General features: G+C 32.5%; 4 protein-coding genes across 7 annotated transcripts; 1 reads left to right on the top strand and 3 right to left on the bottom strand.

Annotated features, from left to right (window-relative positions):
* Nucleotides 1-9,521: 9,521 nt before the first annotated feature.
* LOC105788645 (chromophore lyase CRL, chloroplastic) lies at nucleotides 9,522-12,534 on the top strand. Its single transcript, XM_012615613.2, has 9 exons — nucleotides 9,522-9,986; nucleotides 10,076-10,125; nucleotides 10,334-10,394; nucleotides 10,490-10,525; nucleotides 10,687-10,737; nucleotides 11,025-11,117; nucleotides 11,410-11,514; nucleotides 11,822-11,914; nucleotides 12,009-12,534. The coding sequence occupies exons 1-9, from the start codon at nucleotides 9,807-9,809 to the stop codon at nucleotides 12,147-12,149; spliced, it is 810 nt and encodes a 269-aa protein (XP_012471067.1). The 5' UTR covers nucleotides 9,522-9,806; the 3' UTR covers nucleotides 12,150-12,534.
* Nucleotides 12,535-22,936: 10,402 nt separating this feature from the next.
* Nucleotides 22,937-24,694, bottom strand: LOC105788644 (uncharacterized). The gene is made up of 6 exons (XM_012615605.2): nucleotides 24,458-24,694; nucleotides 23,904-24,162; nucleotides 23,789-23,825; nucleotides 23,604-23,709; nucleotides 23,393-23,503; nucleotides 22,937-23,316 (listed from the first exon to the last, which is right to left on the bottom strand). Exons 1-6 carry the CDS (start codon nucleotides 24,572-24,574, stop codon nucleotides 23,200-23,202), a joined length of 747 nt encoding a protein of 248 aa, XP_012471059.1. The 5' UTR covers nucleotides 24,575-24,694; the 3' UTR covers nucleotides 22,937-23,199.
* A 27,487-nt stretch (nucleotides 24,695-52,181) lies between these two features.
* Nucleotides 52,182-57,978, bottom strand: LOC105788642 (protein BONZAI 1). Of its 3 annotated transcripts, none has more exons than XM_052627466.1 (16): nucleotides 57,864-57,978; nucleotides 57,481-57,634; nucleotides 57,152-57,199; nucleotides 56,207-56,355; nucleotides 56,065-56,113; nucleotides 55,677-55,733; nucleotides 55,097-55,516; nucleotides 54,664-54,725; nucleotides 54,480-54,582; nucleotides 54,281-54,395; nucleotides 53,810-53,886; nucleotides 53,594-53,731; nucleotides 53,341-53,505; nucleotides 53,011-53,124; nucleotides 52,765-52,861; nucleotides 52,182-52,465 (listed from the first exon to the last, which is right to left on the bottom strand). In XM_052627466.1, exons 2-16 carry the CDS (start codon nucleotides 57,622-57,624, stop codon nucleotides 52,371-52,373), a joined length of 1,833 nt encoding a protein of 610 aa, XP_052483426.1. In that variant the 5' UTR covers nucleotides 57,625-57,634; nucleotides 57,864-57,978; the 3' UTR covers nucleotides 52,182-52,370. The 3 variants fall into 3 exon arrangements, with proteins under 3 accessions (XP_052483426.1, XP_012471055.1, XP_052483425.1); XM_012615601.2 differs by lacking the exon at nucleotides 57,864-57,978 and having other exon boundaries at nucleotides 55,097-55,231; nucleotides 55,328-55,516; nucleotides 57,481-57,852; XM_052627465.1 differs by lacking the exon at nucleotides 57,864-57,978 and having other exon boundaries at nucleotides 57,481-57,853.
* Nucleotides 57,979-59,341: 1,363 nt separating this feature from the next.
* On the bottom strand, nucleotides 59,342-63,961 carry LOC105789665 (uncharacterized). Of its 2 annotated transcripts, none has more exons than XM_052627463.1 (7): nucleotides 63,700-63,961; nucleotides 62,817-63,195; nucleotides 62,577-62,733; nucleotides 62,353-62,397; nucleotides 61,358-61,523; nucleotides 60,843-61,210; nucleotides 59,342-60,122 (listed from the first exon to the last, which is right to left on the bottom strand). In XM_052627463.1, exons 1-7 carry the CDS (start codon nucleotides 63,880-63,882, stop codon nucleotides 59,807-59,809), a joined length of 1,614 nt encoding a protein of 537 aa, XP_052483423.1. In that variant the 5' UTR covers nucleotides 63,883-63,961; the 3' UTR covers nucleotides 59,342-59,806. The 2 variants fall into 2 exon arrangements, with proteins under 2 accessions (XP_052483423.1, XP_052483424.1); XM_052627464.1 differs by having other exon boundaries at nucleotides 59,974-60,122; nucleotides 60,838-61,210.
* Nucleotides 63,962-72,089: the final 8,128 nt, after the last annotated feature.

Below are 72,089 nucleotides of genomic sequence, written 5' to 3'. Positions count from 1 at the left end.
CACACAATTTCTATATAAATAGTTATTCACATATCAAACCACATTTATCGTACAATGGCATTAGTCATTTAATACTCAACTCATGAATACATCATTTCATACCATACTCAATTCTCATCACTTGCTATATAATAGCTTTTCACAATTTGATCCACATATCATTTAAACAATAACATTATCCATTCCATAACCAATTCACGAGTACATAACTCATGTATCTCATTTTCATGTTTCAAATCACTATCCCATTTTCAATTCATATACAATATCGTCTAATATCAATCATAGTACCCTTTTATTTAATTACCCCTATTAACATGACTCAGACTCGGATGGATACACGGATCCAACCAACACACCAGTTTGGCACCCTGCGTCTCATCAGATAAATCCGAAGTAGTAACTGCTCCCAGCGCTATACAAATTTGACACCCAATGTCTCATCAGTTAAACCAAAGTAAATTGGCACCCTGTGCCTCATCGACTTGAAGTTAAAGAAATCCTTGAACTCTTCCTATCCTATGGCATGTCATCAATATCCGACTCAACCCGATACAGTTAATAGGATTTAATTTCACATTTCAAAAACAATCAATATCCAATATAAATTTTTCATATAATCACATATACACATGAATATTCATTTCAATTCAAATAATCAATACATTCATAATATATATACCAATTCAATCCATTTCAATCAACTTTTATTCAATTCAATATTAAAGTGTCAAATACTCACCTCAACCACTTATCATATGCATTAAATCAAAATACAAAAATTAATAACTAAGTTCAGATTATAGAAATACAAACCGTGAATTTCAAGCTATTCGACGTCGATTTTATCTTTCTCCTTTCTAGTCGAGGATTCCGATACGATGTTAGCAAATGAACTTTAAAAAATTGGAGCCCTAAGGCCATGCGTCTCATTCTTTTCTTCTTTCTTTTTCTTTCTTAGTTTGTATGGCTTTTCTACTTTTTTATTTGTTTTATTATACATTAATTAATTATTATATAATATATATAAATTTACTTAATTATTAAGTTTTCTTAATATTATAATATATTTTAACTTTAACTATAATAATATATAAAATAAATTTACACATAAATTATATAAATAATTCATTAATGCCATCCACTTAATGGAATAAGGCATAATTGCTTCTTTAGTCCCTTAATTATTCTTTAATCTATAATTTAACTTTCACCCTATACACAATTTAGTCCTTATACCTAATTACTTTTAATTCAAGTAAATTCGCTTAACCGAAACCTAATTAACTACACAACGAGCTAATAAATATTTACGAGTCCTAATTACGGAAACAGAGTCCCGGGAATGCACTTTCTGACGCCCCTGGCTATCGGGTCGTTACAATTCCCCCTCTAATTAAATTTCGTCCCCGAAATTTACCTGAAAAGAGGTGGGGGTCCTAAGATCTCATCGCCTCTTCTGGTTCCCAAGTTGCTTCCTTGACACTATGACTATGCTATAGTACTTTCACTAACAGAACTCGTTTATTACGCAACTCTTTCACCTCACGTGCCAAAATCTCAACTGGTTCTTCTTTGTACGACAAATCAGGTTAAATCTCAATATCTTCCGTCAAAATAACGTGAGATGGATCCGATCGATATCTTCTAAGCATTGAAACATAAAAAATGTCATGCATTTTCTGTAGTTCTGAAGGCAAAGCTAAACGATACAAAAATGGTCCCACTCTTTCTGTGATCTCATACGGTCCAATAAAACGAGGACTCAGCTTCTCTTTTTGACCAAATCTCACAATTTTCTTCCAAGGTGAAATTTTAAGAAATACTTCCTCGCCAATAGAATATTTGACGTTTCGAATCTGAATAAGATTTTTGTCTATCAAAAGTTGTCTTCAATCTATCTCGAATTTTCTTAACAATAGCTTCTGTTTCTTGAATTAATTTCGGCTCAATCATTCTTCTTTCATTCAATTCTATCCAACAAACAGGCGTTTGACACCTACGACTGTATAAGGCTTCATACAGAGCCATTTAAATACTCAATTGAAAACTATTGTTGTATACAAATTTGGCCAAAGGAAAGTAACGCTCCCATCCTGATTCAAAATCAATACCGCAGGTACGAAGCATGTCTTCCAAAATTTGAATAACACGCTCAGATTGTCCATTAATATGTGGGTGAAAAGCTATGCTAAAATTAAGTCGCGTACTAAGAGATTTGTGCAACTGTTTCCAAAATCTCGAAGTGAACTGCGGATCTCGATCAGAGATTATCGACATAGAGATACCGTGCAATCTCACGTTTTCTTGAATATAAACTTCAGCAGGCTTTTGAATTGACCAATCAGTCCTGACCGTTATAAAATAAGCTGATTTTGTAAGTCGATCAACAATCACCCACACAACATTTTTCTTACTTGCTGATAAAGGTAATCCTGTTACAAAATCCATCGTGATACGATCTCATTTCCATTCAGGAATAGAAATAGGCTAAAGTAATCCGGTGGAAACTTGATGTTCTGCCTTAATTCACTGACAAGTTAAGCATTTAGCCACATACTCGACCACGTCTCTTTTTATTTCTAGCCACCATTAAGATTTTTACAGATCGTGATACATTTTCGTTCCTCCAGGATGTAAAGCAAAAGAACTATCATGAGCTTCACGAAATATTAACTCTTTTAATTCTGAAACATCCAGAACGTAGATTTGGTTATGAAACCTCAAGCAACCACAATCATCAATGCTGAAATTTTCTAATATACCATTCTAAACCATTTCTATTTTCTTCGTCAACTTGTCATCATCTAACTGCGCTGACTTAATCTGATCAAACATCACCAGTTTGATCTTTAATTCAGCCAATAGGCTTCCATCGTTATTGATACTGAGTTGAGCAAACATTACTCGCAATTCAACTATTGTTTTTCTACTCAATGCGTTAGCTACAATGTTAGCTTTACCAGGGAGGTAATCAATAACGTAATCAAAATCTTTCAAAAGCTCTACCCAACGACGCTTTCTCCAATTTAACTCCTTTTGAGATAGGAGGTATTTGAGACTCTTATTACCAGTATAGATAAGACACTTTTTGTTGTACAGGTAGTGTCTCCAGATCTTTAGAGCAAAAACTACAGTAGCTAACTTTAAATCATGCGTCGGATAATTACATTCATGCATTTTTAGCTGACGAGATGCATAAGCTATCACCTTCCCATCTTGCATCAAAACACAACCAAGACTTTTCAATGAGGCATCACTATAAACGAAAAAATCTTTTCTCGATTATGGTAAGGTCAAAACCGATGCTTCAGTTAACATCTACTTCAATTTCTAAAAACTTTCTTGACGCTGATCGTCTCAGACAAATTTAACATTCTTATGCAATAACTTTGTCATTAGCAAAGTTATCTTTGAAAATCCATTTACAACTCTTCGGTAACAACAAGCTAGTCCAAGAAAACTACGAATCTTTGACACATTCCTCGATGCTTTCCATTGAACAATTGCCTCGATCTTTTTCGAATCAACTCCAATTCCATCTGTCGAGATAACATGACCCAAAAATATAACCTCTGATAACCAAAATTGACACTTACTAAGCTTTCCATATAACCGTTTTTCTCAAAATAATTCTGAGGTGTTACTCATACTCGGATTAGGATTTCAAATAGATCAAAATATCATCAATAAAAACTACCACAAATTGATCCAAATACGGTTGGAAAATATATTCATAAGATTCATAAATGATGTTGGAGCATTCGTCAATCCAAAAGGCATCACTAAGAATTCATAATGGCCATAACAGGTACGAAATACCATCTTCGGTACATCGCTATCTTTCACTTCCAACTGATAGTAACTCGATCTCAAATCGATCTTTGAAAAGATAGAAGCTCATTTTAGTTGATTGAATAAGTCATCAATAAGGGGTAGAGGGTATCAATTCTTAATCGTCAACTTATTCAATTGTCAATAGTCAATACAAAGCCGCATCGAACCATCTTTCTTTTTGACAAAAAGCACTGGAGCTCTCCAAGGCGATATACTAAGGCGTATAAAGCCACGATCCAATAAGTCTTGCAATTGTATTTTTTAATTCTTTCAACTCCATGGGTGCTATACGATAGGGGGACATTGACACTGGAGCCATACCAAGAAACACTTCAATTGCAAACTCAACCTCCCGATCTGGAGGTAATCCCGGTAATTCTTTTGGAAACACATAAGGGAATTTGCAAAAAGTTCAAATTTTACTGCACTAACTCTCATCAGAATTCGAGTTGATAACATAGGTTAGAAAAGCTTCACAACCTTGATTAAGAAGTTTATCAACTCAAATTACTAAAATGATACGAGTTGAACCACTCGTTTAAACACCATTCACCTCAATCATATCACCGCCTTCAGTCTGAACAACTAACTTGTTTTTACAACAATCCAAAATCACTCCATGCTCCATAAGCCAATCCATACCCAAAATCATATCAAAATCACCAAGCAGTATTATCAACAAATCAACAGGGAAGGTTATATTCTGTATCACTAATGGACATCTCTTGCACACCTAATCTACTAACACAGATTGTCCCAATGGACTAGACACTACTATGGTTACTCTAGACGTCTCAGATTTTAAACTTCCCGACTTAACCAATTCAGTATTAACATACAAATGTGAAGATCCCAGATCTATCAAAGCATAAACATGTTTTGAATGTAATAAAAAGATACCTGACACAACGTCATTGGCATCGCCATCCTCACGAGTCCTCACAACATAAGCTCGAGTTGGCGTTCTAGCCTCCGACTGATGAGTAACAATATCATTTCTCTTTCTGGCACCCCCTCTCGAAAATGAACCACTTCGACTCGACCCACGACCCCTAGGAGTAGGCACAGATATCTGAGAAATAACATTTGTAGCTTTCTCATTCTTCAGACACTCTCTAGCAAAATGTTCCATAGATCCGCATCGAAAACAACCTCGAGTTAATTTCTAGCATTCACCATGGTACTTTTTCCCGTAGTGCTCACAATTCAGAATATCAGTATTCCTGGATGGACCTCACACACTACCCGTAGACATAGTCGGTTGTCTATCACGAGTTCTATCAGCTCTATCTGACTTAAAATTTGATCTTCAGCTACTACAAAATTTTTTTGATCTCTTCGGTTGTGGATTTGAACTCGCAGCTCCAAGACGCTTCCCAACAGTGTGGGTATGTTCAGTTTTGTTATCAAAACCCAAAACTTGCTCTACCATTCTTGCTCGTTCAACTAGGTCCACAAACTCAGTAATTCTGTGCGACACTAACTGTACTTGTAACTCATTACGTAAACCACATAGAAATTGCTTACAACTATCAATTTCAGTTGGTACAAACTCAACAGCGTACCTACTAAGTCGTGAAAACTCTCGTTCATAATCAACCACAAACATCCCACCTTTTATCAGCATAAAAAAACTCTTGTCTTCTATCTTCGATATACAATTCGCCAACATATTTCTTTTGGAATTTCTTTTGGAAAAATTCTCAATTAGCCTGATTTGTAGATACATGGCGTGTCACTGACTACCACCAAGTATATGCTTCTCCTTGGAGTAGAGAAACATCACATTTTATGCTCTCACACGGGTTGCATTCAAGTTGTTGCAAGATGCGTTTAGTGGATTCAATCTAAACTTCCGCTGCAGAAAGATCAACTCATTTCAATCCTAAAAATTCAGTCGCACCGCATCTACGTAACTCTTTAATCAAAGCTCGACGAACAGTAGGTACAGATGTCGTAGCGGATGTGGTTTCCGCCACACGCTGGAGAGTATCATCAATAGTTCTAAGTAACTGTGAATCACCTCCTCCCTCAGTATTACCTCGCTCAATGTTAGGTTGTTGAGTACTAACTGGATTAACATTTGGTGCTACCGATTCGGTTCCATCTAACTTATTGGAGACATCATCTCCGGTATACATCTCTTGATCAACATTTTCATTATAATCATCCAACATTTTCAACTATAAAACAAAAATAAATATATCTGCATCCAAATCTTGACTCAATTCGACTCAACTATGGCATGTACCTCTAAACTCAATTCCGAGCTTGATTTAGTCTGAGAATTCACTAAACCTGTAAAACTCTGATACTACTAAATGTAACATTCTTAACCCGTATCCGTCATAAAAATAGGGTTTTAGAGCATTATCGAGAATCATAATCTAATCATTCATTTCAAACATTTCAAAAATCATAAAATGATTCATCATTAACATACATAGAGTCTCATATTAAACCCTTGAGAGTTTGAAAACACTTTAGAAACAATTTGAGACTAAATAAGGAACATTTGAAAATTTTAGAGAAAAGTTAGAAAAATTTTAAATGTAGGGTTCACACGGCCGTGTGGTCAGACCGTATGACTCATATGGCCAAGTCACACGCCCGTGTGTCTGGTCGTGTGGGCATTCGAAGTAGGGACACACGGCCATGTCCCAGCCCGTGTCTGTGCCCATGTAACTCTCTGACTTGGGTCACACGGCCAAGCCACACACCATTGTGCCAGGCCATGTACCTTTTGAAATGGCCTCGCACGCCCGTGTGCTAGTCGTGTGTCTCACATGACCAAGTCACATGCTCGTGTGTCTGGCCGTGTGGACCTAAAATGTGCCTTAAACAACAAATTTACCAATTCCTATATGCTTGGAAATTAAAGAACTCAAAAACCATTCGCTTAACCTGTCTAAAACACGATCAAACACATACAAAACATGATAAAATAATCATCCTAGGTACCTAACCAATGTACCCCCATTCATTTATATCATCAAAACATCAACCAAATTAAAATTATAAACGTGTCAAAATTCATCAATTTGGCCTAACTTAAAACTACTTAAAACATTAACTTAAATTCACATGTACATATCTAGATTTGGTTCAATTTACCATGCCATAATATGGCTTCAAACACAAACACATGTTTATATGTATATACCAAACCAACATTAGATTTATAATCCATCCACAAAATAACTATCATTTAGACGTCCTAGGTAAATGCCGACACAAAAGATAAACATCACCACATTTGAATTCGGGATCGTTGTTGGATGCTGAATTGGCAATCAAAAGTGAAGTACCTAATTTGCAAACAGAAAAAACAAAATCGTACGCTGAGTAAAACTCAATGGTATTTCTATAATCCGAATATATAAAGACAAGATAATATAATATGCACAATTGAATTTTAAGCACATATTAATGTCTAGTATCATGACTATCATATGCTGTCATATTTCATTTGTTAAACAATGTCCCAATTCACACAATTGTTATATAAATAGTTATTCACATATCAAAACACATTTATTTGTACAATGACATTAGCCATTCAATACTCAACTCATGAATACATCATTTCATACCATACTCAATTATCACCACTTGTTATATAATAGCTTTTCACAATTTGATCCACACATCATTTAAACAATAACATTATCCATTCCATATCCAATTCATGAGTACATAACTCATGTATCTCATTTTCATGTTTCAAATTACTATCTCATTTTCAATTCACATATAATATCATCTAATATCAATCATAGTACCATTTTATTTAATTACCCCTATTAACATGACTCGGACTCAGACGGGTACACGGATCCAACCAACACACCAGTTTGGCACCCAGTGCCTTATCGGATAAATTTGAAGTAGTAACTGCGCCTAGCGCTATATAAATTTGACATCCAGTTTCTCACCGGTTAAACCGAAGTAAATTGGCACCCAGTGCCTCATCAACTCGAAGTCGAAGAAATCTCTGAACTTTTCCTATCCTATAGCATGCCATCTATATCCGACTCAGCCCGATACAGTTAATAGGGTTTAATTTCACATTTCAAAAACAACCAATATCCAATATAAAATTTTCATATAATCACATATACAGATGAATATTCATTTCAATTCAAATAATCAATACATTCATAATATATATATCAATTCAATCCATTTCAATCAACTTTAATTCAATTCAATATCAAAGTGCCAAATACTCATCTCAACCACTTACCATATGCATTAAATCAAAATACAACAATTAATAACTAGGTTTGAATTATAGAAATACAAACCGTGAATTCTGAGATATTCGACGTCGATCTTATCTTTTCCCTTTTATTTCAAAGATTCTGGTATGACATTAGCAATTGAACTTTAAAAAATTGGAGCCCTAAAGCCGTGCGTCTCCTTCTTTTCTTCTTTCATTTTCTTTCTTAGTTTGTATGGCTTTCTCTCCTTTTTTTTATTTGTTTTATTATACATTAATTAATTAATTATTATTATATATATACATTTACTTAATTATTAAGTTTTCTTAATATTATAATATATTTTAACTTTAACTATTATAATATATAAAATAAATTTACACATAAATTACATAAATAATTCACTAATGCCGTCCACTTAATGGAATAAGGCATAATTGCTTCTTTAGTCCCTTTAATTATTCTTTAATCTATAATTCAACTTTTACTCTATACACAATTTAGTCCTTATACCTAATTACTTTTAATTCAAGTAAATTCGCTTAACCAAACCTATTTAACTACACAACTAGCTTCGTAAATATTTATTAAAAATATTTATGAGTCCTAATTATGGGAATGGAGTCCCAAGAATGTACTTTCTGACACCCCTAACTATCGGGTCGTTACATAATATTTTGGTGTAAAATGTGTAACAAAAGAATAATTTATGTACCACTTGTACCAAAAAAAAAGTTTTAAGTAACAACTTGGGGAAATAGTGTAGTTTAGGTATTAATTTATGGGTTAAAATTTTTTTTTAAATAGACTTAATAGTTTGACTAACGATTGAACTAACCAAAGTACCAACTTATGAAAAAGGTAATTTAGGACGGTGGTCGGTTCTATACCAGTTTCAACTATATCAGTTCACTCCGACCAATTCCAGTCACATCGATCAAAACATGGTGCAAAAGGTGTATAAATAATATTAAAATATAAAATTTTTAATTATTTACTATTATGCTAAAGATTGATTGAAATGTATTGACCAATAAAAAAAGACTACATCGAAAAGTAAAGTTTAACATAATTTTAAAGTATTTTTTCTAGGACATATTCTCATATTTAAAATATAAAATACAATATTATTACAAGATTATCAAAGAAAAATCCCCATTCACCCTTCGCCTTCTTTTTTCTTGTTAATTTTGGATTTATTGAGTCATGGATTTTAATTTGTAGAGTTTATTGATAAGCAAATATTTTATATAATTAATGGATATTTTATATTTAAAATTTATTTACTGTCATTTTTATTTATTATTTTAAATATTTTTATATACATATATAAAATATTTTTAAAATATTAATAAATCTAAAACGGTATATTTAAAGTATGTATTTGTAAAATATCACACACACACACACACACACAAATACTAAAATAAAAATATACCCTAAAAAAATAATTCTCCTAACAGAGAAGAGTGGTAAACAGTGCGTGAAAACTGAAAAAGAGAGGAGAAACGTGGTAAACACTGACACAACACCACCAATAATATACCCAAAAACTCCAAACCCTTGTTTATCAATTCTAAACAAATTATAATCTCGAATATCCATCCTACTTTTTCACTTTTGGCTTGGCTCGCCCTTTATTTCTGGAGAAATCTAGATCATTATTTTCCTTCGATATTTCTGCTGGTCTAATATGTGGGTGTCTGGATGAGCTCTGAATTTTGGGGAATTATATCATTATAATATATGGCAAAAGGTTCGGAGTCGGGGTCGGAATCGGACCCTAATGGATGGAGCCGAGCTCGAGGTTTGGTAGTGAAGACCTTGGCTCTAATTGGCGGCGCCTTTTTGCTCAAGAGGTTGACCAAATCCACCACTCGTTGGGACCATGCTAAAATCGTTGCCCGTTCTCTTAGCGGTGAAAAGGTACTTCATTTTTTTCTCCGTTCTCTTCTTTTTTTTCTATCGTTTTTTTTTATTGTCTATTTTCTTTCTTTCTTCATGTTTAATGGTAGTTCTCGAGGGAGCAAGCCTCTAGAGACCCAGATAATTACTTCAATTTCAGGTACTATCTATTTATTTACTGTATCTAGGATGAAAAACGAAGTTAATTTTAGATTCTATGGTTGTTGATTGAGCTCGATATTACTTACAGCATACTTTATTTTTTGGAAGAAATAAGCCCTTGCTTCTTAGTTTATGTTATGGTTCATTTTTTTCGGTAGCTGATGCTTTAAATACATCTAAATTTTAAGAAATTTTGATAATTGCAGAATACTTACTTGCCCTGCAACAGAGATGGTGGATGGTTCAAAGGTTTTATATTTTGAACAGGTTTTTGTTCAACTCAGTGCCTATTCAATCTATTTGTTCTTAAAATTTTCGGTTAATATGCAACAATTTAGTGGTTTGCATTTCTTTTGGTTTAGGCGTTTTGGAGGACTCCTCAGAAACCCTTTCGGCAGGTAAACTACCATGCAAGAAGATATACTGATCAGACATCTATGATAATTGAATACCTTAAGTTATATTTATGTTTTTTATTCTGTGTTTTCCTTTGATCTCTTAACTCACTTTCGGTGGAACACCTTTACCTCATACAAGTCTGACAGTTTTTTGGTTGTAGAGGTTTCTCATGGTGAAGCCTTGTCCAAAAGATCTGAAATGCGATGTTGAGGTTTGTTTCTACACTGATTTATTAAAAGTGCTAACTTCACGGTTGAGTAATGTCATTTTTAGGATTTAAGAGTAAGAAAAAAAGAAAAAAAGGAACACAGTGTAAGAATCTCCCTATGTTTGAGGGGTTTGTGATCAATACATTCTGTAAGCAATGCCAATTTGTTCTACTATTATTGTTTACATTGAGTATATCCACATCGTTTCCTTGATAACCTATTGCCTTCCTTTGATGTCTTTGGAGCTAGCTGGGATTTTAGATTTCTAACTTGTATTTTACTGGCACAGGTAAGTTCATATGCGATTAGAGATGTGGAGGACTACAAGAATTTCTGTGACCGCCCAAGGGATCAACGTCCGCTACCTGAAGAAGTTATTGGTGTAAGCCTTTTCACATTATTCCCTTGTGTGCAAGCATCTATGCATGACTTTGATTTTCTTGTTCGCAATTTGTAGATATTCCCCGTTGTCATGTGCTTGGTACTTGCTATTTCTATCTTGTCATAACTTATCATGCTTAGGTTCTTGCCTTCTTAGAGCATGCTAGTGGTTGGTAACCATTATCACTTTGGCAATAAGCATTTTGACCAATAAATTTGAGTTGAAGGTCTAGATTTTGGTCATTACTGGCAATGGTAATTTTGCTTCTTGTAAAGTTATATTCTATGAACAGGATATTGCAGAACCTCTGACAACTATATACCTTAATCGCTGTGAGAGGGGGAAACGCTGTTTATACGAAGGTTCAACTCCACCAGGTGGCTTCCCAAATTCATGGGTATATTATTCTCTCTGTCAATCATGTTGTCATTCCTGAAATTTTTTTTTTGTCCAACCTTCGAGGTTGTAAGCATCTGTGTCTCTCATAATTAGGCTTTGGCGTGGGGTATGATTTTCCAAATATATGATAAAACTTAAAAATGTGATATATCAGACACATACCTGTATTTCCTACTCATATCTGAGTTCAACTAACATAGGAAACGGTTCAAGTAAGAAGTAGTTAGTATGAATATTTTCTATTGCAGTGAATGATGCTATACTAGCAAGCACTAATTGCCATATTTTTTTCACCATTTGGCTAGAATGGAGCAACACACTTTACTTCCGAACTTATGGTTTTGAAGAACAACGAAATACGTACCTGGGATAGGGGCTATGATGATGAAGGAAATCAGGTCATATTTCATGGTTTTGGTTCTTCTACCCACCTTATTTGGTCTAAAACTATGATGTTAAAATCTCCATTATAAAATTTTATTTGTTAAACAGGTGTGGGGAGTGAAGGAAGGTCCTTATGAGTTCAAGCTTGCACCTGCTTCTAGTTTCAATGGTATGTTTTCGCCTCTGAATTTTCCTCTATCGCAGCCCCTGGAGAAAAAGATAGAAGGGTCATTTGTCTTGCAAGAATGATTGGTTTTTAACTTGTTATATATAAATATTCTTTATAGCCTGTAAATCTTATAAGCTTGAGTTAAGATTTCTGGCCTTACTCTTGGTTATTTATGGATGCATTATTTTTAAGATGGGTAGAAGCTTAGGGGTAGTAGATTGATAATCATAATCACTAGGGATTGATTCTCGATATTGCGTAAAGTCTCTTCTTAATGGAAATGGATGAACTATTTGGGTTAAACTTGGGGATCATTATGTATGATTTAAAGTGTTCCTAGGCAGAATCAGACTCGATTTAAGCTTTAGGTTTTGAGGTTTTTTATTTAAATCTTGTAAAGTGGTGAAATAAATGTAATTTTTTTTATAATGTCATTTATAATAATTTTTTTATATTTTTCTATAATTTTTTGGACAATTTTACCAATTAAGTTCCATTTCCAACTTTATTTATGGAAATGGGCTAATTTTTTCATTAATTGCCGGAAAGGGCCGAAAAGACAACATGTGTCTTCGTAGGAGTGTTTTTGAGTGAAATTTTAGCAAATTACATCTTTGGGGGAGCGATTTTGCCATATCAGCACAAAACGCGCTAATGTGGACGTGCTTTGTTGACGTGGCAAAATCGCTCCCTTAGGAACTCAACTTGCTTCGTGTTTTTTTAGGGTTAGGGTTTTTTGCATGTTTAGTCTTTAGAATTAAGGGTTTTATGATTTTAGAGTTTTGTTAAAGTAATTTAGGGTTAAAGTTAGGGTTTTCTTAAAATAATTTAGAGTTAGGTTTTAAGGTAGGTTTAGGGAATAAATTAAGGATTAGAGTTTTTTAAAAAAATTAATTAACTTAGGTTTTTGGGTTTTAAATGAATTAATTAAATTAGGGTTTAGAGCTTTTAAGAAAATTAATTAAATTAGGGTTTAGAGCTTTTAAGAAATAATTTTGTGTTTAGGTTTAGGGTCGAGGGAAAATTATATTGACAATAAGGATTTTGTTTTTTTTTCTACAGTAGTTCTTAAAAAAATTTTGAGAAGACGATTCTGAAAAGATAATGTAAAAAACGCTTCAAGTAGGATGCAGTATCAGCAAAATTACTGAAAAAGTTCCCACGTGGACGCTTTTTTTCCACAATAGTTCCTGAAAAAATAATTTTGAGAAGACGATTCTGAACAAATGGTGTTAAAAACGCTTCAAGCAGGATGCACTGTCAGCAAAATTGATGAAAAAACTCCTACGTGGACGTTCTTTTTCTACCGTAGTTCCTGTTTGGCTTTAGGTTATAAATAAGCCAAATTTCATTCTTAGGTTGCATAAGTTACAATAAGAAAAATTAGAAAGGCCAAGCAGAATAGAAATTGAAGATAAGTGAACGCATTAGTGTTGTTATTTACTATGATGGTGAGGTCCGTGACACCAAGAACAGCGTTGTTTTTTTATCGGAGAATATAGCGCGATTAGTTTTTAACCAGAACATAGATTTGACAGAACTTCGTAAAAGAATTAGGCGTAAAATCTTCGAAATGACACCAATGAGAGTTTTGTCTATTAAGTTTCGATTTTGTGCTTCTGTTGATCTCGTGACATATGACTCATTTGATATCAAAAGTGGTTGTAGCTTGTAAGCGATGGTGTAGACTCATCTCGTTAGTGGATCACTCTATCTTGAGTTATATGTACAAATTTTATCGCCAAATGAAGCATTTGTGACTTCAACATCTACTGCTGTTCGAGAGGAATACACGACCCCTACCCGACATTCCGTTAGCGGGAGGCAAAACACGGAAGCACCCATGTTTGGTGGAAATATAGAATAAACAACTCCTGCACTACACTCGGTTAGTGGATGGGACATGCACATCGGTTGGTCGATGTTCGATGCTGGAAATACGTATTGGGAAACGACATCAACTTCTAGTGGTTGCAATCCACATCTGATTGGGGACATTATGAAACGTCCACAAGAAGGGATGATGTACTCCCTACAACGTCTACCAGCGATGGGACCTCATACGTTGCAAATGATGGTGGGTTGGATGATGAGTCTGATATGGATCCACCTCGAGAGCTCGGCCTCGATGGTGTAGAATTTACATTATTTTTTGAACCGGAGCCTGTTCTAACCGAACCTGAAGATGTTGAAAGGGGTTTAAATGAAGAAGAAGAAGACCTGCGATTCAAGGTGTATTTGTCTATAGCCGACATGTATAATGTTGATCTATCGGCAAATGATGTGTTGGAGTTTTCAGATATACCACACAAAAGGCGTGACTGTACAAGTTCGTCATTAGATTCGAGTGAATTGGAAGTTGATAAGGAGTTTTCCAGTAAGGATAGTTTTCTTAATGCATTGAAAGAACATGACATCATAAATGGGGTTAATTACAACGTAGTTAAATTCAAATCCGAGAAGTTCGAGGCCAAGTGTGCAGTGCAAGATGATACATGTTTATGGAAAATCATGGCTTCGGTTAGGAAAAAGACAGGCTTGTGGGAGATAAAAAGTACAAAGGTCCACATACCTGTGTTGTCGGTACAATAGCACTGGGTGTTTAGGGTTTTTTAATAATACTGTTATTACTTAATGTTGCATTATTTAATGTACTTCGTTGATAGGTATTTCATAGGATCATCCCAAAATGTATTCAGATATGATAGTTAGCTTAATACTACTTACAGTGAAGGCAGATTCTAAGACTTCTGTGTTGGTCTTAATTGCCAATATTCGTAGCCAATTGAGGTATACGCCCTCTTACCGCAAGGCTTGGATAGCTAAACAGAAGGCGTTAGAAAAGATGCATAGTGGGTGGGACGCTTCATATAATGAGATGTGGCAGTGGTCTTAGGTGCTGGAGAAGTAAGTCCCAGGTTGCATAACAGACTTTGAAACAGGCCCTGTATACTATAACGACTGATTGCTCCGTAGATGCCAAGTGTTCAAGCGTCTGTTCTAGAACTTTAAGCAATACCGGGACGCATTTGTGTATTGCAAGCTATTGGTACAAATTGACGGTACCTTTATGTATGTTAGATATACTAATCGACTATTACTAACTATGACACAGGATGATGGTAGGAGAATACTTCCAATTGCATTTGCAATAACACTGGGGGAGTGAGGTGATGACTAGAATACTAGTCGCAATTGAGCGATAGAGAAGCCTATGGGATCGCACACGCCATCAGTATTGTCTAATACACGTTGCGTCCAATTACTATGGGCAATATCAGTCTACCACTGAATGACGGCAAGTGACCAACATGGGTATTTAATCTCTATTAATATAATTTCGTTTGTAATATTCAATTTATTCTGATTGGAAGAGTGGTATGTAATTTTTGCTATCAACTTATATTGGTAGGGTACGAGATCAATAAGGACCGTTTTCATGAGATGTTGGCAATTTTGCGTTCAATTAACGAACAATGTGCAAACTATCTCTATAACATACCTTTCGAATAGTGGACATAAGCATACGACGGTGGCTGACGATATAGTCATACGACCTCAAACTTGGTTGAATGCATAAATTCTATTCTAAAAGGAACGCGTCATTTGTCGATAACCTTGGTTGTGAGAGACATTTTCATTTAGCAACATTATTTCCAAAGCGAACAATGAGTTATAAAGGCCAAACGTAGGGAGGCCATGTATGGTGCCGCAAGGTATTGCACGAAATTAACAAGGCGAAGGGGTGGACCAACACCATGCACACAATGTGCCATTATCGCAACAACCTATGGTTTCGCGTGACAGAGTTTGATAGACCGGGCCAAGGTATTACCAGCGGGCAATATCGTGTACACCTGAGAAATAAGACTTGCGACTGTGGGGCGTTTGACGCACTTCGTTCTCCATGCGTTCATGCAATTGCAGCTTGTCGAAATCTCCATTTGGATCCCATGAGATATGTCGATGAAGTGTACAAAATAGAATGCATGTACAATGTGTGGAGACACGTATTCCTACCGGTCCCAGATGAACGTAAGTGGTTGTCTTTATCGTTTGCTCCGTTTAAGTTGTTACCGGATTGAGAATTGCATCACAAACTAAAAAGTCAACCTTGCTCAAGTAGAATACGTAATAATATGGATATCCAAAAAATAACGAACCAACAGAAGTTGTGCAGATGGTTTAGGAACCCAGGTCATACAATTTGATCATATCTAAATCGAAATAGTTGATAATTGTTGTGATGAAACTATGTTGCATTATTTCTATTACTTTATTCAAAAGAACTATTTTATTAAAAATATAAAAATAATTTATTATTAAAATATTAAAAATAACTTTTATTTTATTAAATAAAATAATATAAAAGTAGTTTGTACAAATATATTAAAAAAATCAATGTATGTGGCGGTCGGAATCAGTGCCACATGGGGGTGGTCAATGGTTACGTTCTGGATTCCTCCTTGGTTTAGCTTTCGACGGGGGTTGTGGTTGTTCCAGCGAGGGTTGTGGTTGCTCTGGCGGGGGTTGTTGTGGGTGTTAAGAGAATGACCCACCTTGATATAATAAAGAATGCGGAGGTGTTTGCATCACGCACGGCGGAGGTGTTTGAATCCCATAAGGCGATGGAGATTGGTAATGAGAAAAGCTCCCCTACGGTGCCTCATGCGGTCCCTCCTACGACTATGGCCTATATATCATTAGTTGAGTCGGAGTCATCGGGAAAATAGATGCATTGGGCCATGCATTTCAACTTGGCATAGGACTGAGAAAATGAAACATATAAGGGTTAAGATGCATATAAGGGCAATGATATGCACCTGGCATAATCTGAAGAGGCTGTGGTGCAGGTGTTGTCGGTTGAGACGTCGGGCTCGGTGATTGTGTGGGCGATGTTGATGGGCTTGTGCTGTCATTCCTTCTCCTTGGATTTAAAGGGTCCCGTCATTTCTTTTCGACATGAATTTATCGACGCCTCTACTTTTTCGATAGCAAATATTGCTTGCCATGGATCCTAAGCTATGATATGTAACCCGGCGCGCACGTTAATTCTGGAACGATGATCGATTCACGAGTAGGTATATGATTATATCGATTTTTCTATATTTTGATATATTTCGACCAGAATACCGGTAAATTCGTATTCGATTACCGTAATTCAATTTTGTGCTTATCATCGAGCACCTCAAGTGCTACGAGAATTGGCTGTTGGAATCTAAATTACCGCAACGCTCTATCTGTCTGGTGCATCTCGATAGTAGCATAGTTCACAAATGGGACCTTAACATGTTTAGATTTTGAAAGAATTTATCCAGAATTACTAGCCGAATTGTCGGATCCTCGTATGGTGTCCATTGAAACTATATGAATGTGATAAAAGTATTAGTTATATACATAATACTAACTACTAAATATGAAACGACTATTTTATGCATATATATTTTATTTAATACTTGCGCTTTCGACTGTTGGTCTAATAAAAATTGTATATCTTCAAGAGCGGTGGGTATTCCAACATAACTCGCCGAATGGTTCCACCTAATTAAATAAATTTTTAGTATATAATTATATTTTAAATCTATGTAATAATTGTAAAATCTAATATAATTTTACCACGTTATAAGTGAGAATGTATATGGGTGGTTCACTCGAGGACGTAAAAATGAAAAGCGAAATGGAGCCCATGATTGTAGTAGTGATAGGCAACCTTCGATTTTGGCTGTGTTTGGTGGCGTTGCCCCACACATCTCTCGGTACAATGTTGCCAACACGACAGACCTCTAACTAAATTCGCCAGTTGCTTTAAAATCAATGAGTTTCAGTTGTCACCTTAGATGTATGAGGTTTCGTAACAAGTCCGACATCAAATAACCTCAAATCATATCAAGGATGTATGCCCGAGCATATCGTATTCTTTCTACTTCAGTTGAATCATTCCATGGCTCCGGGGATGTGTCTCGTAACCAACCTATCTCGATCTGACTTTCGTAAATGTTATCGGGAATTGCACCCAAAAAATCGTAGCATACGGCTCTCCAATCAACAGATTGAAAGACCTGGTGAGTGCGAACCCATCCACCGACAATCTCAATTGTAACTGCATGTACTCCAAAGTGATGGTACACTCTCCGCATGAAATATGAAATGTGTGTCTCGGGTTTTCACCTTTCTATTAACGCACTGATGAGTTTCGAGTCCAACTTGCACCCTCGGCCTATAGTGGCCACGTGCCAAAAACTCGTTTCCCTCAAATAATTTTCTATCAACGGTGATGAAGGACCAGGCATATTACAAATATAGCATTGCAACACTCGATCTACAGACTGTTACAAAAAATTATAAAATAAAAATTAATTAAAATTACAGAAATGAAAAAATATTAAATAATATTCAAAAATTAAAATTAACCCTTACCATTTTCATTTGTTCGACGAAGATATGTTTATGGTTGAGACGAATTAATTCTCTGGCCATTGTTAATACGATCAAATATTTTTGAAATTATAAAAAATACTAATTTAGAAAAAAATTAAAGGAAATAATTAATAAAAGAGAGTTTTAAGAAATTTAGGGAGAAATTTGAGAGCTTTTTTGCCAAATTTAGAAGAAATAGTGTGAAAAAAACAAGAGGGGTGCTTTTATAGTTTTTTTTTTTACCGTTGGACCCCCTAATGGTTAAAAATTGAAATAGTCGTTGGGAAAAAGAACACGGGCTAAATGCATCCACAGGGAGCGATTTTGCCACGTCGAAAAAGCGCATCCACGTTAGCGCGTTTGTGCTGACATGGCAAAATCGCTCCCCAGGGACGTAATTTGCTGAAATTTCACCCAAAAACGTTCCTACGTGGACGCGTTTTGTAATTTTTAGTCATTTTCGGTAAATAATTAAAAAATTGGCCCATTTCCATAAATAAAGTTGGAAATGGGCCTTTACTGGGAAAATAGTTAATTTTTTGCACATTTCTATGTTTCTTGTTTTTATCTTTTTTGTATTTCTTTTTATGATTTTCTATAACTTTTATAATTTTTAATGATTATATATAATACTGGTCATGTGACACAATGCTAGTGTGTAATGTGACAGAAGTAATCCAAATATGACTGGCGTTTCTCTTTAATGGTTTATTGTTAATTTTAAAGGTTAAAAGGCTTAGTTAATTAAATTATATTTAATGGCTCAATTGAGTTGAAAGGTTTTAAACCTCAAAAGAATCATGCAATCAATAAAATTAATATTTAAATTCAGTAAATTCAAATTTATTTGATTTAATAAAATACTTGAGATTGATATTTAAAAATATGTGGTTTTACTAGAGGTGCTCATGGGCAGGCGGCCTGACTACCGACGGCTTGCCTGAAATATGAGAGGGTTTGGGTAAAATATAGGCCCAAATATGGGCTTGGGCAAAAAATGAGGCTGTTTAGAAAATGAGTCTGCCTTGGGCACCACTTTTTGGCTGGGCCCTACCGATATAATAAATATATTTATTTTTAAATTTTTAATTTTAAAATATTTTTAAAATACTTTTTATTTTTAATTTTAAAATATTTTTAAAATATTTTAAAATATTTTAAAATATTTTAATTTTAAATTATTTTAAAATACTTTTTTAATTTTAAAATAAATTTTAGTATTTATTAAAAAGGGTCGGGCCAGGCACGGGCTTATGATTTTTTTTCTCGGGCTGGGCATGGGGAAAATTTCAGGCCCATATTTCGGGCTGGGGCTCAGGCCTAGGACTCTGGCCGAAATTTTTTTAGGGACTCGGCCCGAACCCAGCTCGGCCCATGAGCACCTTTAGGTTTTACCTCCCATTTAATAATAAGTATTATTTTAAAATTAAAAAACATATTAAATTATTTATCATTGTGTTGTTGCCAATCTTAATTCGGCGTCGAGATAATATTAAAATGTGCATAGTAAATGTGTATAAAACTATTAAAATGTACAATATATACAATTAATGAAAGATAAAGTGTGCATAATAAAATTAAATTGTATAAAATTATTAAAATAAAATTTTAGTTAAGTAGTAAACTAACATTACGTTTAGTTCGCTATAATGGAATAGAATTGTAATAGTATTCTTGTGTTTGGTTGAATGGAATGATTTTGTAATAGTATAAGGAAAAAAACTAAAATAACCGAGACTACCCTTGGTAGAATTTTTTGGGTAGATAATTATTGTTATTTTATTAAATTTTAGTACGATCATTATTAAAATAATTTAATAAATAATAATAAATAATTTAATCATATTCATTCGAATAATATCAACTCGATTAATAGCATTCAAAGAACCAATAATATTTTTACACTTTATGGGTTTTTTGACTCGATTGAGGATAATACCAACTCGTTAGGACCTTAAATAATAGTATATACACCCTCAAATAATATAACTTATTTTAATTATGAAAGAATATTTATGTAATTTCCTTAACCGACTTAGTGATCAGCTCAATGGTGATACAAACTCAATCAAAAGTTGAAATAATAATATAGATTTTTGACTTAATATTTTAATAATTGAACAAGTAATTATTTATATATTATTAAATATTAGCGGATAAATTTTTTATATAAAATAAATAGTTAAAATCTTTTCGTTTAGTTTAAATTGCAGAGAAGTTTTTTGTAAATAATTTGTGACATGACCTCTGTTGGAATATATAATGGTTTTGTTATCCTAAAAGAATCTTTAAGTTGATTGAGTTATTTTATTTGAAATATGCTTTAACTTTAATACGTTGGATTTTATAGATATGAGTTTTCGTTAAATATAATTTAAAAATGTAAAATAAAATTGGGTAAACTACAGAAATAATTTTCTGTTCTATTTTGATCATGCAATTATTATTATTTTTATTTAGTTACTAAATTTTTGAAAATAAATATTTTAGTTATTCATAACTGACTTGAGCTTTTTTATTGGTCTAACAATAAAATTAGTCCTCAATGTTTACAAAAGTGACCATTTTAGTTTGAATTCTAAAAAAAAAAAACAATAAATTTTACTCTTAACATTTACAAAATTTTTCAATTTAGTCTTAATTCTAAATATTTCAAAAAAATATTTTTAAAATTTACTTATAATATAGCAGGAGCCTCATGCTTAGGGAGACAGTGACTAGTTATGGCTATCTGTGTATTTGTTAACATTGTGTACACTATCCATATTTGAATGATACATTGGAACAATCTTAATTAAGCAAAATAATGCATCAAACTAGGGATTTAAGAAATAAAATTGATAGTATAGTGTAATATATAATCATATTGTCTTTAATCCAGATATAATTCATTAACTTTTATGTTTAAAAGAATCTATTTTCATGATGGAATTGTTTGATTACTTGTTTTAGCTTGCTTGAAAATTGTTAGTATAATATTTAATGGTTTAGTGCTTATATGAAAATTTTCTAATTAGGTGAAAAGGTTATGTTGAGTATGACTCTTATTTTAGTTAAATTTGAGAAATAATTTTTAGTTTTATTTGTTTCAATTAAACTCTGATTAGTTTAGATTATTTTATTATTATTTGATCTATGAATTTAGCCTATAAATAGGCTCTTTTACAACCTTAGAAAATACACTCATTAGAGATTAGAACTCATAACATATTTAGAGAATTTTGTGTTTATGTTTTGAGGGTTCTTTGTTTTCGGGTTTTCGGGGTTTAGTTTTTATCTTCATCTTTTGTACTCTTTGTTCTTTTGCCATTATAATAAAATTATCTTTGCCCGTGGTTTTTTATCCTCTTTGGAGAGGGTTTTCCACGTTAAATTTGTGTGTTCAATTTCTCAATTTATTTCGCTATTTTTTTTACTTGTTGCTTAATCGGATCGATCCTAACAGGTTTTTATTATTAAAGTTGTGCAGCAGTAATTAATTCACACAATGATTTTATTTAGAGTAACTAAATTGAGAAAAAAAATCGAATGATTAAAATAAGACAAATCTTATTTTAAATTGACCATAAATATAATTTACCCAAGAAAAAAATTGCATATAAAATGTATTTATGGCAAAAAACCAAACTAACCTAATTCAACTACTAGTAAACAATTTTAGTATATAAAATTTGCCAAGAGCAAAAAGACTTGCAACAACAAAATCCGCTCTCTCAACTTAGACTTCATTATGGGTTAGGTTATTTGTCCATATTCGAAGGTTCATTCAAAAAGTGGGAGGGTTTGAAAAAAATATAGGTCTGAAAAATGAGTTTGAAAAAAAAAATAAGGTCCGTTTTCTAAACGGTAAACGAGTTGGGCATCAGGTAAGAACTTTTTAGCTTGAGCCCGACCCGAATTTGACTAAAATTTTTTCTATTATATTATTTTGCCGTCATTTTGCTATTATATTATTACTATTTTATTGTTATTGTTTGGATATTGTATAACTCTTATTTTATTGTTAATTTTGTTACTATTTTAGAGGTATTTGCTTGCTAAGTTGCAACTATCTTAGTATTATTTAAGTATAAAGACTTTTTTAATGTATTTTCAATTTGTTGAGAAATACTTATTTTAATATTATTAGAGTATTTGATGTATTATATTTTTAAAATTTGTTTTTGTATATAAGATAATATATAAAAAAATTTAATAAGGGCATGCCGGGCCGGGCCAGGCCAAGCTTGAGTTTAACATTTACTTAGGATGGACTTGGACAAAATTTTAGACCCATTTTTCGAGCTGAACTTGAGGACTAGAAAATAGGCTTAAAATTTTGCATCGACTCAGCTTGGCCCATGATTAGGTCTACCCAACTTAATATACCAAAAAACAAATAACTTTTAGATTGATGGGCCTCAAAAAGTTAGAAAGCGAGAAATTTTACGAAACCAGGGCAAACCTAGAATAGATTTGGGCTTAACCTTACGAAATAAGCCTGCCCACTCCAACTTACCTGTTTTCTCCATAAGGCTTAGTCCAAGCTACAAGGCAATGCACATACTTACATGGAGTGAAGACGGTGTGATTCAACTCACCTTTGAGGATACCGTACTTCAAATACGTAAAAAGAAAAGTGTTAAAAGTCATCTTCCAGTATACATTGGATACATATGTTGACACAATATAATTTTTTCAAGCCATTCATCGGTAGCAAGGTATTATATATGATTAGCTGTTGTGAATTGGAACCAATTCAAGTTTGCCACCCAATGTAGCAGGCAGCTGGCTCTCGTCTATTTCTTCTAGCAGAGTTGATTTGAGTGATTTGTTATCAACGAATATCATCTGTAAAACACACACAGAGAAACAGTTAAAAGATAGTGCATTGATTTGTTGTTTCAGAAGTGGTAAGGACGGTTACCTTTTTCCTGGTTTTTGGGTCGATGAAAGGGTAAACAACTTTCCATGCTGTCATGAAGATGTATGGTGCATGGACTACGAACAGCTTTTCAAGCCTTTCAGGGTAATAATCCTGCCATTGAACTAAAGTGTTACATTTTGATCAAACATTGGGATTGTTTGGGCAAAACATACACAGTTTTATACCATAGTTTGAATTAAAAGAGTTAAACCTGTACGAGAGATAGAGCTGCAAGGTATGCACGGATGTCGCTATTTGCGTATCCCCATCCTTTAAGATCTCCTATCACTATGAATTTCTCTTGCCCTGGTGGCATCCTGCCACCATTACAAGGTTGCATGAAATACTTATCCCAATTGATTGGTTGGAAATATAAATATGAATAAAAGATATTACCTTGTGATTATTTTGTCGAAAAGGTAGACTATAAAACCTGGAAGGGAAAATTCAAAGTCATCATCGACCAAGACATTTTGTGAATTTGTGGAAGTTTGAAAAGTAAAATACGTACGCTTGAATTCATCCACACCGCCTTCATGTTGGAAATGTCTTGCAGCAAGAAGAAGGGCAATCGGTCGTCCTTTCTTGTCCCAACCTTGCAAGAACATCTTGTTCTGTTGGATTTCATGCCTGATTTCGGATGGTGAAATGGAACCATTGGGAACAAAGTTTCGTTTCCAGTTGAGGTATTTAAGGAACATGTTTGATGCTTTCTCTACATCTAAATCACGAGCTCTTAGAAATCTTCTCAATGCCCCATCTTCAACTTCCTGCAAAACCCCAATTTCATATACGACTCAAATCAAAGAAGAAAATCTGAATCTTGGAAAAGAGTTTCCTTGTTGGTTAAACTAAGGCTTTTACGTTTATCACAATATGGCAAAAAAGAAAGATGAAAAGGTATTGTAGGTCTCTGAGTCTGTAAACCCAGTTTTAATGAAGAAAAGCAGCCAAAACATAAACAGACAAAGAAACAACAATGGCTAACAATCAAAACACCAAACTGGAAAAACCTGCAATAATCACGGGGAAAACAACAATGGTAAAGAAAAAAGGCACACTCACCTTGGAAGATGGATCTTGTTTTTCAACCAAGATTCTCATAAGACTTATCTTTGTCTTGTCAATGTTCTCATCTTCTATTTCCATGGAGTTATTCATTTTCTCTGAACCCATCATCATAGTTCTCAGTTAAGTCTATTATACATATATATACGTATAAACATACAATAACGTTTTTTCTTTTTCTTCATCAATAAATAGGCTTTATTTTTTTCAGCAAAGAGACAAAATATAGTCCCTATTGGGTTACGTACTCAACAATAAATTAGAAACAAGTTAAAAGAAAACTAGAAGATCACCGCTTCGAGATATAGTGGCATTATGGGAGTTTAACTATACATTGAAAGGCCATGTTGTGTAATGTAGGGTTAGGTAAGGTACGTTAAGCCAGGTTGGACCCCAACATTAGGTTCAATTACTCTCAACACTAATTTCCCTTTTATGATCAACATAAAAAATTATTAACATCATTTTATTATTTTTTCTCATATAATTGTAGATTTCAAAATAAAATAAATAAATAAATGCACCTTAACTAAAGTTTGTTTTATGCTTAAATTATTTAAGATATTTATCTTTTATTTTAGTAAATTTTCGATGTAAATTTTCAATTATTTATACTAAATAAAAAAAATGTTTGCTCTCTACTAACTCTAATTCTAAACTTGTTTGCCCAATCTGGCACGTCTCTGGTCTTCTGTTTCTAGCATGTTCTTTTGCTTCTAGGTTTTTGTGTTTATTTTTCTTGGTTTCGGTGGCTTTGAAGTAGCATTTTGCTTGATTTTTTCATTTATTGCGTGTTTTGATTTTTAAGAATGGAGAAGGATTTGGCTGATTTGTCATTAGATGATAAGGAGGAAGAGATTTTACAGGTGTAGGGGCAAATTGGTTCTGTGATTGAGGATACTGAGTTCTGTTTGGTAGAGTATTTTTTGACGGCTAGTGTCATTCACTTTTAAGCAATGAGAAGTACGATGGAAAATCTTTGGCATCTGGTTATAGGGGTTCAAATCTTAGATTTGGGAGAGAAAAGGTTCTTGTTAAATTTTTTCATAAAATAGATATGGAACGTGTTGTTAATGGGACTCATTGGACTTTTAATAATCATCTTTTGATGATTCATTGTCTTTAGAAATGGGAAGATTAGTTGAAGGTTCCGTTGATTTTTGCTTATTTCTGGACACAGGTTCATGATGTACCTCTAGGACTTCGTAATGAGTCATTAGCAAGGCAACTTGGTGACTTCCTTGGAAAATTTGTGGAGTACAATAGTGCTAGTTTGGGTAGAGGATTCCGAAACTACTTATGTGTTAGGGTTTGTTTGGATGTTCGCCGACCATTAAATAGAAGAAAGGGTTATGTTTTCCCTAGAAAATTATGGTTATGTTACTTTAAATATGAGAGATTGTCGTTATTTTGTTTTTTTTATGGTCATTTAAGGCATGGTGATTCTTTTTGCCAAGCAAGAATGTCATTAGAGGTTGAGGTAGTTGAGATGGGTAGGGATTTGTTGTTAAGATCCCAATCTAGAAGAGCTATGACAATGAATAACGTATGGCTTATAGAGGAATAAACAAGGGAGAAAGAGGGTGATTATTTTGGGAGGTATAATTCTGGGAGGTGGGATTGGGGTGAATGGGATGGGGGAATTTCTACCACTAGTATCGATCTTATATTGGGTTTGAATTTGGAAGACGATCTATGTTCTGTAGTGGTTTCTATAGGGGAATACATAAAATCTCAAGGTCAAACAGCTATGGATCATGACTTAGAGGAATCTGCTATTGAAGGGGGTGAGGGAAAGAAGAGAGCCAGAAGAGAAAGTGATGTTTGTACAAATGAGATGAATGCAGGGTCATTAGTGGTTAAGAAAGGGAGGGTGACAGGGCGGAACTACCTTTTACAATAGCTGTCAAGGGGCAAGCCGACCGATCGTAATGAAAGCTTTAAGTTGGAATGTCTGTGGTTTGGGGAGTTTATGAGTCATTAAAATACTTCGACATGTGCTAAAGATGTATAATCCCCAAGTAGTCTTTTTTATGGAGACTAAACTAAGTACGATACAAATGGAGAAGGTTCGGAGGCGGTGTGGCTTCTTGAATGGTATTGAGGTGTTAACAGTAGGTTCGAGAGGATGGCTTTGTCTAGCATAGAGGGAGGAAGTTTCTATCAGTCTTAAAAGCAAATGTAGTAATCATATTGATGTTATGGTAGAGAAATATGACGAAAGCTTAAGGTGGAGGTTAATCGGGTTTTATGGGTCACCATACGTGCAAAATAGAGAAGAGTCGTGGAGTCTGTTGCGTAGTCTAAGGCATATTCAATAACTTTTCTGGTTGGTGTGTGGGGATTTTAACGAGATTTTGTACACTTTTGAAAAAGTAGGAGAGGGTCGAGAGATGATGGGAGAATGAAAGTTTTAGAGAGGTATCTGAGGATTGTCAGTTGATGGATGTTGGATATTCTAGGGTGTGGTTCACATGGGAAAGGAGAAATTTACCTGAGACTAACATTGAAGAAAAATTGGATAGGGGTGTGACCAATGTTAAATGGATGGAGATGTTTCCTACCGCAATGATACAACATCTTCCACATTATTTTTTTGATCATTTTCTGCTCCTTATTTGCATTGAACAGGAAACAAACAGACTGGTTAGGAGAAAGTTTCGGTTTAAGGCTTGGTGCGTTATGGAGGATTCTTTTGAAGAAGAAGTGAAAGTCCTATAGGATTCTATATCCGGTGAGCTATTAAGTAGGCTTGAACAATTGAAAATTGGGTTGATCAAATGGGCTAGTTTAATAAAATCTAAAAGGAACGGTCACAAAAAGGAGGTGACGAAAAAACTTGAGGAGCTACTTCAAGGGGAGTTAGATGATGAAAATCTCACTCAAATTATTGATACAAAGATCCAGTTAAATTTGGAGATTGATAAAGATGAAATGTATTGGGAACAAAGAGCAATGGCGAATTGGTTAAAAGTAGGGGACAAAAACACAACTTTCTTTCACAATTATGCTTCTTGTCATAAACGAAGGAACTTGATTCGATGTTTGGTGAATGAAGATGAGAGGGAAACAAAAGATAAGGGTGAAGTGGAGGAAATTGCTCGAAGGTATTTTCAAAATCTTTTTTCCTCAAGTGGTGTCAGAAATTTTACTCATATTCTTTCAAAGGTTGAGCTATCGATCTCAAATGAAGTGAATCAAAGGTTATTATCTTTTTACTCGATGGATGAGGTTCTTACGACTTTAAAGGAAATGGGGCCAACTAAGGCTTTTGGGGATGATGAGTGTTTGACTTTGTTCTTCCAAAGGTGCTGGCATATTCTGGGAAGTGACGTCTCACACTTTTGTTTAAAAATCCTAAATGAAGGTATGGGTCTTGAACCACTAAATCTTACTAATATTGTGTTGATCTTTAAATGTCCTAATCCAAAAAATCTAGGTAACTTTAGGCCTATTAGCTTATGTAAAGTTCTATACAAGTTGATAACGAAGATGATTTTGAATCGGTTTAAAAATGTGTTGGAGTTGTGTATAGATAATGCTCAAAGTGTTTTTTTTCCAGGGAGGTTAATTTCAGATAATGTGCTTTTAGCCTGTGAGATCTTGTATACTCTTCGTCAAAAGAGAGTTGGGAAAAAAGGGTTTATGGCTTTGAAATTAGATATGAGCAAAGCTTATGACGGACTTGAATGTCAATTTTTGAGGGAGATGATGATGCATATGGGTTTTAATGCGAGATGGATTGATGCTATTATGAGGTGTATATATTTAGTTTCATACTTAGTCATTGTGAATGGAAAAATTGGTGAGAGATTTAGACCTAGTCGAGGGCTTCGGTAGGGAGATCCTTTAAGCCCTTTCCTCTTCTTAATTTGTAGTGAGGGTCTATCAGCTTTTATGAGGTTAACTATGGTTGATGGGTTACTAAGAGGCACTAAGGCAAGTAGGAGTGGACCTCAAATTTTTCATTTTCTATTTGTAGATGATGTTGGAACATTTTCAAATATTTATAGTATCCCAATAACTATAAATGAATGGGTGTAATTAATCAAAAGATAAATCTTTTGGTCATTGGTCAAAAGTTATATCATTTGATTTTTAAAAAGAATTATAATTATTCAAAAAATATTATTTGAATAGTTACAAAATTAAATGAATAATTATTATTATATATTTATTCATAAAGACACCTATTGAAAGATGTCTCTATGAAGAGATAAGAAAATTCCTATAAATAGGAATGGGTTTTCATTTGGAAATATATCAACAAATTCTAATAGTATTTCTTCTCTTCCTTCATTTTCTAATATTATTAGATTATTCTATAAAATATTACTGCAGAAATCCTTTGTAGAAATTGAGTTTTTGTTACACATTACTCAGTGCATAGTGGACTATTCTCGTTAGTGCAAAACGCAAATAGTCATTGGCTTCATTGTATCATCGAGGTTAATTTGCTTGGAACTCATTTGCACACTGAAGATAAGTGGGGGCGAATATAACCTTAAAGATAGTGGCTTGATACACGCCTTGGAGCCTTGTCCTATTTCTTCTTTTTCTTTTCGAGTTCCGATCGTGTGTTCGAGATTTTCCTTACCGGAGTTTTGTAATAACAGATGATTGTATTCTTTTCAGAGAAGTTACTGCTAATGGAGCACATACGTTAAAAGGGGTGCTAAGGGAGTATGAAAGATGCTCAGAACAATTTGTAAATTTTGATAAATCCACCATCTTTTACAACTTAAATACGAATGAGGGTGATAAACAAATTGTGTCTGGTATTCTAGGTATGAGATCGTCTAACAACCCTGAAAGATATTCAGGGTTGCCCAATATGGTAGGTAGATGCAAAAAGGCCTCTTTTCAGTTTCTTAAATATTGATTTAAGCAGGGGATAGAAAATTGGAGTACTAGATTTCTATCCCAAGGAGGTAAGTTTTCATAAAATCAGTTTTGCAAGTTATCCCTAATTATTCGATGGCGTGTTTTTTTACTTCCTAAGTCATTTTGTGGCGAGTTGGAGAATATCATGGCAAAATATTGGTGGCAAAAAAGTCCTAGTAAAAAATGCATTCATTGGTGTGATTGGGAAAACTTGTGCGATTCAAAAGATTTTGGTGGGATGGGATTCCGTAGTCTTACTAGATTTAATATCACATTATTGGCAAAACATGGATGGTGTCTTATTAATTATCCCAATTCACTTTTAGCTCTTGTATTAAAGGAAAAATATTTTTGAAATTTAGACTTTTTGCATGTAGGGCTAGGTAATTTACCTTCGCTTACCTAGAAGAGTGTGTGGGTTGCTGAAAGGCTCTTACAAAGTGGGTTGTGTTGGAGAGTAGGTTCAGGGGAAAGAATTTCTATTCAAAGTGATGCGTAGCTTCCTGGTTCTGTTTGTTACAGAATTCACGAGTTAGTTAGCAATGAGGAGTTAGTTTGGGTATCAGACTTAATTGACAATTTTGATAGGAAATGGAAAGCAGATCTGATCAACAGTACCTTTTTAGAGTAAGTTGCTACAAGGATCCTCCAGATTTCTTTAGGACAAGAAGTTCACGATGACATGCTGGTGTGGAGGGGTGAGTCATCTAGGGAATTTTTTGTTCGAAGTGCTTATAAACTATTACATGGAAGTGCTTTTTTTCTCGAATACAAATTCTAGACAAGATGATAGCACTGATTTCTACAAGAAATTATGGAAATTACAGATCCCATCTAAAATTAAAATTATGCTATGGAAAACTTCTTGGTATTTTCTTCCTACTTTGGCTAATTTATTTTCCAGAAGGTTGGTGGTGAATGTGTTTTTTCCCAGATGCGAGGGTCTAGTGGAAGACCTCGTCCATATTTTCCGAGACTGTCCTATAATAGTGGAGGTATGGGTTCATTTAAATCTTACTTGGAATTTATCAAATTGAGTTATGAATTATTGGGAGTGGATTACCTGGATTTTTAGAAGAAGTACAGGCAAGCAATACAGGACGTTCTGTTGCTCCAAATGGGCTATCTAGACAAACAAGAATCAATTAGTGCATGAAAGGAAACAGTCTACTGGGAAGGAAATAGGCGAACGGGTAGTTCGTTATATCAAAGAACTCGAAGGGATTGAAGAAAGAAAGATTACTAGATTGGAAGGAAATGAGGAATGGAACCCCTCAACAAATTTGTTGATCAAAATCAACTTTGATGCTTCCTTCAATCAAACACAAGCCAGACCAGGTTCGGGGGTTGTTGCTAGAAATGCATTGGGTGAGATTGTTGCCTCTAATATGATTCTCCACACGGTGGTTGCGTCGCCTTTTACGGTGGAAGTTTATGCTTGTCTCCAGGCATTGCTTTTAGGACAGCAGTTAAAGCTCTGAGTAATGATAGTAGAGGGCGATGCAAGGACAATAATAAAAAAAATGTCAGACAAATCTTTAAGACAAATCAGAAATAGGAGCCATCATTCGAAACATTCAACAGATAAAAGGAGGATTTCAAAGGATCTAGTTCAAGCATGTACCCAGATCTACAAATGCTCTTGCACATTGTTTAGCCACTGAAAGTTTGAAGAGGGATAGGGAAGATTACCTGGAAGGAGGAGTACCAGATTTCATTGTTGAAACTGTGGGAACAAGGAGACCGAGAGAACCTAACTGGGGGTGGATGCTGTGACAATGTTCTGGAAGGGATAATGACAATTGATAGGGTTTGATTTTGGAAAGTTGCTAGCTTTTGGAAACTGGACCGTTTGAGGCGATAAGGTTGAGAATATCTTGGGAGTGTGCTAGTTGGTGTATTCAATTGGAAATTATTTTATTTTGGGCTTTCATTTCGTAATAGTGGGCCAATATGCATTTGTTTGCGTTTTGGGCTGGCTTAGGATCTACTCAAGTTTGAACTTGGTCTCTTTATTTTGATTGTGTTACTTTTATTTTGAATAAATTCCAGTCGGGTATTTCTAAAAAAAATCACTTTTTAAGATAAGTGAAATTTAAAACTTTTAAGATAGAATTTTAATTATTATTATATTAATCCAGAAGTCTTTTAATGAATTTAAATTCTTATTCTTTTATTTGATAATTTAAGATTAAATAATTTAAAAGATTATATATACTTTCAAAAATAAAAGATTATATATATTCATATCATACATATCATATATCATATATTGTTGAGACAAGTTTTTTAAGTGATCTAGTAATTGTTAAACAGAAGCGATTATTTCCATCGACTTTATTGAGTAATTCATTGAGTAAACATGTGAGTTTGTCGTATACAAATTCATTGAGTAATTCAACATCAACAATGTCATTCAAGCTATTTCGATCACATAGCATCATCAAATATAAAAACATCGTTATCCCATTTATTCATAGATTTGGATAACCTGATGAACTATAGCAAAAGTAACTCATATACTCAAGTAACCGTCTTAGAGAGCACCGTAGTGCTGAACAAGGGCACAAATGTGCATACAAGGGCACCATAGTGCGAACAGAATAAGCGTGCAACTAACCCTATTGGCATGCCAATCGTATCCTAATCGTTTACTACATTCAAACTGATGGTTATACAAGATTCAGAACATTTACAATATAGGAGCACTTCCACATTTTTAGAGCACATATCAAAACCAGGTCATTATCATTCAATATCTCACATGAATCATATTCTTCAAGAATACAAGGCATAATATTAGATCCTTAATCCTTTCTCACCTTTAGCACTAAATTATAAACATTTCAAAATTTCAATCTATTATTACAGAAATATTCACAATTAAATCAAATTCAATACATAAAAGTATATAATTATACCATATGAACTTACCTAATATAACCAACTATCGAATTGGGTCATAAGGACTATTCCACAATTTTTCTTTTTCCTCACTTATCAACCGATTGTTCAATTCTTGATCTAAATAATAATTAAGTTCAAAATATCAATTCCATATACCATATAACACTCAAATTCATGCATATGACCTATTAATTTTATTTTAAAGAATTTCCTAAACTTTTACATTTTATTCCATTTATTCCTTAAAATCAAACCTTTATAAATTTCACATTTAAACCCACAATTTCAATCCGATTACATACTCATCCCTATATAATTCTCAATCATTTAAAATTACGAAATTTCATGCTAAAGTAGACATACTTTCATTTTAGTCCTTGAACTCAAATCTAATAAAAATCACTTTAAAAATTAGTCTTATTTAACAACCAAATTTACAAATCTACTAGTAAACATCAATAACTTCCATAACTCACTAATGGAAACTTTTAAAACCTTTAACAATTTTATGAAATAGTCACTGGGCTAGCTAGATTAAGCTACAACGTTCTCAAAAACATAAAAATTAGCTTACATGCAAGGAGACAAGTTGGCAGAACCTTAAAGCTTCAACAATGGTGTTCTAATGTTTTTCTTTTCGGTGTAAAGTCTAAATGAAGACGATGATGTTTATGTTTTATTATTTTAACCATTATTAATCTTATTATAACATGATTTAACATAAAATAATTAAGGGAAAATAAAAACTAATTGTACAAAACATTTAAAAGGTGGTAAATTTCCACATTAGACCTTAAATAATTATTAATTAAATCTTTTAGTTTTCAAAAATCAATATGTATAAACTCTTATAATTTTTACGATTTAGTCCTTATACTTTAATTAAATAACAAATCACTAAAATTTTCAGATCAAACTTCATTTCACCAATATAATATCTCCGTAAATATTCAATGGAAATGTTTAAGGGCTCGATTTATAGAAACAAAGTCTCGATACCTCATTTACTAAAATAACTGACTTAAAGGTCAAACCACTTGTCCTTTGACCACTTGTCCAATTAACAAAATTTAACAAATTAAATTCAATATACACTATATTTAACTCGTAAATATTAATATTTAATATTTACTGACTCTATTGTCAGAATACAGGGTTCCAAAACCACCGTTTCCGGTACCACTGAAAAATAGGTTGTTACACAAGTAGAATTTATCTTAGATCCGTTTATGAATTTATTCACTTGTGATGTTCATAGTGTTGCTTACCTAAATCATGAGTGACTAACCATGTGTACTTAAATGCTTTGGTATATTGAGTATATGACCTATGTATAAAATGACTTCACTTACAATAGTAGAATTCATAACTCGGTTAAAGAGTAAATGCTATGTTTTCAATGGCATTGCATGAATTATGAAAAAAGAATGTTACCACGGGTCATTCGTTAGAGAAAAATACTTATCATTACTATTTGTTAACGATGATATTTTTCATCATGGACGTTAAAATGGTGACCATGAATAAAATAAGATCGAGTGAACAGATTGAACCGAAAGTGATTAAGGATATTCTATGAGGGTAGCACACAAATGACAAGGTCATTGGATAAAGGCATAGATTTAAGCTGCTTCCGTAATTGTATATAATGGGAAGACTAGTCATGATATTTTTAGTGTATTGACTCCATGACTTGATAATTTAATTTGTGACTAATAGAAAAAAATTTGAAACTTAATTACAAATTATTTAAGCATGACTTGTACATGTTTGATTAGCCTATCTGCTAGATCAATACAACTCTGTATGGATTGCTAATAAGAACCATTATGATGAATGGATGAAAATGATGTATGAGAAATAGATTGCATGAATTACTATCCGTAGTCAATGCATTTTCTTGAAGGAGCAAGAGATGACTTTGAAATTAATTTAATTTCTTTGAATTATTATTGAATTGAATGTAATTAAATAACTGAGTCTAATGTGACAAATTAAATTAACTAGTCATCGCAGTTTTACTAAATAGGAAAATTGAATTTATTTGCTCATTGATTTTAATATGGTAAAGTCCCAATACATGAAATGCTGAAGTAACTCAGTATATGGGCATCTGGGAGGCACACTGGCAAGGATTCTCAGAATAGCGAAAAAGATCATTTGTCTAAAAGCTAGAAGGATTTAAACACTAAATTTAAGATTTTTGTGCAAGTCTCCAAAAACACATGTATTAAATTTGGTTGAATTTATTTTATGAGTAATTTTAAAATTGAACTACGTAAAAGATTTGTTTTCCATAACTTATTTTTCCGACACATCACTATCAATAAATAGGGTGCGGACCAACTCCAAATCCTAAAAGGACAAGTTGTTGGCAATCAAATCACCTCCCTCATATCCAATTCCTGTCAAATATATGTACATATAAAGTAAAAGAAAAGAATGTTATGGAAAGAATAGGTAGTATATTATTTGGTTTAAATCGTTAAAATTAAATTTAATTAATTTTTGTTTGGTTAAATGATAGTAAGCAAAAGAAATAAGAGTAAATTATCAAAATTGTCACTTTTGTTTATCCTATGTTACATTTTATTTACATACGTTTGAATGTTACGTTTTAGTCACTTACGTTATCGCATTTTAACATTTTAGTCACTGAGCCGTTAATTGCCATTAATGATGTAACGGTATGCTGACGTAGTACATTAAATCATCATTTCAAACAAAATTTTAGGTTAATTTATACAATTGGTCCCTATATTTTTTTCGTTAAAATATTACAACACGATAACATAGTGACTAAAATGTAATATTTCAAACATAAATGACTAAAATGTAACTTAAGGCAAACAAAAGTGACTATTTTAATAGTTTACCCAATAAATAATTTATTAAAATTATCTTTTATAATTATACCATTTTATAAATTAATTTATATAAAATATAAATAAAATAAAAAGATATTTTACATTTTAAATTTTTTTACTTTTTTATCTTTTAACTTTCCACTCAAATTAGGTAATAAAATTAAGATAAATTACACCAATAATCCGTAAACTTTATTTAAAATTACGAATCAGCCACCTAATATTTAAAAGTTACATAATAATTACTAATATTAACAAATTCAACATTTTGATCACACGCTTGTTAACTTCCGCTAAAGAGATGATATGACATGCTAATTCAAAGGGTTAATAAATAATTTTTCCCTTTATCCATAGGTAAAATATAATTTTGAAAATTTTTAATAATAATTTTAAAAATCTTAAAATAAATAAAGTATTTAAAATTCTAAAATTAAAGTGAGATAATTTGCAAAAAGCAAAAACATCCTAATCTCATTACTTTTTTTATTATGGGTTTAGGGAGAGAGAGCTTAAACTCAATCCAAAGCAAATACTAGATGTGAAAAACTAACACAAATCCACAATTAGTGAGAAATGTATGAAACGAATTTAACGATAAACACAATTAAAGTAGCATAGAAAAAAGTTGACAGAGCCGAAAACTATCATAGCTTTTGCTCAACTGCTCAAAAGAAAGTTTCCATAGCATCATCCTCCATTTTCTAGGCAACCAAACATATGCTAAAACTCAAATTTTACGTAAAACAAAACCTCAAACTACTAACCAAGACAACAAAGGATCGAAGCAACGGCAAGCAGTTCACACCCCAACTAAAATGACTACACAAAAAACAAAACTGCCCAGCCTTAGTTACCAGAGCCTAACATATATTCGACGTCTCAATATGATTCAGAAAAACAAATAAATTTTAGTTTTTTGAGAAAGAAAGACAAATGGTCTTTGAAATTGAGTTTAAAAAAGCAAGCCCTGAGGTGAGCCACATTTGAGAAAACAGATTCTCTCTCAAAATCCCTAAAAAAAGGGAACGAGATTAATGATAAAGAAGAATGATGAAAAGAGGTGTTTTCTGCAAATTTTCCCAATTTATTTTTGGAGTTTTTATTACTTTTAATAATCTTTTATTTATTATTAAGATTTTTTAAATTATTGTTACGGAAAAATTTAAAATATCCAAAAGATATTTTAACTATAGTTTAGGGTCAAAATAATTATTATCCCTTTGAATTAGCATGCTATTGTTGCAAAATGACTATCCATGTGAACTGTGAACTGCGAACTGCGAGCTTACTAAATTTGCGAGCTCGCCAAATTTGAGAGCTCACCTGCGAGCTCTTCACTCTACAAGTTGCCAACTTGCACTGAAACAATAATAACTTTTTGATTAGACATTATGTCTGCTGATTAGACTAAAATTAGCCAATAGAGAAGCAAGTTGGATTAATCAAGTTTAATTTATTATTATTATTTTTTTTTTCAGCTTATTTAAGCTTTATGATTCATGTAATCTTTGTATCAACTTTTTATGTTAATATAACAATAGTTCATCTTGTTTTCACAAAATCTTGATCTAAGAGGACTTTGCCGCAACATCTCAGAAGGAAATTATGCCGCGATAAACTGAGTGAATGAATGTCGAGGTACGATATAACATGGATTAACCGGACAGAAAAGTCCAAGGGAGAGATTTTTAGATAGCTGGGCCTATTCTGTTATTTGGGTAGCCCCAGGGAGGAAAAGCCAAAACTTTTATTTTAGGGCTAGGTCACCTCACATTTTCCTCTAAAAAATCCCTTTATTTTTCCCTCCTCTATGCCATAAAGATTACTCTGCACGTTTCATTTTTTTGGACTGTCAACATTATCTCCTCTACTCACCTATTTTCAATTGGTCATGTCTCTTACATTTCCCATAGAGTTTTCATCTTTACCGTTTCTTTCTCTTCAACTTCTCCTACATTTCCTCTAACCATATTTTTCGATATTTCTTTTTATCTTCCTTCAATGGCATGAGTAAAGAGTGTTTCAAAAGCTGCTAAATCATCGCGGGCTAGCACTACCCGACTTAAAACCTTTTTCAACAGTGTTGCGACCACAAAATACAACAATAACATCTCAAAGCGCCCTTTTTGTTTCGAACAAGGGTTATTGTTCAAGGACGAACCACACATGGGCTATGACGTGTCCGTGTCCTCCATTGTAAAGAAGCACGGGTGAAGTATTTTCTGTTTGCACCTTAAGGACATCTTTGAAAAGGTTGTTCGTGAATTTTATGCACATGTTAATTTAACTGATCCTCTTTTATCTATGTTCGTTGCACTTCATTTCGTTCAATGAAGATCATATTAACGCCCAATTTGGGATCGCTGATGTGTAAGATGAATACACACCCTTCACTGACAATGTCACTACTGATGGATTGACTCAAGTCTTGAATGATTTATGTGTCGAAGGTACGTATTGGACTGTTTCCACTCAAGATTGCTATACTGTTGAGAGGGCTTCTTTAAAGCATATTAGGAAAGTATGGTACCATTTTTTGAAGGGCCGATTCATGCCATCAACTCACAATGCGATTGTTTCAAAGGAGAGGATGCTCTTATTACACTCCATCATCATGGGGAGAGGAAACAATATTGGCCGGATCATTTTTCAAGAGGTGTACCAATGTGTCGAGAAAAATGTTGGCAGCCTAAACTTCCCCTCCTTCATTACTGTTTTGTGCCACTCTGCTAGAGTCCCTTTCAATAATGATGAGGATGTTACCCCCAATAAGGGTGGACTGTCCCGAGCCATTTTTTTCCAAAGTCTAAGGTATTGATGTTGCAAAATCAACTCATCATAGTCAGGCTACCACTTCTACTACTGCATATTTTCCCACAGTAGCACCCTCAGCATCTCACAGCTATTTCGAATAGCAAGTTTTGCACTCCTTAAAGCAATTGAAACAAAGGATTTCCCTCTTTGAGACTTAGCAGTTTCAACTAGCTGAAGAGATGGTCAAGGCCTAAGAGCAGCAGTCTCAATATTAGACTTATGTGAGGAGAAGAGATTTGGCTCTTAAAAGATCCTTTCAGAATAACTTTACAAAGTCGATGCCCGAATTCCCTGCCTTCCCCATCTCTTTGCTCTTAATTCCTGAAGCTACAAAGGAGCCAGCTCAAACTCCTGCTGCCAGAGTCAAATTCGCGAATTTGAGAACCACTGCTGATTAAGGGGAAACTGTTGCTGATGAGCCTGAAAAGACGACATCATTAAATCTTGAGAATGAAGAAAAATAAGAGAAAGATAAACTGCCACTGACACCACTGACACCACGAAAGGTAAGGACCTGTTCCACCCACCGCACCAGCTTCCACGACTGCACAAGACCGTGACATCGATCATCTTATTGATGAACTTACGAAAATTAATAAGGAGGGGACAAAATGAACCCCATGAAGAGGAAGCTGTGGTATAAAGTCAGTACATGTAAATCCACTCGTAGGGTTGAATGAAGTAACTACACTCCAATCTAAGCTAGGGAAGGTGTTTTTCCCTACCTCATGCATTTTATTTCTTTTTCCATGACATTTTACGTACATATCTATATTTTTATTTTTCTGTTACATATTTGTACATGCATTGAAAACAATGCACCCCTTAGGTTTAGGGGTGTATTGTGCATTTAGGCTACATTATATATCTAGTACGTATGCTCATTCTAGTCTCGTTAAATTTGTTTTGCCACTGCCAAGTAACTACTAAGTACTGTTTTGCCTATATGGAGTACAATATTTACTTTTGATGTTCGATGAGGAGATAAATTCTTTAATAAATCTAGAAAAATATGATAGTGGATAAATTCTTTAATAAATCTAGAAAAATATGATAGTGGATTAGGCGAATTTAATTTAGGATAGTTTGCCTGAGAATTAAGCCCTAAAAAATGAGATATCCTAACTTCGATTACAATTGGTCTATAGTAAGTTATTTTAATAAACTTAGAGAATTTTGAAGGTAAGCTCAGTAAAATGGTAATACTTAATAATGAATAAAATGACAAAGTTTAAGAAAGATCAAGGAAATGCCATTAAAACACTTCAATGCTTAAAATTGCCAAATAGGTCAACAACACTTTGTTTGCTCCATTATGTTATTGATTATAAAAAGCGAGTTTAAGCAAAAGTGTGTAATAAAGAAAAAGAAGTTTAGGGGCACTTCATTGTAGTAATAGGCTGAGTAGCTAAGGAGGTAGTTGTTTGCTTCATCCATCTTCTAAGTCAAAAGCCTTAGCTTCATGAGTGAGTTCTATTCAAATCGTGACATGATTAAGTATCTGATAATTCGGTGTATGCTCCATTGTGATTGTCGAGTCAAAGAATTGTGTGACGAGCTAAGCCCCCTATTCTAATAAAAAAAACTGAGTTTAGATAAAAGATGAACTAAGTAAATTATGAGATATTTGCTAGAGTCAAATTGCATACAAGAGTATGTAGGAATTTTGTTCTTAGGGCAATATTTTATGCACTGCCTTTACTAAATAAACTTATGAAACTTGAACAAACTTTTTAGACATGAAGATTGCTGAGAACTGAAGTATAAAATGCTCTCTATATGGTTTGGCAATACAAAAGTGGTTATGTGGCCATAGCAATTCTTGCATTCACGCATTCATGAATACTTTGCTTGAGGGCAAGCAATAACTCAGATTTGGGGGTATGATAACTCTTGAAAAGAGTTATATTTCATGCCTTTAGACTTAGTTAATTTCATGTACTTAAGTGATTTTAGTTGCATTTTAGGATATTGCATTAGTATTTTAGAGCATTGTATTAAAGAGCTTGGATTATGCTTAAGTGCTATTACATGTTGCTTTTAATTGCATGTTGGAAGGACTTGTTTGGTGGTTGATTGGCAGGTACAAAGTGTAGGAGAAGAAGTAGAGGGTTGAAGGTTTAACGTGACAAATTTCGGGTAGTTTGCCAACACAAATGTTATGGGAATACATGAAGATGCCTAGTCAGCACTTAATGTGTACCGTTCTCAGTCCCTACTGTACTTGTACCAGAAAAATCCACCTGAAAAAGAGAGAAAGGATTATGGGCTAATGGACTTACCCGAAAAGGTCAAACCTATAAAAGACAAAATGGGGATATAATAGCTTGTTTTTTAATGGTGTTAGAAACAACAATTTTGAAGCCACAAATCCAACGAGTAAGTTCGTAAATATTATTATTTAATATTTACGAGTTAAATATGGTATTAAAATAAATTTTGAGTTGACAATTTGTACTGTTCGAATGAACAAATAGGTTCAAGTGGTAAAACCCTAAAGTCTAGTAGTTTTAGAAATTAAGGTATTGGGACCTCATTTTTATAAATCGAGCCGTAAATATTTATCAAGTGTTATTAAGATCGTATTAAAGTTTTGTTAAGAAATTTTAATGTTTGGATAGTTAATTAAGTAAAAAGAACTAAATCGTAAAAAGTATGAAAGTTGAATTCTACTAACTAAAGGTATTTAATAGCTATGAAAAAGTAAATTCATGGAATAATATGGTAAATATACCATATTATATATGAGTGGGCGGTTGGTGACTATTCTTTTGTTAGTTTATATGATATAATTTAATATTAATAAATTAAATAATAAGTAATAACTTAAATAAAAGAAAGGAAAAACATATATAATTTTTATGTTCTTCTTCTTGGATGCGAGAAACTCCATTTTTGGAGCATGGGAGGTTCGACCAAACAAAATTTGTTGCATGTAGGTGATATACTTATCCATTTCTCGTGATTTTTATGTTTTTGAGATTGTTGCAACTAAGTCTAGTTAGCTCGTACCTTCGCTTTTGAATCTGTTAAAGATTTTGCATACTTCCATTGATGAATCTTTGTGATTTTAGATGTTCAATGATGAATTTGAAGTTTTAGTTGGTATTTAAAAGTATTTTGTTAAGCGATTTTTGATGAAATTATCGATTAGGGACTAAATTGTTGAAATAGTAATAGTTCAAGGACTTGATGTGAAATTGTTGCAAAAATGGGCTGAAATGGAAGCTATGAATATTCTTTTAGCATGGGGTTTTCAATAAAAATGGTTAATTTGCATGTTTTAGGCTTAATGACTAAATTGAATAAAAGTAAAATGTTGGGGCAATTTTGTAAAAAATCAAAAATAGCTTAATTGTATAAAATGAATTAGTTTTACTATATGCATTAATTAATTGAATGAAATTATTAATTTAGATCCAGAACGAGTGGAAAATCGAAGAGAAGAGAAAATTACCAAATAGCCCATGTACTTTGTCATTTCTGTAATTTAGACAGGAAAGTTCGTACTGTTTAAAATTTAACATCTATTTAAATTTTTGAATAGTATAACATGATATAATATATATTCAATTGTCGATAATGAATGATTATTTGAGATATGTTATTGAATTTGATGTTTGGATTGGATTGAACGTGAGATAGAGTACAATCGTGAAATGGTATGTTGTGGGGGGTTGGAGTGGAGATGGTTTTGGAGGGATGTATACATTTATTTCTCGAGTAAATTGAGGTTTAGTATTTGTTACGAACTCTTGTGTTATACTCTCTGTTTGGCGTGTTTTGGTTGGACTAGCTCTAATGAGCATTGGCATGTTTCGGTTGGACTAGCTCTTGTGAGCATTTGGTGTGTTTTAGAGGGATGGGCTCGTATGAGCATCTGGCGTGTTATGGTTGGACTGACGATGTGCTCCTATCTGTAAGTCGTTCTTTGAATTAAAAATCTCAGGAAGGTAATTTGTTTAATTAATTTGATGGATTTGCTATACATTTGAGTATTAAATTGAATGTATGTGATTCATTAGTTGAGATTCTGGATGGCAGCAACACATATGATTAATTTTTTTTTATGTTTATACTTTGTACAATGCAAATGAAAAGAGTAAAGAAAAGGAATATGAAGGTAATGTTCAATGAAAGTACGTTTATGTTCATGAAATTGATGATTTCAAACGATGTTGCTCATTTAGTTGACTTACTTTATGTTATTTCAAGTGATTTATGAGTTGATGCACTAATATGTGTTGTGGATAATGCTTAGGCCTGTGCCAAGCTTAAGATTGGATTATATCATGCTTAATCTTAATGATATAAATTGAAATGGTAAGTGTTCAAATGGAAACACGCTTATGTTCATGAAAAGATAGTATAAATCAAAAGATGTAATTTCTTATGAAATGGTTTATCATGTGGTTGACCTTAAAAGAGTTATATACATAAATGCACTAACTTGTGCATTGATGATGTTGATTAGGCTTTTGTCAAGCTTGTGGTTATGGTTGATGTTTAGGCTTATATATTGTATTATGGAAATGAAACGAGTAAGAAAGGGTAATGAAATGGTAAGTTCATAATTGAGATGTAATATGATGATAAAAAAAAAGATTGATGAGTTAAATGACGTATTTATATGTGAGAAATTCACTTGTGCTATGGATGAATTTACCTATGACATGAACAAATACACTAATTTGTAAATTGATAATATTATTTAAGTTTATGTTAAATAAATGGAATGGAAAGTAAGTAAATGGAGTGGTTCATAGTTTTATGTAAAGGTTAATGATTGTATAATATGTCTTCTATAATCTTATTATGTTAGGAATGAAAAGTATAAGTGATGGTGATGGATTTACTCAATTGATGTCTTGATGGTTATATAGTTTGATAAATCTTGTGGCATTGGTATAGTTTTATATTGTCATATAAAGTTCATATTTGAAATGAAATTTTATGTTTAAAGTTTATATGAGCTTACTAAGCATTCATTGATTACGTAGTTGTTTTCATTTACTTTACAGATTATCGGAAGCTTGATCGATTTGGCAGCTAGTCGGAGATCTATCACACTATCCAGAGATTATATGTAACACCCCACACTCGACCTAGACGTTATGGCCGAATCTGGTGATGTCACATGGAAAGGAATTTGAAGAAAGATTGTGGAGTTTAAAAACTGTTACAGTAAGTTAGCTTTTATTTAATTCGAAAAAAAATAATTGATTTGTTTTAAAACTTGTCTCTTAGAGGAAGCTTTTGTAACCAATTAATTTAGGGAAAATCGTTTCTATTTGTGAAAAACCTTAGCTTTTAGAAAAAAACCGTGTTTTGTGGAGTCGCAAAAAAATCCATAAAAAACAATATAAAGTCCCAAATTTAAAGCCAACCAGTCCATAGTCTAGAAGATACATCAAAAACCCAAAATAAGTAATAAATTCTAGGCATTAACGGAAAACAGTCTAAAATTTACGTGTGGCCACCGTCGAGTCCTCCGTTGCACCGACCTGTCAAGTCTGGGGATTACCTTTACAGATTAAACAGAGAAAGGGTGAGTTTTCGCAAACTCAGTGTGTAATCCCCACAGAAAACATGTATACAGATAATCAACAAAATTCCGTTAGATACAGTCTAGGGCCTGTGCCCATCACAGAATCAGTTTGGGCCTCAACCCATTTAGATACAGTCTCAAAAATACATTAGGGCATTAGCCCATATCAGATACAAAATACAGATACAGTAAATCAGAATCCTACCCACCAGCCTTTACACACCATCTCCGTCCAACCTTGCACACCATGTGGGGATGAAATCAACCCACCCTTCCCTACACACCATGCTGTACCAAAATGCGGCACATAATCAGAAGGTTGCAGCTGAGCTGCTAGATAACAGGTTTAATAGCCTTTCAGACACTTCCTCCAAATGTCATCAACCCACCCCGATGCAATGCAAAATACAAAATATGTCATGCCATTATGCAATTAATAGTACATACATTCAGATATCATAAGTCATGCTCGGTATAGAAATCAGATAGACAGATCACACATATAGGGGTCTAAGTAAAGCTTACCGACCCTACAGTAGGTCCACAGTCAACTTGGGCGACCCGTGCAACCTTACAGAAATTTTCAGAAAAATGGGCTCACACGCCCATGTGGCCCACTCAGCCAAAATTGGCCTTGGCCACATGATCCATTTTTAATGTAACCTGTGCTAGTTAATTATTCATATATGTTTTCACTATTTACTTATATGTTCCTTCAAAGCTATCTACTTGAGTCACTGTTACTAAATTATTTATATCTTGAGCTACAGAATTTTGAATTAAGATCTGCTTGATTTTTTTGAAACTAGACTCAAATAGCTTTCTACCATAAAATTTCAAAATTTTTGGTTCAGCCAATAAGTAAAGTAAAATCTTCAATCTTACCCATGTTCTGCTGCCTGATAGCTTCGACCTTTCTTTGCTAAAAATTAATTATATCTTAGTACAAAATTTTGATGATGTTACCATTTGTTTCTATTGAAAATAGACTCATTAATAATTTAAACATGTAAATTTTAACCCCTAATTATTTTTTTCAAATTTTTGATGATTTTCCAAAGTCAGAATAGAGGAACCTGAATTCATTTTGACATTGTCTCACAAAACTTATTATATCTCACGATTTACAATTCCATTACTACACCGTTTCTTCTATGAGAAACTAGACTGAATAAGATTTAATTCCACATTTTTTTAATCCTCTAATTCGATTTCCATAATTTATGGTAATTTTTCAAATTTATCTTACTGCTACTGTCCAATCAGCAAACAATTTTGGCTTTTCGTTGAATCTCTTTTATTTTTTTGCGTTTCGGGTACACACCTGGTTTTGTTGCTAAAATAGTCCCCGAGCATTCCAAAGCCTATAATCAATATACTCAACAGCAATTTAATGGATTTACAAGTGAATTGACAACCAAGAACGAACATAAACCTAACTTACCACCAATGATAACCCTCCATTTAACTATTGTCAAGACGAGAACATTGAATTCACCAGTCCGAGCCTCCCCCTATGCCCAAATCGTAGAGAAAAAATATTACCACCTCAGTTGCTAAGAGATTCATGACAGAAATGAAGAGAAACACTTACTGAAACTAAGCGAGCACTAACCATGTGCGAAAACGAAGGAAAATAAATGGATTAGGGAAAAATCAAGAAGAAAAAAAAAGATGGAAAAACTCAGAGAATTTCGGCAAAAGGAGAGGGAGAAGAATAGACGGTAGAATTTTTTTGAAAAAGAGAGTTAAAATTCAGTTATAGGAAAAAAATAAAATAAAATCCCGATAACCCCAAAAATTCCTTAATCTTCTCCCCTAATTCCCACTGCACATCCACTACTCAGATTTTTAGTCCATCTCAAACTCTCCTGTACACACGAGCAAAAATATTGCCCACGCCAAGATTTGAACACAGGACCTCCTTCACACCAACACTCCACTTATCCACCAGACCAGCTGGCCCATTCTATTAATTATTTGCCAACTTTTACTTAAAAGCCTACTGACCAAAAGTTAGGACTTATTCATAAAAATACTAAAATTTGCCCAAGTCCTAGCTTGAACTTGGGACCTTCCAAACACACCCAGAACACATAACCACTAAAGCAGACAAATATCTTGTGTCACACATTCACAATACCCAAAATTAAAATTTTGGGGCGTTTCATTATACCGGTAGATTTTGATGTTATAGTCAAGGTTATAATGGCATGTATAGGTGACTTATGTTTAAGGGTTAGTTGATGTTTATGGTATGTAAGCATTGATTTGAGCTGTGCTACTTTTGGTATTTTGGTGCCTTGATGGTTGAAGTTATTATGGCTAAGTTGATGCTTATTTTGAATGAATAATTTGGTATGTCATGGTGTAGTTTTAATATGGTCAAGTTGAAGAACGATTTTATGACCAAAGTGGTAAGTGTTGGTATGTTTGCAATGTGGTCAATTATGGTATGCTTTGATGTGGAAATTGAGTTAAATGTGTTTGGATGGAATAAGACCAATTAGACGTAAGTTTAAGTATATTTGATTGTTTGTGTTTGAGGTGCCTATATGGCATATTGGTTGAATGGTTAAATGGTTTATTGAATTCGTCTTATTATGCATGATTTAGGTATGTTTTAAGGTCTTGATTATATGTGCAAGTTGCTTGTAGGTTCATGCTTGAATAGGTGAAAGAAATGGCTTGAATTTTAGCCAATTTCTTGTCCACACGGCCTAAGACACGGGCGTGTGTCTCAGCCGTGAATGACACATGACCATGTAACACGGCCGTGTATCCCCTGTAGGTTTTAAAGGTTACTTTTTGAAAGCTACACGGCTTAGCACACGGGCGTGTGGCTTGGCCGTGTGACCTAAGTCAGAGAGTTACACAGGCATGGACACGGCCTGGTACACGAGCTTGTGAGGCCATTTTGAATGTTACACGGGCGTGTGTCTCAACCGTGTGAGTCACATGGCTGTGTGACCCCTGCAGTGTGAATGTTTCTAACTTTCTTCCTTAATGTTTCAAATGTTTTTGATTTAGTCTCAAATTGTTTCTAAAGTGTTTCTAAGGTGAGGGCTCGAATAAAGGGCAATATGCATGTGCATGGATGGCTTATACTATGGTTAGTGAAATGTTTGGAAATGAATGTTTAAAGTTATGTTTTCACGCTAATGCTCTGTAACCTTATTTCGACGATAGAGACGGGTTAGAGGTGTTACAGGGGACCTTAGAAAGATGCATTTTTTCAAATAGAAGAAAAAAATGAGCAACTTTTGACACGAAAGGAGGGAAGGACCAATAAGGAAGGCGGCTGAAGAAGGAGAAGACGAATGCATCATCTTTGGCAGATGCAAGACATTGTGTTGCCGGTGTTGAAAGCTGAATAAGCGAAAGCCAACATCGCAGAATTTCTCATTTGATTATTATCGCATTTCCTTTAGAACTTAATTGTAAAAGTTGATGTTGATTATTGCATTAAACTTGAACTCGATTTACCCAGCTATGAGCTAAATCTCTTAGGCTTGGGATTACTTGGCTGAACCCTTAATTTCTATTAATGTTCACAATTTAAGTTGGAATTATTCTATTGTTTTATTCAATGGTATTTCATGCTTATTACAGGCTGTATATTGACGAATATGTAGCAAGTTATTAAGATAACTTAATGCCGACAGGGTTAGGTTATTTGGATAGAAATTGGATAATATGAGTGAATGAAAAATTATTTATTCGTAGTAACCTCTAGACATAGAGCCTTACCTCATTAGAAAGAAGGTAGAAAATATTAGTGGTAACCGAACTTAATTCTATAGACATATAGTACCTTAAGAAAGGTAGCCCAAGGTTTGTTCTCGAGAGAAGTAGACTACTGTATAAACCTATTGAGCAGTAGAATGTTCAAGACTTTGCTGTGGCATTAATAGTTAGATAAGGTAGATGCATCAGTAATCCCAACTATCCTAATCAACATTGCAATTACTTAATCTTTTTTTTTTGTAGCTAGTTGGTCATGACATTCTTGTTTCGTTTACTTGTTTTGTGTTGCACATTTTATACATCATCATTCTCTCATTTTACCACTACATTCTCATTGTTATTTTGCTTCAGTATTATCCAGCCTAACTCAAATAACTTGACCAAATTATACCGTTCTAATCCCTGTGGAGGCGATCTCACTCATCACTTTATTACTTGTTCGACGTGTATACTTGCACAATTTGCACATTAAACTCACAAGCGCCACTCTCATTGGAGTTGCTCGGCATTTTATGTGATAAAAATTGCATAACTCGAAAGAGGAACGCTAAGATTAATTATTAATTACAAACCTCTCAATCAAGATTTAAAATGGATTAGATACCCAATCTCAAATAAAAAAGGATTTATTGCAAAAACTTTGCAATGCCAATATTTTCTCAAAATTAGACATGAAATCAGGATTTTGACAAATCCAAATAAAAGAAGAAAGATACAAAATGACATTTATTGTACCATTTGGGAAATATGAATGGAATGTAATGCCTTTGGATTAAAAAAATGCTCTATTTGAATTTCAAAGAATTATGTATGACATTTTTTTCCATATTCCCAATAGTATACATTGATGATGTACTAATGTTTTCGAAAATTTAGAAAATACTTCAAACACTTAACCATTTTTTATCAAAGTTATAAAAACAACAATTTAGTAGTATTTAAATCCAATATTAGTTTAATCCAAACAAGAGTAAGGTTTTTAGGTCATATGGTTACCCAAAGGACAATTACTCCAATAGAAAGATCTATACAATTTGCCAACAAATTCCCAAATCAAATTCTTGATAAAGTCCAGCTACAAAGATTCTTAGGTAGCTTAAACTATGTTATATATTTTTATCTCGGTCATAGAAAATTATGTAAGCCCTTGTATGTGAGGCTTAAAAAGAATCCACAACTTGGACAAATATTTACACCAATATAGTAACTCAAATCAAAAAACAGATCACCGAACTTCCTTATTTACATTTAGTTGATCTAGCCCCCCGAAAACTAGTAGAAATAGATGCTTCTAAGATAGGTATGGTGGAATCTTAAAATAGATCAAGGTTGGAAAAGAACAAATAATCTAGTTTACATCTAGACACTGAAATCCAACTCAACAAAATTATAGTATGACCAAAAAAAATCTATCAATCATTTTGTGTATTACAAAATTTCAAAGTGATTTATTAAATAAAAATTTCTTTTACAAACTGATTGCAAATCTATAAAAGAATTTTTACAAAAGGATGTTTTCAAAACAGATTTTGCAAGATGGTAAGCAATTTTGAGTATATTTTATTTTGAAATGGAATATATTAAAGGAGAAACTAATTCTTTACATGATTTTCTCACCAGATAATTCATTCAAAAATGCCCCAAAACTTAGAGACAAAGGAAAAGGAAAAATAGAAAAATCCTTCTAAGAAACAAAAATATTCTCAAAACTCATCAAATCATGGTATGAAATTTGTTTGCAAGAAGAAAATGAGGGATCATCCTCATCAAAAACTTCAAACGATACATCCTTCCAGGATGCACAAGACCCAAATGAAATCAATTTTCAAATTAAAAATGGATTGAATCTCTCTCTCTCTCTCTCTCTCTCTCTCTCTCTCTCTCTCTCTCTCAAAAGTGGCATTAGCCATAGCTCAATCCAAAGAGGGAACTCCTCTCAAACAAATTACTGCTAAAGTAGTCAAGATTTCAAAAAAAGAAATAGAGAGATTGTTTTACATAAATCAAATTCTCTCAAAAATATTTAAAAAGAAAAAGTCTCTTCAAGAGGTTTTTCCAAAAGAAGTAGGATCTTCACATACTACTACATAAAAATCCTCATAATATTTTACAAATAAATATTTTGAAAGAATTTCATTATGGAGGAATAATTTTTTGGTAAACCTTCACATATTATTATCAAATTCTCAAACCCTAACTTTATGACCCATTTAACAGCCCAAATAATTATAATTCTTAAACTAAAAGATCAGGGCAAAAGCCCAAACTCTTCAAAGAAATTCTCAACCAAATTCACCACCAAAACAAACCATCACCCATATTTTAAATACTAGGGCTATCAAACAGTCTGAAACAATGCCTTCCTTATCAACAATCAATATATGATACACTCAACTCATATATTTCAAGTATGACACCCAATACAAATTCTCTAATTGGTTTCAAGAATGGTGAAACAGACACGAATCATCTTTTTTTTAATATGCTACTAGAAAAAAAATCCAAAATTTATGGCCCAAATTTTTGACAAATTCCAACCGACCAAAAACACATATATAAAACAATTCATTTCTTTTCAAAATTGTGTATTTCTTGGATTATATCTTAGAGTTATGCCTATGAACAAGACCAATACATGAGAATCTCATTATTAGTTTGAAATTTCAGAACAAAATGGTGGGATAAATTCAATTATGAAAGTTATGATTGCAAATATTTGGATATTTTTTTAACAAAAATTAAAAAAGCAAGTCCGCTGCCCATGACCAAACCACTGCAAAATTTCTTCAATCCAAATCGACTGTCAACACACTGTTGGCTCAGGTTAAAACCAAAAAAACAATACATAAATCTTATGGTTGAAATGCTGAGCTCAATGGATTCCAACTCAGAAGATGAGTCGACATCTTCAATCAAAATGGTGGATTTTGCATATGACACCAAAACAGTGATGATCATTAAAACTAGAAGAAGATAATTGTTTGAAATAATTGTTTGCAACCTTCAAAGGTTCCTTGCATGCCTGAAGAAATTGTTACAAAAGAAGACAAGAAAGTCAAACAGTAAAGATTCCTTAGAACACAAAAGAGGAAGATAAACAATAATGATTCTCTATAAAGAAAAGACGGAGATAAACAAAAATGATTTTCTACAAAAATTCTCCTAAAAGAAAAGACGAAGATACACAATAGAGATTCCCTGCAAAAAGTTTTGTCATTCGGGGAATATATTCTTTGCCATTGTAATAATAGTCTTGAAAATAACAATTGTGTACTTCAAGAAAAAATAACTGTAATGATATAAGGGATTTGGTTCCCCAATAATGATGTTATAAAGAGGCAATAGCTCTCTATAAAAGGCTTTCAATTTGGCAATGAAAGGTACGACTCAATTTTCCCAACAATTCTTTTGAACAAAATTTCTCTTCGAAAAATTCTTACCTTTCAAAATTTTAAGTTTTTATTTTCAAAATTTTAAGTCCAAAACAAATTTTAAAGTTAATTTTTTATCCATCCATCCTCAGATCCTTGGAACTTGTTGGTATATAACTATTTTTTTATAGTTTTAAAATTTTTATAACTTTTTTTATAAATTTTGTTTATAATTTTTATGATTTTAAATATTTTTAAATTTTAAAAGTGTTTAATTGTTTATTTTAATTTGTTACTATGTTCCTTTTGACCCTTTAGCCTTATTAGTTTCAAAATTTTCTAATTTACTTCTAATAAAAGAGTAAGGGTCAAATTGAATAAATATATGATAGTTGAGGGCTAAATTTATTATTATATTTATAAATAAATGCCAAATTTTATTGGATGGGCTATTTTGCTCACTCATCTAACTACAGGGGATAATTTGCCCAATTTTTTCAGTAGAGAGGCTAAAATGCAATTTAGGGTATAGTATAGGGGTTTTGTGGTACTTTCACCATAAATTAGTATAATAGTGTTAAAATATAAAATTAAATATTATATAATTATATAATATCAATATTAATAAATTATTACAATATCCATATACGGGTATATGCATATCATATAATATTAGTATCTACTCAATAAATTATACAAAACTTAATATTATATATAAAATTATTAATACCCGTGAAACATCTATATAAAATTATTAATCAAAATTATTTTAAACTAATATTTTATAATAATTTATTATTTTAAAAAAATCATATAAAAAAATAGAAATGCTATGTCAACATTGTTTCCATATGGCATGACATGTAATAAAAACAAACAAACAATAAATTAACAATAAAGTAAAAATTTAAGGATCAATGTTAGTTAAAACTTAATTGTTGCATTTTTACGATTTGAATACTCAACTGAGAAAAATAAAAAAAAATATTAAAAAAATTTTGATGAGTTTTTTAAACTCTTAAACCTTAATATCAGTTTCATGTTTTATAATGGTATAGATCCACCTTCCTAGCTTTAATAGTATGCATTTGCTCCCCTTTTTTCATTTATACATGTACATAAGCCAGGCCTCTTGATTATGTGCTGAGGCCTCCTTTGAATTTCATTGGAATCCTAATGTGGTGCGTTGAAGCACCTTTTTAAAGCAATCAGCCATTTTGTTCCCTTTAGGTAATAGAATCAAGGGTAAACAAACTTTGCATAACATAAATTTATCAATAAATTAAATAATTAATATGATGGAGACATTCTTACACTGTACACATTAAATCCAAAATAAACTATCTAAATAAAAGTATATCATTTACTCTTCTGAATGAATTTTATGAGTAAACAGTCCAATCACAGAAATTCAATTGAAATGATTTTAATTCAACTAATAATTATATGCCAATCACACCACTAACACAGTGCCAAACTTGTGCAAGTGTCAAATTGATTGACTTGAAATTCAAAATTTGATATCTATATTTGTAAAATTATACAATAAATTAATAAAATTATAGATATCGTAATCAATGTAACCAATTAAAATTTAATCACATAAAAATAAAAATATTATTTTTGTATATAATCTAAAATAATATATATAAACATATCGACATGCCTCGTTTTTCTTTTCTTTTTAAAAAAGGGCCATGGTTGCATTGATAAGAGCCAAACTCAAGGCGTGAAAGGAAAGTAGAAAATATATATATACACATACAAAATTAAGTGCTTGGTTTAATATCTCTGCGTCGCATGTAGGTTAAAAATTGTGTTGGTAATTCTGCCAGAAGTGCTCCAACCATAGAAATTTCTCCACCTGCAAGTCAGGGGTTGTTATAATCCCTAAACTACAAAATCGTTTCCCAAACATTTTTAAGCAACTTTTCACGCTAAGCAACACATTTGGGCAAATTGCGTTTAATCATTTAAGCAAGTTTAATATCTTATTTAAGGTTTTCTCTATGCATCCCGAAATGTCTTGCAATATAAAAGGGATTTGGTTTTTAAAGCTGATTGAATCTTTAAGCAAGCTTTTCTCTAAGCAAGTTATGTTTTTCTACATGAATTTTGGAAACTGAACCAACATATTTAAGCAAGCTCGAGCAGATGACTTACTCTGTAGATCCCGAAATGGAACAAACTGAACAATGTCACGTGAAGCTATACATCCAGTTGTGCTTTCAAGTCTTTCTCCTTTGTCTGCATCTAAAATCTGTAAAAGCAATTTAGTTGATAAACCAAATGAATCTTCGCACGGGTCCCTTCAACAACATAAAATATCGAGTACTGACAACAAAAGGGTGATCTGTGAAGAGATCGTTATCCTTCAAATGGATATGAGATGGTACATGTAGTAAGTACCTCCATTTCTTTGAAGTCAGCTCCTCCAACTCCAACAATGAGGATCGACAATGGGAGATCTGATGCTTTTACGAGGGCATCTTTGGTTTCTTGGAGGTCAGTTATAACCCCATCCTAGAGTTATATTAACAGCTATTAGAAATAGTGATAAAATTAGATCTATTGTTATGAGAGGGAAAACAATAAAATTAGTTCTAATAAAACTAAAAAGAATAAAAATAAAACAAAATAGGAATGTTGGTGATGGATACTGATAGCATAATGTTCATGTGTTTATATCAGCTTCAGCTGGCTGCTAGGAAAACAATCCGTTTCTTTTATGGATCTTACCGTGATTATCAACAACGCAAAGTATTTTTTAGCACCAGTGGAAAGAGAGTCACAGGCAACTACGGAAGCTCTGTTGATCACATGTCCAAACAGTGTTGGCCCTGCCAGAGAGACATTAAAAAGGGCACTGGTATATGCCATCATAATTCCTTGGATTCCTTGAACCTGAGAGGGAATGATATTTCTTAATATCAGGGCACAAGAAATGAGAGCATTCAAGATATCAATAAGATTTCTGCTCATAATTGCTCACCTCACAGTAGTTACTGCTTCCATTTAAGTTGAAACAATGAGAAACTGGACCATCAATAGGCCGTGCTCCAAATCCCCAGGCAGGATAGCGTTTATCTGCATCATAAAACTGCAATACCTTTCCGACCTCATAGATTGCCTGGGTAAAAATATGCATATCATTTGCTAGGGTACCCATAAAAAATAAGGAAACTATTGAAAGAAATCAATTTTTTACTTTCTGGTATGCATTCAGCCGTCCTGATGGATCAATGTAATGCAAGGAATCAGGGAGGCGGGGATTTCCATTCGAAGCTGATAGACCAGAACTCAGAATTAAAATGTAAGCATATATATAACCTATGGTACTTTTGCAGAACTGCACATACTGCAAGATGCCTTCCACATTTATCTATACAGCCTTTAACAATTTCAGATAGTTACAATCAAGTCAGCATCATTCAAACCTAAGACCTCTTTTTTAACTGATTCAGCTCAAATAATTTCTTAAACTAGGGGGAAAAGAAGACCTAGAGAAACGAGAAGGGTTTGTGTACACTTAAAAAAGTTGTTTGTTTAATTCATTATATTACTTTTAATCCAAAAGTTCCTCACAATCTAGATTTTATGTTCAAATAGAAAACAATGCATGTTTTGTCATTAAACTTGATAAGAAATACGTCAATGTGACAAGTAAACAGGAAAGTACCAGTGAAATCAATAGCCACCATAAAGTTTAGCTCAAAACCTCCAGCCAGGTAATCCAGGAAGGTATGTTGGACAGTCTCAGAGAATTTGTCCACTAAAAGCTTGCTATTCAATATCTGCCCCAAAGTTAGAAAATTCATAAAATTAAGCTAAATAAAAAAAAAAGTATTATACAATTAATTCAATTCAAGTGGTTAAACCTTGTTCTCGTAATTATGCCCAACCAGAGTTGGCAAATATAAATTTTCTCCTTCCCTTCCAAGATGAAGCTTTTCCAAATCTGCTAGTGATTTCTGGACTTTTCTAATAAAACCCAAAAGAGGAAGCTACATCAGCAAGCATCGAAAAGAAAAAAGGAAAAAAGAAAATAAGATCTACAGTTACCCAATCAGATCATGCTTTCCATTGCTGTTGAAGTTAAAGCACTCTATCACTAATGGACTATCCTGCAATTTTATTTAGAAAATATAAATTCAGATACCGAGCAAGAAACAAAATCAATAAAGGCTAACTTAATAAAACAATGACGGAAGCATCTGTGCTCATGTTAAGCAAACACCACCATGTTTATATAGCTGATTGTAATTTATAGACAGTTCAGTAGTAATAACCAATTTATTGGTTAAAAAGCTCTGAACTTTGAGCAAGATTAGGAATTCAGGATTACAAATAAGAAGAATCAACAAATTGATGGAAAGGAAACTGATGTCTTCCCAAAACACCCGAGTGGTCAATATTAGACCAAACTTGCACTCCAGTTTAGGAATCAAAGAAATAGAAAATCTCTTTGAAAACTACGAATGAAAACTTGTAATACCTTGCTTCCAACTTGTTGAATATTCAGAAACACTGGCTTCCATGTTGGGTTGTGATCATTCTTTAGAACTTCAGTCTTACATACAGGAATAGAAATCCCACTCTCCACGAGTTTTGATATAACCAAAAAGGGGTCCTGCAAGACAAGTCCAAATTTGCACCAAAAGATAACTAATATTCCTGATAAAAGTACGAACAGAAAGTAAGAAAATATGAAACCATCACCGCATACACTTTTTGAGAAGAGATCCTTAGATTCCAAATCTATACACCTTAATATTATATCTGCTGTACTCTTTGAGCTAAAGCATTCCTCAGCATGCACAGTAAGCTTCCCACAGTGCTGGGAATGGGTTGATGAAACAGATTCCTCCCTACGTATAAGATCCAGGGTTAACGACCTGTTTGGTTTGGTTACAAGCTGTAAGATAGAAACAATTTTATTTAAGTAAATGAAGTAAAGCAAAAAGCAAGTGAAGATTCCTCAATTTTATTTTAAATCTAAGTGTTCTTCATTAAACTAAGGCATTCCACCTCAGTTGCATTATATTACAAAGTTTGTTCAGATATTTATGATATACCTCTGATAATGTGCAGCATGCCTCACCAAGAGATTGCTGCTCCTCCAGCTTAAGCATCTGTGTAGAAGTGAAAGCATCAACTGAAGGTTTCATGCTTTTATCCACTACCATGAGAGTGGCATAAGGCAAATTTGTTGTACATCTTGTTAATTAGCAAAGTCGGATCATATATCATATTTCCAAATAACAGAAATGTAAATAAGCATGGTGACAAACTATGATTTCATAGAAAACAAATACAAATAAAACTAATAAATATATCACAAACTCAGAATATATTATACATATAATATACTATATATTACTTCCAAGTTTGTAAATTAAACTATCTAAAAGAGGAGGCAGAGTGAGGGCAGGAATAAGGAAAGACTGAATTACTTAAATATACCTTCACTTCAACATTGTGATATTGAGTATCCACATCAAAAACCTTAAACCTGTGACAAAATAAATTCCAACAAATTAAACTGCATGAAAAAAAAATCAGATCATCATTTTGCTGATCAAAGAAAAGGAAGAACAGAACTTACAGCAAGTTTTGGACAACCTCAAAATGATAAGTAATTGTATACTTTGCAATCCAAGTAGGAGTCGAAGAATTGAGAACTACTTCAGTACGAAATACTTCGTTAATTGCTCCATCTCTTTCTTTAATATAAACCACCACCATTGGATCACTCTAAAGCAAACAAAACGTATGAGATATCATGCTAAGTTTTCTGCAACAAAATTACGATTCTCATAACTAAATAATAAAGCATGGGAGTAAAGTACATAAATGTTACTAGGTGATACAAGAACTACAACTGAAAATGTTTTAAGAGCCAACTGATCATTCAAACTAAAGCTAAACAGAAGCTTTCTTTTCATTTATGATAGATTTACCAATCTGTCCTTATCTCAAAAATTTTCTTGTAAAGTAATGTAGCATCGTGAGATTCAATCAAGATTATAGGAGTAACCCTAGAGTTAGTACATACTTATTGGATTCATTAAGGTCATATTCCTAGGATGTTATAGCTTGATCAGTTTGGATGTGGAGTTAGTAAAGGATTTCTTTAAGTACTTCAGGTTATGTGATTGCCTAACATGTTTCATTTTCTAAACCTGGCATGATCCATAAACTTCTCTCACAGGACAATTCTAACGGCCAATCACACACGAACACACCACCCCTTACTACATGAGGAGATAGCACGTCTTGATTGGTCGCTTAAATGCACCATTAAACCTACCTATATGGCATCCAAGTTTCCAATTAACCATACAGTGTGACTTCTCACCTTCAACTCCCTAATTCCAACTACGCAATTGTTATTTCCTAAATTCCACTCATTCCAACTCAAATGTTCACAATAATTATAAATTTCAACAACAAAGTCAAATATGGTACAGCACTGAATTTCTAACTACATAATTGCTAGTAGAGCAAATAAGCTAGGGCCTCGCTTTGCATGTATTCATAACGTGCATACCTTGGAGAAAACATCCCGGTCTCGCAAACTCGTAGCAGAAAATGATAACTGCGTAACATGGTTTTGCATAAAAGAATCAATGCAAGAGCACAGAGATTGGAGATTTCAGATAATTTAGAGAAAATGAAACAGAAAGTAGCTTGTGTAGTCAACACAGATGAAAATCGAACTATAAATCTAAATACTAAGACTAAGACTAATAATAGCGATATTAAATCGATTAGCCAATCATCTAGTTGGTAACAAAGTAAATTCCACCATCCATTATAAGGCAAAACTAGCCATTTAGTCAATTATTAATAAAGTAACTCAAGAGAGAGGAAAAAGACCTCGATCTGAGAGAAGAGGCCGTGGATACCGTGAGACCTCAAGTACATGTCGACAGCATCGTTTTGGTTGCCAGTAGCGGCGGAGGAAGTGGCACCACTCACAGCTGCCATACCGCCACCGACGTCCGAGCAGCAATTTCCCATCTCCAACTAACTAAACCGGCAGAACTGTCTTTTATAAACTAGGTAAAGGATATATATGCATGAGACAAAACAACTACAACAAAAAATCAAATGTGAAGAGTAGATTGAGAGAGATATGGAGTGTTTATATATATATAAATTGATGTCTTTGAAAAATAGAAAATTGACAAAGAAAAAGTTTAAAACTTTCATTTACAATTCGGTAGACAAAATTAGAAATGGAAAATGAAATGGCCCACTTTTTTCTTCAATTTGTTTTGGGCTGTCGTCTGTCTCCATTTTACGTTCAGCGGCAGAAAACGCGTTGCTCAAAGCGCGTCAATTAAAAAAGATGAAGCAAACCAATTCAGCTCAGTTTTTTGGAAAAATAAAAGGATAAACTCACTTACGTGCTTTCATTTTCGACACTAAAGTTAAGAACTTTCATTGTGGTCGTCGCTGTTAACTTTTTTTTAAATAGTAGTTCTTCTTCACTCAAGATTTTTTAATAAATAGTAACCAAAGATTAAGAGTGTATTTATACAAAATAATTTTGCAGTGATTAATTGATAGTTTACTCTAACATTAAAATACACCCTTGATCAATTTCTAATAAATTAATAAAAATATTAAAATCATCCAAATAGGAATGAGCTATATTTAGACTGATTAGTGGACCCCTAAACGTATCTGTGCGTATCAAATCTCACAATCAACACAAATGATGTTTCTTTGTGTTTTCTTTTTACCTGCCAGATATTTTGGAAGTCAAGGAGGCTCCTAGCGCTTAATGACGTTTAAATGTCATTATTTATGCAAAAGTAATATAAATGCATGGGAGGCAAGTCGAGTCAACAAGCACAAAAAAGTCAAGAGGTCAACCACTAGAGTCGGATCATTGAACTGTAATATATACTTTAGTTTCAATATCACACGTTACGCAATTGGTTATGGTTAGATTTTAATTTAATAAATACAAAAATTAACCAATTTTTAAAGTTGAATTCAGAGTGTAAATATATAAAAATAAAATATAATTCAAATGTAAATGTAGTAATCTAATAATCAATAAAATACTAAGAGAAAATAAAAATCTAATCATTGTATATCTTAAATTTCTATGTAGAATTCTTTTTCTAAGGTTGTCTAGTGTTAAAGTCATTATTATCAAATCACAATATACTTTGTTTGATGTTTTTTTATAATAATATAATTAAAATATTAGTCATTATATCATATCAATATTAATTTAATTTAATTTCAAATTATAAATAAATATTTGAAGAATAATATCACTAAAAGTAAATATGTAATCAGTCTCTATATTAATTTTTCTATATGCATTTATAGGTAAATTATTTAAAATATGAGTATCATAATATTTTAAAATAAAATTTATTGCTTAATTTGGTGTAATAATCTTAAAATAAATTATTGTAAGTTCATTTTAAATTATAATTTTTAATATAAATATATATTCTCAATTGGGTATAAATATAAATATATTTTACTATGTTAATAAGTTTTACTTTTTTGAATATAGGGAAAGGGTAAGCCCTCGTTGATTTTCAACAAATTGGAATGTCTAAAAGAACTCTAACCCATGTAAAGGTAAGCAAGCCCCATAGATCTTGACTTGAACTCACCTTTGAGCAAGGTCAATGATAATATTCGATATCTATGTACTACGCATATACGGGCATGGATATAAAATATGATTCTAAAAATACTCGGGAAAAAAAAAAACCCTTAGAAAAATTGAACTACCTGTATCGAACACATCTATATCTCACACTTACATCCAAGTCATCCAAGTGACAAAGTTGCTTTCGCTTTCCTACGAGTCTCCAGCATATAAAAGTTAAAAAGAGCTGTCTACCAAGGCTTAAAGGCATGCATACAACGCGATGCAGAGCGAATTGACACCCAACAAAATGGGAACCATGAATTAATGATATAAAATACATTTAAAAAAAATCTTTTGATGTAATGAAAACATGGCAATATGTGGGTTCAGTTTAGTACCGGCTAGGTTTTCCTTGATAATCAAAAACTGCTCACTGACAAATTCCTCTTTCAGAACAAGTTGCAAGATTTCGTATCCAAGGCAAAATGAGGATCAAGAATCGGATCAAAATGAGCTGAAAGGAAGAAGCTGTTTACTCATGGGAATGAAACACCAAGAGCTATGAAGACGGAACATCTACCTCTTGTGCAGTCCAATTTGTAGATCAGAAGATATGGAAATGAGAAGTGGTAAAGAGTAATGCCATACAGCTTTAAAAACTCGTTTCTGATGAGCTCTTATCGACTGGGATGGCCTCCGGGCATTATACCTAATATCAAATATGTGGATAACAGGGTCTGCTGAACCAGATGAGAGGTATAAACCATCAGGAGACCAAGCTTGATTTATCAAAGCTGATTGTGAGTCACTACTTTCTTGTTTCCACCCAAAAGAATGCAGTTCGGTATGCCTCAATCTAATATCATAGAGCCGAAGCTGCCTCTCGTGGGCCCTGAAAAAAGGATACATCTCATTGTCTAAAACTCCAAAATTAAGATAAAGTTCAAAACTTCTTGTGATACATATAGCGTTCATCACAAGTTACACCAAAAGGCAACAATCTAAGGGGCAAACTGAAAACTACACAATTGCACTATGTTACTTGGACTTGGATATGAAAGTCAAATAAGGATATGTGCCTGACATAGGTACGCTCAACTTTTTCTAAGTTTTTTTCATGTATTTAAAGGGTCCTTGAAGGGTTATATCCATAAGCTCATGCCTGCACATTTGTCGGGAAAGGGTGTCCAATACAGGTACTTTAAGAAAAATACTGAGTCTGAGCAACACAGCAATTGTCAACCAGTTTCTCTTGAACTAGGATACAGAATTAACATGACAGGGGCAATAGAAGACCGGAAATTGCTACCATACTAAACATATCTAAAAATCATATCTTAACAATGCCACCTAAAATGGAAAGTGATGTACAATATACACCTGAATCAACTAGTTACTCAAAAAAGAAAAAAAAAATCTACTAGTTAGGTAAAAGCCTGGTTATATATAATTCACTAGAATCCTGGAACAGATGCAATTAAAACAATGTTCAGATGTTTGTTGCAAAAATGCTATATATTAGAAAATGCAGTAGGTAAGCTAGAAATGTAAAAGGTAAATAGCCATCACAGATTGAATAAGTTTACTGGTAGAGAAATAGACGTTACTTTACCCAGTTTGAACCATGAATAGGTTGAAGTCACAAGGGTTTGGTAGAACACTCATGCATTTACTTTCTATTTGGTGCTTGTAGTCTGCTCTTCCAACATGCACATCGAACCCAATAATTCTTTTGTCCGCCCCAGCTGACAATATAACATTTTTTTGCTGCATCCCTGCAACTCCCATGACAGCAGAAGAATGCAGATTCCGATGTAAGGATTTTGGCTTCCATATATCCTCATCTTTCTCATTCCAAAGCACCACTGCATGATCACTACCCCCAGTGACAAAACAGATTTTTTCCCAGGGCATGAATATTATGCTGTTGATGATACCTTTAACATGAGGCTTATCCTCTAAGTAACTTAGACGGCCTCTCTGTCATTGCCCAAACAAGCAAAAGGAGAGTTCAGTTTACATAATGAAGCCTTCTAAGATGGGAATTAATTCTTCCAAGTAAAAAATTACAGAGGACTTGGCATTTTCAAAGCCTCCACACATCACAATTATGACCATCGCACTTACCCCTTGTGTTTTGTTCAGATTTAGTATTGATATCTGAGAATCCCCAGCATCCGCAGTGTATACACAAAAAAGGCTGTTTCCATATGGATGCCAAGCAATATCTTCTGGCCACCTTCTCTCCCCTGAGGATCCACAGTCTGTGCTACTAAGAAAAGAGGCCGATGACCTAAAGTTCAAGGGTTAAAAAAAGGAAAAAGAAACCTTTACAACTTGATTCACAGAAAGGGAGAAAAGACATGGTTCTGAATACTGCCAAGTAATACACGAATTTGCACTAAGCAACAATCACAACCTGCTTTAACCCATCTCATCTTTAACAATGTTCTTGTAAATTCCATCCAAACAAAAGTACAAACAATGAAACGACATGAAACCCATGATGCTGCCTGAATCAAACTAGAACATGCATGAGAGAGAAAAAGGTTCAACCTTAAGAGATCACAAAACATACGAGTGAAAAACTTAAGAAATGCCCAGAATAAAACCACTCCGATATTGCATTTTCTGTAGTGAGCCAGAAATTAAACCACACGTTTCAAAATAGTGCAGATAACCAAATTTTAACTTTTGACATCAACTGCTTCTTGCTATACCTAACACAATTAAACCTTAATCAACAAAATTTTGGCCAACCATGTATATCATTTTTCCTTCATTACTCATGCTTAAGCACATTAGTCTTATCTTTCTTGCTAAGGTTCTAAACAGACTTGCAAGGATCTTCTACACCACAAAATTGTCAAGTTCCACCAAGACAACCCTCCCCCTTTCTTTTCTCAAATTGCAGAATGAATGTCAGTTAAAAAGCTCTAGGATTCTCTAAATTAGCTTTCTGCAAAAAGAATGTTACACATCTATCACATGCGTCATATTCATAGTTCAGCATGGTGGTATATATCCTTATCAACTTCATTCTATTATATTATTAGAAGCTCAATTACATAAAATTTTGCCTTGCAAATAGCAGTTCCAAACAAAAAAGAAGTTGAACTTACCCTCTAGCCTGTATTTGCCACAAATTGACTAATCCATCCAAAGCACTGCAAATGGTCCAAAACAGTAGCAGCAATGAGATCCTATAGAACATAAAGTAACTATAGAAATTGACATGCTAAATAGTTCAAACAATGAGTAACAGGGGGCCTTCAATCATGCCACCAAATGCAAATTCTCTCATAATCAACGGCATAAGCTCCTCTTCACTTATCAAAGAGCATACCTGGTCACGAAGAGCTGGTCATTCACTGGACACACAGAAAGACTTCTCAGCTTTCTTTTGTGCTGACTAGATATGTGATTGCTTGAGTAGGAGCCAATTGTGGTCGGCGTAGAGCTGCTTCGTACGAAGGGAATCAACTCTTTGTGCTCTCTTTGTTCTGATACAATAGAAAATTTGAAAGGTTCATATAATTCATCATGAAAAATATGTAAATAACTCAGTTAGTGGTGATCATCATACCAAACTTCCTTTTAGCCCCTCTATCTTTCTTCTCAACAACCTCGGCATTAGAAGAATTTCTATGAGATGTCTCAGCTTTTACTTTTACAGCTCTACTAGAGGCAGCATTTGCTTCAAGACCAATCGTAGTCTTTGCACTTGAACCTGCCGGTTTTATGGGTTGTGAAATCTTCGGATTGACAGAAGGGATTACAAGTTCAGTTCTTGGTTGCTGCTTTGTTTTAGAACCCCCATTTATACGTTCGGGACTTATTGATCTCTGCTCCACCTTCACACTTTTAGTTGCCAGAGAAGCATTAGAAAATGCTGTATTATGTCGTCCTCGAAGGCGAGCCAATTTAGATTGTGAATCTTGCAGCCTCTTCTCTGCTTGATCAAGCTATGTATCAAATAAGCAGGAAGAACAAAAGAATCAAACAATGCGATTCGAATGAATGTGAAAGCCAAAGCTCAAACCTGTACTAAAACAAACCATCATATCAATACACTTTTATAACAATATTAACAATTTTATTAGCATACATGTGATTCGCCAATGGTGTATCTCTAGAACAACCTGATAACCCATATATCAGTTAACGAAACAAATGAAAGCAAAAGATTGTTCTAAAAAGTGGGTAATTTTATTGCTTCATGAGATTAAAAGATTGGGTTTTTCTTTTACACTTAAATACCACTTATTTGAACTTGTTATTCTCCAAAGATAGGCATTAAAAGCGAAATATTACAGTGAAAGAGGTGAAAAGAAGAAACTTTCTCAAATGAAAATATACAGATTTTTACAATAAAAATCCCTCAATCGGTGAAAAAGAGAAAAACCCAAAAATAGAAAGAAAAAAAGAAGGAAGACATTCATGAGAAAAGGGGGAAAGGGTGGAGGAACCTGAGATTTGTAATAGGAGATACGTTGACCAAGGTGTTCGACTTCTTTGGTGCGATGCTCGATCAAAGCCACCAATGCTTCTTCTTGCTCAGCTATGGAGTTATCGTCTTCTCCATTGGCTGTTTCTTCTTCTTCAACTGCTTCTTCCTTTATTTTCTTCGAAATCGTTGAACCCGCGCTCATTTCTTCTCCACTTTTTCTCTTTTAGGCCACTCTTTCTCGGTTTTCTCCACCGCAAAGACGCCTTTCTTATTTTCGTTCTTCACAATTTTCACTTTGATCGATCATCATGTCATACAAGGTAAAAGTGTGAGAGCAGTCCCTATATTATAACTCATATTACATTTTAGTCCTTTTACTGAAAAAATAGTTAGATAAATAAGCAAAATAGTTGCTCCGTTAAAACTATATACTTAAATGCTTATTTTTCTATTTTATGCATTAATATTAATATTTTATTCAATTTAACTTACGTTTTTTATACGGAATAAATTAGTTATCAACTTTTAGTTAATAAAGTGATACTATTTTATTTTATATAGTATGTTAGTAAATAATTTAAAATTATAATAGATAATAAAAGTTCAAAAGATTATAAATAAAAATATGATTTCAATTTATGAAAAACTCTTCAAATAAAATAAATATTCAAAAATATATAAAAGTTTTCAGATTTTCAAAACCTTTTAAAAATGAAAAGAATTTTGAAAATAAAAAATTAAATTTTTAAAATTTCAAAAATTATGAAAAATACAAAATATTATAGAACCAAGAAGCTTTTGAGGATTAATGATAATTTGCAGGGTTCTTAGGAAAGTATATATCAGAGTCCAATAGTGTAAACTGAGTTCCATTCATCCAATCATGTTAATTTTTTTATATATTTTTATAATTAAATTTAAATTGCAAAAATTAGTATTCTAATCTAACCCAATGTAAGTCCAACCGTTGCCTTTAAAATATACATGTTTATGTATAATGTACATGATTATGTAAAATATCAATTTGAAATTTTTAGTATATTGAAATTTTTATGTAAAATATTGACTTAGTTTACGATTTAACTTTTAGTATATTGAATTTTTATTTTTATTTTTGTCTCAATTTGAAATTTAAAATATCAATTTCTTCTATTTTTGGTTCATTTTATAATGATTTTAAAAAAAAATCATTAGGCAACTTTCGTCAGTGGAAAAGTATCACATGACATGTTTTGACCGATGAAAAATATCTCGTGACAATTAAGTTTATTTAAAATAAAATATTAAATTAAAAGTAAAAATATAAAAAATTATAATATTAAATATTTAAATATAAAAATTACTCTTGACTTTTATTGATCATTGATCAACATTGACCGACACTATTAGAACACACCACGTGTCCTTTTTTTTTAAATATTATACATTATATATTAGTTAAATATATAAATAAAATCATCTATTATTTTAAAAAATCAAAATAATTTTTTATAAAATTCTAAAATATATCATTTAAATTTTAAAAGTCAAAATAATATATTTTTCAAAATTTCAATTTTATATCATTTTCAATTTTATATATTATTTTCACTTTTAAAATTTATAATTATATATTTTAGAATTTTATAAAAATTATTTTTAAATTTTTTAAAATTATATATATTATATATGATTCTTTTATATTTTGAATTGATATAATATATATAATATTAAAAAATAAAACAAATGACACGTAGTGTGTTCTAATAGCACTACGTGACCGATCAACGCTGATCAACAGTTGGTTAAAGTTAAAAGTGCTTTTAATATTTAAATATTTAATATAATATTTTTTATTTAATTTTTTAACACCCCTTACCTGACCCAATCGTTGGGTCCGAGTTATAAGATGCTACATTCGTTGTCGGAGTAACTATAGCAAATTTCAATACTTTTAACCATTTCAACATACTTACTAGAATAAATCACATTTCAATGTGATGCAAAATTAATTCTAGGTCATATATGAGCTTATGAAAGCTCTTTTACAAATCCAAGGTCGGTTAAGGATTTAATTGAAAATATTTCAAAATTTACGAGTTGAAGTCGCAACATTAGGGTTTTAACGTCATGGCATCATCAATCAGTGAGTTACGTCACTCACTGTCAATCTATATTGCAACGTTGGGGACTTGTGGTCGCGACATCACCCTTGTTTTGGCAAGAATCACATTTAGAGCATATTTCATATTTCTAACAAATACATTTCATTTCACCTATGCATATGCCAATGTTACCAATACAAAATCATACAATCCATGCCAAATTAAGTCTATAACACATTTAAAAGCAATTATTCCAATGGCATAAAAATTCATGACCAAAACATAACCATTTTCAAACCATTCACCAACTTATTTTGCTAAATTACTTCACTATGCAACCATTATTATATCTAACTTATGCAAGCTTAAAATCATGAAATCTAATGGCATCAAACATGACCCAAAACCATGCATCAAATAAGTTATATATCAAACTTATCATGCGAATTCAATGTTAGCCACAAATTCAATCATGACATCCACATCAAGAAAGTGACCATTTACATAACCAAATACTTTATATACATACCACAATTCTAAAACTCAAAATGAGCATAATCCTACCATTTCGATGATAGTTTGTGATTCACGACAATTCGACTCTGTGAGTTCTACAAGTTGATGATCTACAAGTAGGAGAAACAACTAGAGTAAGCATTTTAATGCTTAGTAAGTTCAAATGGAAATTACATACTTACCTTGCTCAAAAGTAAGCATACTAGCTATGTTAGTTTTGACATACTTTTGGCTAGAACATGGCACTCAAAATAACAACAAGGTAAGCATAATTGTTCATACACATTAAACATTATAAGCATAATTCACAACACCACCACTATGAACCAATTTCACATAACTCATCTCAATGTCATATTTTATCATCTATCCATAAATTTATAACATGTCAAGTGAATTACATATCAAATTCGTTTACCAAATTCAATTAATTAAATTTCCAATTTCTAGATTCAATTATAATATTTCTCTCAATGGAACCCTAGTAAAATGAAATTAGATAGATGGGTGAATTACACCACACCAAATAGCTCGTAGGAGCTTAACTACACCACGTTGAGGCACCAAAGTGCAAAGCCTGTAGGCATCAAATGTATAACATTTTCAATTACATCCCTCCACCACACCAAAGTCTCCGTAGAGACGAATAATACTCGATGATCCACAACAAATGTTGGATCTTGATATAACCTTTCATGGTCTCCGTACAATCACATATATCGTACAAGCGCATATGACCCTATTAGCATGTCAACTATATCATAACCTTTTACTAAGTTCGCATAGGCATCAATTATACATATATTCATTATCATTCCCTATAATCAATCATTTCCACATGTTTATACCTTGTAATTATCTACATTTACATATCATACCTTGTAATCATTCATGTTTTCACATTTATACCCTACATCATGTCATAACAATCAATTATCACATTTCAGTTCAATCCAATCTCTTTACTAGCCTTGTATGCCAAATTCATTAATATTTCAAAATTATACTCAAACATATATATATATATATATATATATATATATATATATATATATATATATATATATATCAAAGGAAACACAAGCAAACATATAACACAAGATAAGATAGTAAGTTCTATATGAACTTACTTATTCAAAACACAAAATGGGTGGATTATTCAAGAACTAATACACAATTTTAGCTTTTCCCATATTAGCTCCACTTTAATCCAATTATTGATCTATACAAATATTTTATATACCAATAAATACCAAAAATTATCACATATTTTCATGATATGCATGATTCTAAATAAATCCATTTTCAATTTCTCATACATTTTACATTTTATTTAGTTTAGTCATTGAACTCGAATATGCATAACTTTTGATTCCTAGATTTGGATTGAAATCTAATTTTCACACACTTTTATTAGGGACCTTATACTTTCCAATTCTAGCATAATTTCATGATAGGTTTTACATTTGTTCAATTTAGTCCCTAATATTCATAGTTAGAAAATAAACTAAATTAACTTTACAATTTAGTCCTTTTTATAATCTAAGCTCAATATCCATCTAATCCAAGCCTAATTCATCAATTTATAAACGATGATAACTTCATAAAACTTCAACAATTTATCAAATTCATATATAGGCTAGCTAAATCAAGCTCTCATTATCACAAATCTATAGAAATTATAAGAAAAAAACTTGGATTCCCCACCTAAATGGATGGCCGAATATGCAAGGGTTTGAAAGCTTTCATCTACTCCTTTCTATGGTGGACAACAAATATGAGGAAGATGATGGTGAAATTCCACTTATTTTTTGCTTTTATACTTTAATTAATTATTAATTAACCTAGTTTAGTTAATTAAATCATGGATTAATTAGTATAATTAATACTTAATCACATTTAGTGGAAAATGACATCATCATCCACTATCACCTATTAAAAACTATTTAGTTACCATTTTGGACCTTTGGTTAATTTCTATTTAGGTCCTCAAGTATTTTCTTAATTAAAACTTAATAGCGATTAAACTTTTACATTTTAGTCTATGTTTTAATTGACTAATTAATCAAAAAATTACTCGACCATCTTCAATATATTTTTATATTCACTTCATAAATATTCATATTTTATTTTTATGGATTTGGTTTACGAAAATGGGGTTTTGAAACCACATTTTCTAGTACCACTAAAAATCGGGTCATTACAAATTTAATATTCTTATTTTAAATAAACCTAATTGAAAATTTTCACTTAAGCTATTGAACTATTCGAAAGCTTTTATTTAAGTCATTGAACTGTTAAGTTTTTTTAACTATTAATTAAATTTTATTTAACTATTAGTAAGTTTACATTTTGGTCAATCACCTTTGCTCTCCTACATGGCATGTATATCTAGACTTGACTCACAGGCTCGGTTTAATCCTAAAATTGAAACATTTTCTAGTACCACTAAAAATCAGGTCATTACAAATTTAATATTCTTATTTTAAATAAACCTAATTGAAAATTTTCACTTAAGCTATTGAACTATTCGAAAGCTTTTATTTAAGTCATTGAATTGTTAAGTTTTTTTTTAACTATTAGTTAAAATTTTATTTAACTATTAGTAAGTTTACATTTTGGTCACTCACCTTTGCTCTCCTATATGGCATGTATATCTAGACTTGACTCACAGGCTCGGTTTAATCCTAAAATTGAATCAACCTTAGCTTTGATACCACTAAATGTAACACACATCACTCATCCCGGTGATCGGAACGAATGGGAGGTGCTACGATGACATTTCCAAAACTTATACAAAATTTGAACTTTTATAAAAGCAACATTTTCACAATATAATTTTGTTATTTAATTAAACTTCACCACTTTTACAAAGCTTTAGATTCAATTAAAATTCATTCAAAGTCATTAGATGCATAAGGAAACATGTTCTTGGCACGAAACAAGTTTTCAAAGCTCATTGACTCAAATCAAGGTCATACAAGTTTAGATAGATAGGGTTTTTCAATAACTTAAAATTTTAAATAATTTAATAAAATTATAGAAATGAGATTAATCATTTTTATGCTTTAAAAACATCCTAAAGTCATTTAGAAACTTCTCATGAGTGACTAAGGGTGCTCAGGGCCAAATGAAAGCTATGGAGAGCTTAAAAAGACCAAAATAGTGAAGGGAGTCTGTCCAGGGGCAAAGGACCGGTACCTATACCGAAAGTATTAATACCTTAGCCTAGAACTATAGCATTTTGACTTTTGTCAAATCATGTTTCGATTTTTATACATTAGGTACTATAACTTGGGTTCTCTAGGCAAAAATCAATCCAAAAACACTTTAAAACATCTCCAAACAACACCATAATGTACCAATAAATTAAGCCCCTTTTTTTTTGCACTCATTTGGGTACTTAAACTTTCAAAATGCATTAAAAAGGCCCTCAAACCTTTTTAAAAAAAAGAGCAATTAAGCCCCTACTTTTTTTGCACTCAATTGAGTACTTGAACTTTCAAAATGCATCAAAAAGACCCTCAAACTTTTTAAAAAAAAAGGAAGTAAGCCCCTGCTTTTATTTAAAATTATAAAAAGTTAAAATGAATAAAAGCAATAAATATTATTAAATTTTAATAAAATATCAAATATTAAAATTTATTAAAAATTAGAAAAAATATAAAATCGAAAAAATAAAAAATTGTAAAATTTTATAAAAATCGAAAAAATATAAAATATATAGAAATATAAAATTATAAAATTTTATAAAGTCGTAAGAAAATTATACAAAATGTAAAGAAATATAAATTTGGTAAATTTTTTTATAAAATTATCGTACTAAAAGAAGCATTTTCTAAGTTTTCTATAACTTTTATTGATTTTTATTTTTTATCATTTTTGCCACATGCCACTGTTGTGTTGTGACATGTGATGACTTTAATTTAAAAAACTAGGGTCGTTAATTTTTATGATTTTTTATAAAATTTTACAATTTTTTATGATTTTATAAAAAATTCTAATTTTAATAAATTTTAAATTTTATTAGAATTTAATAAATTTTCTAAATTTTATTATTTTAATTTTTATAATTTTTTTCTAATTTTTAATAAGAGTAAGGACTTAATTGCTTTTTTGGAAAATTTTAAGGGTCTTTTTGATGCATTTTGAAAGTTCAAGTACCCAATTGAGTGGAAAAAAGCAGGGGATTAATTGCTTTTTTGAAGAAGTTTGAGGGCCTTTTTGATGGATTTTGAAAATTCAAGTACTCAACTGAGTGCAAAAAAAAAAAAGAGGGGCTTAATTGCTCTTTTTGTAAAAGTTTAAGAGCTTTTTACACCCTTAAGCCATAATTTTAAAACACTTTTGAATGGCATATAACCCTATATTCAACACAATAACATGCTCAATAATTTTAAAAGTCAACGTATAACTTATAAATCATCAAATCCAAATACATTTGCCATTCATTAACATAGAAAAAATAATTACAAACTCTTCAAGGGTCTAAGCTTTTATGTAAATGCCATGACATAAACATTGTAACACCCCAAATTTTTTTATACGGTAAGTGGCATTGTTTCGAGAATTGCTACAATGGATTTTTGAGAAAATTTGATAATGAGGCCAATAAAGAGAATTTTTAAAAGGAGTTATAGGGATTTATTGTTGGAAATCAATAAAGTAAATTTTGGAAGTGAAATTTTGGAAGAAAAGACTAAATTGAAAAGTTGGGAAAGTATGAGGATTAAAGTGTAAAGAGATCGATTAGAGAAATTATGGATTAATAATGATTTTTAATAATAAGTTGACATGGGATATGTATTTTTACCAAGAAAAGCAAGTTTAGACTAAATTGAATAAAGTAAAAGAATAGGGATCAAATTGAAGAGTTTCCATTTTGGACAAAAAGGATTTAAATGCAATTTTGCATGATTGAATGGTATTATGGGCCTTTATGATGTTTTGAAACATGTTAAGTGTCGTAATGGTATTAATTAAGTGAAGTGGTAAGAGAAATGGACTAACGGTGTAATTTCTCCATTAAAGGATATTTTGAACTCTTTAAGAATTTTATAATGAGATATTTGGAATTTATAAATATATGTTTTTATGAGAAAATCTATGGACATAGCTTTTGGAATTTTTAAATCATGTAAATTTGTGGGCCATTCTTTTAAAAAGTGGGTGTTTGACTTGGTTGAATTTAAAAGATAAAAGAGAGAAAATATAAGAAAAAAAAAACTTGTTTTGTTTTTATCATAAAAGGAAAGTAAATATATTAATCAAAAGAATGTTCAATACAGAGTGAACCCATATGCATTAGATTTCAACAAAGCCTCAATACAAGACAAAGGTTTTGTACAAATACATAAAAGATGCCTATTACAAAAATGATTAGGATTATTCTATTGAAAGTTGCTCTCTAGACAAGCTAAAGGTGTAACACCTCACACTCGACCTGATTGCTAGATCTGAATGTGTGATGTAACATTACATCGTTGAAGTAACTCAAGCTACTGTAACACAAATACATTCAATTCAATAATCAAAACAATTTATATGCATGCATTTATACACTCATTGATTTCATCTCATTAATTTACGGGCTTATATGGGTTAACTTCAGAGTTAGGACTCAAATACAAACTCAAATGTCAATTTTCAAATTTATGTCTAAAGACAGGGGTCTCCATGTCTTGAGGCAAGTCATAAATAATTTTGGAAATTTTAGCTTCGAAGTTAATGAGACACTACATGTTGTGTCTCAAGCCAATGTCATTTATGTCTCGAGACTAGGTCTGAGACCAACCTCTATTATTTTCCT

Source organism: Gossypium raimondii, chromosome 2 (genome assembly GCF_025698545.1).
Source record: "Gossypium raimondii isolate GPD5lz chromosome 2, ASM2569854v1, whole genome shotgun sequence".
Taxonomy (NCBI): domain Eukaryota; kingdom Viridiplantae; phylum Streptophyta; class Magnoliopsida; order Malvales; family Malvaceae; genus Gossypium; species Gossypium raimondii.
The sequence above is the reverse complement of the archived record's forward strand: the minus strand, read 5'-3'. Positions and strand labels throughout refer to the sequence as shown.

Coding starts and splice junctions, on each gene's coding strand:
- LOC105788642 (XM_052627466.1), bottom strand. CDS start 57,624: ATGGGAAATTGCTGCTCGGACGTCGGTGGCGGTATGGCAGCTGTGAGT. Junction 56,114..56,206: donor GAGGTTGTCCAAAACTTGCT/GTAAGTTCTGTT, acceptor ATTTTGTCACAG/GTTTAAGGTTTTTGATGTGG. Junction 54,726..55,096: donor TTCAACAAGTTGGAAGCAAG/GTATTACAAGTT, acceptor ATAAAATTGCAG/GATAGTCCATTAGTGATAGA.
- LOC105789665 (XM_052627463.1), bottom strand. CDS start 63,882: ATGAGCGCGGGTTCAACGATTTCGAAGAAAATAAAGGAAGAAGCAGTT. Junction 62,734..62,816: donor AGGGGCTAAAAGGAAGTTTG/GTATGATGATCA, acceptor CTATTGTATCAG/AACAAAGAGAGCACAAAGAG. Junction 61,211..61,357: donor ATCTGAACAAAACACAAGGG/GTAAGTGCGATG, acceptor GGGCAATGACAG/AGAGGCCGTCTAAGTTACTT.
- LOC105788644 (XM_012615605.2), bottom strand. CDS start 24,574: ATGATGATGGGTTCAGAGAAAATGAATAACTCCATGGAAATAGAAGAT. Junction 23,710..23,788: donor TTCGACAAAATAATCACAAG/GTAATATCTTTT, acceptor TAATGGTGGCAG/GATGCCACCAGGGCAAGAGA. Junction 23,504..23,603: donor CAGCTCTATCTCTCGTACAG/GTTTAACTCTTT, acceptor GTTCAATGGCAG/GATTATTACCCTGAAAGGCT.
- LOC105788645 (XM_012615613.2), top strand. CDS start 9,807: ATGGCAAAAGGTTCGGAGTCGGGGTCGGAATCGGACCCTAATGGATGG. Junction 10,395..10,489: donor AGGTTTTATATTTTGAACAG/GTTTTTGTTCAA, acceptor CTTTTGGTTTAG/GCGTTTTGGAGGACTCCTCA. Junction 10,738..11,024: donor ATCTGAAATGCGATGTTGAG/GTTTGTTTCTAC, acceptor TTACTGGCACAG/GTAAGTTCATATGCGATTAG.